This window comes from Castanea sativa, chromosome 1 (genome assembly GCF_040712315.1).
Source record: "Castanea sativa cultivar Marrone di Chiusa Pesio chromosome 1, ASM4071231v1".
In the NCBI taxonomy this organism is placed as follows: domain Eukaryota; kingdom Viridiplantae; phylum Streptophyta; class Magnoliopsida; order Fagales; family Fagaceae; genus Castanea; species Castanea sativa.
The window spans coordinates 13,569,464-13,629,028 of record NC_134013.1 but is presented as its reverse complement, the minus strand read 5'-3'; the positions used below and the strand labels follow the sequence as shown (position 1 = coordinate 13,629,028).

Sequence of the window (59,565 nt, the reverse complement as noted above, 5' to 3'; positions counted from 1 at the left end):
GTTGAATAGATAACCTACTTACTACCACAAGTTAAGAAATATTAAATATTTAACTATGAGCTATAGTGCATGTTTTTCGAAATAAAATGTTTACTTATGATAGTTGTAAGGTCACAATTTGTACCTGGACCTAACAGTGTGAAGGGAACCGGCCCAAAAAGCCCAATACAATGAAATTTATAGAGAGTGGGCTTGAAACCTAGGTTCTATGAATATTGGATAACATAAATGATAAGCTAGATCCGCAATTCACATGAAACAAGATATTTACGTAACAGAAAGTCTCCTCGGATGTATGCCGAGAATGATTTGTATTGCTTTTCTTTGTTCTAAATATATATTACAATTTAGGGTTGTTGTTTACAGTGTTTTTCTCTTTCTTCTTCGATCCCCCCCCCTCGAATGCCTTTCTTTTCCTTTTATATCATTCTCCTTCTCCCTCCATCTTCCACGTATGGCTCAGATCGCCAATCTATACTTGTCCCATCCACCATCCTCTTGAAGTCTTCAAACAATAGCTGTAAGGTTGATTGCTACTGTTCAGAGGTCATTTCTTCATCAATGCGGCCAGAGAGGTAGGTGCAGAGTCTTTAATGAGGTGGCAGAAGTTTTTTCTAAGATATTTCTCATTCACTCTTTCTCTCTGTATCCTTGTGGAACACATCTTCATCCACCCGACCTCCTAGAATTTCCTTATAAACATCATGGCGCATAACATAGTCTTTATTTCATAGAGCCGAGGATATCCCCCTCCTCGGACTATTTCCATCAACTTCTTTCTCAATTGTTTGCTTGTGGGCTTTTAAGTTTGATATAATTATTACCACTAAACCCTCCTCGGACAAGTTAATACTCTCGGATTAAGCTCAAGGTCCAAAAACATATTCTGACCCTTCTGCCCCCACAACAGTGATTCATGGACATGCGTGCACATATTCAGATATATTTTTCTTAATTTTTGTGTTATGTTTGACTTCATTTTTTTACTAGAGTAAGACTTTTGTTAATGAGTACCACAAAGTGTATTTATTATTTGTATTAAATATTTTTTTACTGTTTTAAAAAATGAAGTAAAAAATTACGCAAATGATAATCTAATCATTTTTTCTTAGAGACATTTTTGGCTAATTTGAAGGTTTTCTTGAACTATCGTAGTTATAGTATGAAAATTAGGTTTTATTCAATTTTTAACGACTTAATGAGAGAATTCCTCTTAATAATACTGAAAACATTAGTAGAACTGATATTACACACAAATAAAAATAACAACTAAAAGAAAATAAAAAATAGATCTATAATGATCGATATAAAGAAAACTGAGCCAACATGATATTTTAGCATTATAACAACAAATAAGAGCTATGTAATTTTTTTTTTCCCTTTTTCACATATTTGCTTTAGAGAAAGAGTGACATAGAATTGAAGAACTTTAAAACTTCTCATTACACAAAAACTTGCATTATAGTTTATAATTGAATATTTAATTTTTCTTATAACTTGTGCTTATAAGGCTCCTATTAACATGACCTATTTAAGGGTCGTTATACAATTTTTTTGTAAGCTTTAATATTAACATTAGTTATTGTACAAGAATATTCATATTTGTGATTGTATAAGCTTTAATAATTAAATTTTTTGATTGTATAAGAATATTGAAAATTTTAATATTCTTATACAGTTACAATTACAATTACAATTACGTGACCTATGTTATTATAACTTGTGCTTATAAGGCACTTGTTAACCCTATTGCACTTTATAATTTGTATAGTAATATCTAAAAGTTGAAGTGTAGCATTTGTTACTACACTTTTGTTGAACCACATCGGCAAGGCATTTTGGTCCAGTTACTTCATTTTGGTGTATTTATTTAAGAATAGAAAAAGATAGGTTTGGTTGAGATTAAGAGTACCTATTTTATATTCAAATTTATTAAAAAAAATATAGATCTCAAACTCATGGATGCAAGGCAGCTCCATATGCATTTTAGGGTGTTCAAATGAACACCCTAACTTCCCCCCCCAAAAATTGAAAAAAAATTATATGCATAATTATTTTCAAACTAACATGATTTGTCTAAACATTAAACACCCCAACTTGAGAATCCCAAGAATTCGGGTTTAACAAAAATATAATAATGCTATATCTACAATATTTTCACAACATATCTTAAGTGACAAATTCTTATTAGTATTTAATTAGACCCACTGCTGACTTTCCTTTTTTTATCTATCCATAAAAGCTTGTCCCCTAGGATTTGTTGTAAAATTGTTGTGGACATACCATTTCTCAATTAAAATTATATTGGTCCATTAAATAATCCTATAACCCTTTAAACAAAAAATAAAAAAAATATATAAAACCCAAATAACAATAATAAAATTAGCCTAAATAATAACAAAAATAACCCAAATAACAACAAGATTAGGTTAAACAACAACAAATGAAAAAAAAAAACTCAAATAACAATAATAAAAATGAACCTAAATAACAATAAAAATAGTTCAAACAACAACAAGATTAGGCCAAATAACAACAAATGAACAAAAGATTCAACAAAAAGCTCATTAAAAAACAAAAAATAAAACCTCTAATTATTCAGATTCATAACTCATTCAACCCATCACAAAATTTAATTTTTCCTAAAAAATGATACTTATAAAGATATTGTGGTCATGAATTCATCTCGCTGATGCCAAGAGCTCCGCTCTCCTTGGCTTTTTAGTCGCAATATCTTTGCTCTCTTTGGCGGCTTGACTCACAATTGCAACATCATCTGTTACTCTCTGTCTCTCTCACTATCTCAATTTTCTCTCTCTATTATCAATTTAGATTCTCTCTCATTTTATTTTTATCATATTAACATCATCAATTTTCATTTTAACTCTCATAAGTTCCTTTTTGCCTTTTAATCTTGTTAGCAGAAGGGAATTATGAAACACATATCATATGTTTTTTTTATGTTAATATATTTAAATATTTTTTAATCACTTAAAAAAATATTTTTAAAACCGCCACCGCATGGATAGTAAAATTAAAAACCTTTGTGTGTGTAACCTACGATGACTTATTTATTTATTTTTATCTTTTTGCTGAATGTGTATTCTACGATGACTTGTTGAATATGAAAGTCAAGCTTTATATTAATTAATTTCCGAACTCGAACTGGTGATCTATCATTTATAGCAAGTAACACTTATCATTAAAAACTAGTTAGCAGAATCCAACCATAAAATTATTTTCCCTCCGTACATTGACCTAAGCCAAGCACGAGCTTATATAGCAAGCTACATAAGGTACCTCAGCGCGTGTATTACTGTCATCCCACTAGTACTAAAAATAAATTTATATAAACGTGTGTCCTAAAATTAAAAATACACGTTAATAATTTATTTTTAAAAATATTTTATCTAAAATTAAAAAAATGTCAATAATCGTATATTCTTTGTGCAATAGATATTCGATAAGTATAAATGCTTGTGCTTGTAAAATGTAAAAATAATGGCGAGATTCAAATTTCTAAAAAAAAACTTTACACCTATACATACACTTAAATTAAGTTAAAATAGAAATTTTATTTTATATATATAAAAAAAACATTAAAAAAGTTGATAACTTTTCTATTTTTTCATATAAAATTTCGTAAATGTTACTATTTGACACAGTAAAATCCCAAAAAAAAAATTCCCCAGGCTGTGCCTTCCACGCTCCACAACCCAACATGGGCATATCATCAATTTTATTAAAGGAAGTAGCTTCCTCTGTCTCCGTGGTGGTCCCTGCTGTTAACGCAAACCCAGCGGCAATTTCAATTTCATCAAACCACATGATTGCGAAACAAACACAGTTGAGAAAAAGGAGAGAGAAGCACGTATCACTCACTCTCAGTGCCAGTAGCCGCAGTATCAGCTTTATTTGCTTTTCTGTTTCACTCTCTGCTCAGTCTCTTTACTTTGAGAGACCATAAATTTGGTGTACAGTTCAATCTATAATTCGATCATCATCATCTGAGGGAAAAAATGTACGGTTCATTATGATCCTTGATTCGCGTTGTGTTTGATCTTCTTGATCAAATGGGGAGTGTTTCGTCAGAAGATGAGCTCGAACGATTGAGCGAGCGCTTCGAGAGCTACAGTCTCAGTGCGGACGTCAGCGAGTCCGAGAGTTCCGGTGGTGGCTTTTTGTGTCGGCCTTACTACGACCACGATTGCGATTCAGAGCCTTCTCCGCTCGCCGCCGGAACAGCCTTCTCCGATAATTCAGCTTTTCCGGCGCAGGTTCCGGTCACTTTGTCGGTGATTGGCGGCAGACACGTCGTGATTCCGGCGGAGGACGAGACTGAGAAACCGGAGAGAGAGTTAACTGGTTAGTTGTTTCCAATTCTTTTCTCTTTCTTGGAGTTATCTATTTTTGGAAAATTTAACGGTCATATTTGGATTCAGTTTTTATTTTTGGAAGATCGAACGGTTCAATTTTTTTCCGTACAAAGATTTGACTGTTTCGTATTATACTCTGTCGTAGTTTTACTCCAATGTGTTACTTACAATGTCGGTTGTTGTATTTCTTACAACATCCGATGACACATTGGATCTGTACTATGTTTGCATTTTGATTCTGTTTTGATGGCGAAAGTTCTCTGTACTCCTTAAGTTAAAGTCATCGCCGGTCATCCAAGGGACTAAAAAATAGTCACTTAAAACTTCACGATCAAAGTGTCCTAATATGATAAAGTTTAACATGCTTAGCTCTTAGGAGAACTGGAAAACTGGAATTTACTCGGTTAAAATAAGCTTCAGGATTCAGGACCTCAGTTCAGCTGATTACTTTGGTTTTGTTGTGAACCAGAAGAACAAAAAAACAAAACAAAAATGTTAAGTTACTAAATTTCTTTCAACTTGTTGGGCTTAATCCGAAGTTATGTATTATGTGATTGCAGAAATAGAGTTGATGAAAGAGCGGTTTGCTAAGCTTCTGCTTGGAGAAGATATGTCAGGCGGTGGGAAGGGAGTTTGTACCGCTCTTGCTATCTCTAATGCCATCACAAATCTTTCTGGTTTGTTTCTTCCTTTATATTTGAACATGATAATTGATTTTACTTAACTTTATCCCTTTGTTGTGCTAAGAGTCTGTCAAAAGCGCAAAAGAAGAAGAAGAAGAAGAAGATTAATGCATCTGTAATTTGTTGTGAGTTTTTGTTATTTGGGGGATGAAACAAAATGTGATAGAAAACATTAGCTTTAGAAACTTCAGTTTTTGTGCAAAAAAAGAGGGGGGGGGGGGGGTTAGAGCTGACTACCAATTGCCTCTCCCACACCCTGCAAAAGTGGGAGCTTTGTGCACTGGGTACAACCTTTTTTTGTGTGTTTTAAATGGTTTTCTCAACAGTGGACTTAGTTGATTTTGTTCTATTTTGTGTATGCTTATATTCTTAGCATGAATTATATGTGGCAGCTACTGTGTTTGGGGAGCTGTGGAAGCTGGAGCCATTGGCTCCACAGAAGAAATCAATGTGGTGTCGAGAAATGGAATGGCTTTTATGTGTGAGTGACTCCATTGTAGAGCTCATTCCATCTGTGCAAGAATTCCCAGGTGGTGGGACCTTTGAGGTTATGGTAACTCGGCCCCGTTCGGACCTATATGTGAACCTTCCAGCACTCAAAAAACTAGATGCAATGCTGCTTGGCATTCTTGATGGGTTTCACGATTCTGAGTTTTATTATGTTGATCGTGGGATAATTGTAGCTGGAACTAATGACATAGATACATATCATTTATCTACATCCCCTATTAGACCTTCAATTAGGCAGGAAGAGAAATGGTGGCTCCCCTTCCCTAAGGTCCCACCAAATGGCTTATCTGAAGATGTAAGGAAAAAATTGCAGCACTCCAGGGAATGCACAAATCAGATCCTTAAGGCTGCCTTGGCAATTAATAGCAGTGTTCTGGCTGAGATGGATATCCCAGTTGCTTACTTGGACAGCTTGCCCAAGGTATAGGACTCTGTTCTGTTTTAAAGTTGTATTCTCCTACTAAAATACATGGGTTGTGAGTCAGGTATGAATATTAGGTGAACAACTCTTCAACGATTTGCAGATGTAACAAGGTCTAGACCTTCTACCATCATTAATTTTGATAAGTTGAATAGATTGTTGCAATTTATTCATGGTAGTTAGTATAATAGAGAATTTTTACTGAGATTTACTGATTCACTTATATTTAGTAAAGTAATTTGGAGAATTACAGAGTGTTTAGCTTCTGATAAATTACATTTTTAAGGGACATAAAACTCTATACAGTTAGATTTTTTTGCAACATGTGAGCAAAGACATGCCCATGGTTAACTACATTTTTTTTCTTTGAAGGCTGTATCAGTTAAAACTACTGTTGGGTTGCAGAAATTTCTTCATATACAGGTTATTTTTCCCTTAAGACAGGAATGGCGGGATGGTTAACTGTTACTCTTATTAGATTAACATTCTCTAAATCTTTTTGTGGTTCCAGACTTCCAGTGAACACAATCCTTCACAAATTATTAGTCACTTTGGACACAAGTGCAAGTACTATCATACACATATGCAGAGGCATAGGTGTTGGTAATGTGGTACTTGAAAAACACTAGTAAGCAAGCAATGAAGTTCCTACGGTCCTACCATTATCAAGTAGATTTTAGTTTGTTCTCATTTTAGTAAATATGTGACTCATTCAAATCATTCGGATCGAATCCAGTTAGCTACGAGGCTTCATTTGTTTGATAATCTTGAGTTATAATGATATTAATATGAGATCAGCTCAGTTTACGGTCTTCCTGTTAAAATGTGACCTTGATTTATTGTTGTTTAATAGTGAGAGATGCAGATGCTTGAGTATGTGACCTTTTAAATTTATCTCCATATTGGTAATAATGGCATTAAAATTTTGATGACAAGTTTCTTTGTCTGGATTATGGGGATTTTCTCCCTACATGAGGTTCTTAATGTTGAGAATTTGTCTCCTTTTCCTGAACCTAGAGCTTACATTCTGAAATCAAGTGCAACCTATGCTTGTAAATATTTCCTATACTCTGTCACTACATAAAAAAATCTAAGTCATGCATATGTTGGTCTTCTGAATTGCCTTTGGTGGTGTGCTTGCCCTTGCCCTTGCCATGATAAGATCTTTGATATGTTTTGGATGAGAAGAAAATGCAATGCCAATTCTCCATGATTGTATGATAGTCTTTTTGTTTTATCCTTTGGTGGACAACGCAATTTCTTTCTTTCTAGCTAGATACATGTAGTTATGATTTTGAAATAAATCAAGAGACATTGTCTTTCTATTCAAACTGTCTCTGCATGTCTACATACCCATATTTCATGGCAAGATCATTTCATTCATTCAAATTATGTACAGAATAAATCTTAATTTTAATTTATTTTTCTCCTTAAACTTCCTTGGATGATGGTAATTTATGTAAGCACTGTTCTATTTTTCCAATTTATCTCTCCCACTAAAGGAGGTTTGTAGTTGGATGCACTAGGTAATCTCAAGTTGCAATCTGCCTAGTCTTGTTAGATTCTTTATCATGCAATCATTTTAGGATCTTAATTATATTCTCTGTTAATGATTCATGCATCATGGACTAGTATAGGATTTCTCTTGTCTATTGATTTTAAGGGCAATTAGATTTTTATCTTCCAAAGAGCTTGTTACAGCTCAAGAAATTAACTTGTTTAGTATATTTTCTCTTCATTTTTCTCATTCTTTACCACATCATGATTTCTACTAATTTTTCAGAGTGGAAAAGCTTGTTTAGGAGAAATCATATATCGTTACATTACTGCCGAGCAATTCTCCCCCGAGTGTCTTCTTGACTATTTAGACCTTTCATCAGAGTACACCACTCTGGATATAGCAAACAGGATTGAGGCTGCAGTGCACATTTGGAGGCAGAAGTATCCGAAAGGTCATTCAATTCATGCAAAGGCTGGAAAGTCATCATGGGGTGGCAAGGTTAAGGGCTTTGTAGGTGATATAGAAAAGAGTAAGCTTCTAGCATACCGGGCTGAGACCCTCTTACAGAATTTGAGGCTACGGTTCCCTGGCCTCCCACAGACTGCTTTGGACATGAGCAAGATTCAGTATAATAAGGTGTAGCTCCTAAGCATTTATCTTCATTTGAGACTTACAGTTTTTGTCATCCTCTTTCTGTGTTTTGTGATGGTTGTTTTGTTTAGGTATCAATAGTATCTCTGGTCAGCATATCAATTTGAGCAATGTAATATATACCATGTGATGTCATCCCAACAAAGAGATCTCTTTTGCAAATATTATCCTCAACTCATGCCATCGTAGCATCTTTTGTGGCATTTTCAGACATGAACATTGACAAAATGAAAACTAATGTTGCAGGACATTAGTAGGTAATGCATTTCAGGATTGTATGCAGGCATGATACAGGTCCTCATGGACCAATTGAGGAACTTGAAAACTTTTTTTATGAAGTGCCTCTACAACTCCTCACACTCCCTTCTCCTCCAAAATCACACACAGTGAAAGAACATATATGCTAAATGGGAAGACTAATTTTTGTCTCTGCTGCAGGATGTTGGGCAGTCAATCCTTGAGAGCTATTCCAGAGTGATGGAAAGCTTAGCCTTCAACATAATGGCAAGGATTGATGATCTCCTATATGTAGATGATGCCACCAAGCAACGTGCAGCAGCAGCAGCAGAGTCAACTTCTCTGTATGACCGGGAAAGGTTTGGTTGTTCTCTTCCCAAACAGAAGTGGATGTCACAGAGCCCCTTCTCAAATCAACATTCACCATGTGCTTCTCCATTCACAATACCAGCATTCCTTTCTAGTCAAACAACTGGAAGCCCTAGTAGAAGGACTCATCATGCTGTAAAGAGTTTGAGGTACGCTCTAGATGAGAAGTTAGAAAAGTAACTTTTTAATGATGTAGAATTACGAGTATACACCATACAGTATGGGAATCTCAGTGCCTTCATGGAATCTGGCATGCTTCTGAATCAGTTTGAGATAACTTGTCTGTCAAATGCAGCTGACAGACACATTTGTAGCTTGATTGGTACTTAAGATTAGAAACACAATCGTGTTTATTCTCTTATAATAACATAGTCAGAGATTCTTTATGTAGCTTGCATCTGGTACATAGTTTTTGTGTGTGTGGGTGGATGGTTCATGTGGAGTGATGGTTATCAGTTGTCAGATGCATCATCATAAACCACTTCCCATCTGCAACTCTCAGCAAGTAGTAGTCATTCATCTATGTTGCAGGAATCTTTTTTTTTCCCCCTTTATATTGCTTAGTGCCCAGTTTCAAACTACGAAGTAGGTGTGTTTGAAAGCAACCTTTGAGAGATTGCTAACACTTGCTGAGTTGCCTTGATAGGTAAGCAGTTCCGAAAGAATGGAGGTAGCTAGGACCTGCTTTTTTTTGTAAAGTTTGAAAGGGAGATGATGCAAATTTTATCTAATATAAATCTCAACTGTTTTGGCCAATGGAGTCATAGTAGAAAATGAATGATATGAATTCAAAAACTACTTTCAGAGGAAATATGTCATTGAGTGCTTCGAGTTCTTAAAAGCAGTCATGAACCTGGCCGGAAGACCACAGCATATGCATTGCACTTGAGTTTGGCTCATCAGATTGCATGATGGGGCTGTTGAAGCAGATGTATTTTTGGAGTAAAAGCAGCTTTGAAACCGGAAAGCAATTATGAGAGTGAAAACAATGCACTCAGAACTTGGATAGGGCTTAAGCTACTTAACACTTTCAAGATAGTTGCACGATGAGATATTTAATCAAAGCGGCATTTCAAGCTCCTGAATTTGAGCTTTAAATTCTTTTCCTCAAATATAATAACTTTTTGTCATTATTATTATTGTTTATGTTTTATGTAAAAAAAAAAAAAATAGAAGCATATGTCAGCAGTCATGAGGGAAGTAGTGCAAATAGCAAGTAATTACACAACGGAAGATAGCATCCTGCATAATTTCTCTTGTAGGTTTGGCTTTCATGTCCTCTGTAAGACATCAAAATATTTTATAAGTCTTGCGAAAATCTTCACCATTGTTTCTATAATGCAACAAAACCAAATCAATATTGGATGGTTGGACCATGCTCACTGGTTCTTGAGAGATTCGCGTTTTCAGGGATTTTCAACTGTCGAACATAATCTGCCTGCACTGATCTTCATGTTACTAATACTATGTACCAGGTAACCAGGAGACATTGTCAAATCTTGGACAATGGACTAAGTACCTTCATCATCTGGGTCAGTTTTAGAGGTATGATTGCTCCATCCTCGGAATTTGAGGTGGTAACAGAGAGAAATAACGATTCCATTTTAGTTGAGTGGTGGTTATAAGCATCTTGGCCCAATAGCAGACCGATTTATTTAAGCAATCAGGTTGGAGAAGTTAGAAACAAAAAAGGTAAGAATAAATTTAAAATTAATTGCGAGTCTTGTTACTCTTGTAGCTCAGCCGTTTTTACAAAAAAATAAAAAATTAAAAGAGAAGAACAAGAAGAAGAGGAAGTCATATTAACGAGTGCCCAACGGCACAAGTTAAAGATTAATAAATACTTAATTATGAGCTATAATGTATACTTAAAAAAAAAACTCTTGATAATGATTCATTGGTTTACACGCACAAATTTATTATATATATATTTGGCATATCTGGCACTCCATTGATGTTTCTACTTGTCCGGCTTGCACCAAAACTAATACTAATGATGTATTCACCTATAGTTAAAAATATTATTATTGTTTTACCCATTGGTGATGATTCTTCTGTTGATTACTTTTGACACCATGCCAAGATCAAATTTTTTGGAAAAGCTTCCGGATTTGGCGCTCCTATTGCTCCTAAAGCTCTATATATATATATATATATATATATATATATATATATATATATATATATATATAGATTGATTTTATTTTTTGCAAAATGTATAACAACATTATTTAATAAATTATTACATGCATCTTAACGCATTTGTTAACAAAATCCAACAATAAAAAGCCCTTGGGTTAATCAATTTCATCCTTCCCCACTCTTAAAAAACTCCATAACGCATATCAGTTTGGAAAAATATCATTTTATAATCATTTATGTAACTATGTTTACTATTTTATATCAATATTCACAATTGATGTGAAAATATCCACATTTTAAAACATGATAGTGGAGGTAAAAAATAAAAATTGTAAAAATACGAATGGAAGAGAGTATATTGCCTTATCAGTTTTATGTTTTACCTTAAGATGACATATCGCCTTTTGTTTTGTTTTTAAAATTTTTTTACTAGATTGCTTCTGATTTTTTTTTTCTTCTCTTTCTATCACTGTTCAATTGTCAAAGAGGCAGACCGTCTTAAGTCTTAACCCACTAACCAAGTACTCTGAAATCTAGAGCAATCTTTTCTCACAAATTTACAGACAATTTGTAGTGGAACTGAAGAGGGAATATTGTTTCAGAAATACTGAATAAATTTTGGAATGATACAAAGCTTTCAAGGACCAAGTTGACAAGTTCTTGTCCCCCCTAAAAACTCATGTTCTTGGTCGTAAAGAAAACCAAATCTAAAGCAAGTCAATTATATTGGTTAACGTGGTCCACCATTACAGGCCAATCTGCTCAATAATCAAATGAGTTGGCCCAAACAAATCCAACCTCATTTCATCAGGCCTTTTGACTTGGGTACTAGCTGCTCTCCAATCTCCATCCTTCCAATCTGAGCCCAATCCATTCAGTGATGATTACCGAAAAGTACTGTTACAACTCAACTCTACCAACTTTTAATTCTCATTAAAATATCCGTTAGTTTATTTTATTTTATTTTTATAAATATTATAGGATTTGAATTTATAGCGTAAACATTTTGTTTTATTAAATTAAGATAACAATAAGTTTCTTTTTAATCCATATTTGATGTAGTTAGTTTAGCGTTAAATTTGTTATGGTTTGTATTTAACTATTTATAATTGGAAAAATCTTTTTGATCTCTACTTTTTACTATATCAAAATTATCCCGATTTATATTAAATTTTCCAAAAAAAAAAAAATGGAGAACGTTTAAAAGACAAATTGATCTCCAAAAAAAAAAAAAAAAAAGAAGACAAATTGGAATAAAAGTTAAAATGGCAAGAGGTAAAACAATTTTACTGAATAAGAAACTAATTTTATACCAATTTTATCCATAATTATAAGTTTATAACATCTAATCACTTAAATTTATACGAAAGTACTGAAATTTTTAACTTTTCCACGTCACTGTTACTTATTCTGAATAGAAAATGCATTATAGAAATGAAATTATTTAAAGAAAAATTCTGAGCATGCTCGCAGAACATGAGATGAGTCTAGGCTCAAATTAAAATTTTCAAAATTATGTGATTGGAGTATTATTACTTTTCTAACTCTTCTAAATTATCCTCTCTCTCTCTCTCTTTTCCTCTTTTTTTTTTTTGGTTTGAAAAGAACTCTTCTAGATGGTCGAATAGAAAGAATTGATTCATTTAAAAGCAAGTGTCTTAGAGGGAGATTTTTTTAGGGGTCAAACTAAATATATGAATAATTTTTACACGCCGAACCATATTTGTAACATGATACAATATAATTCATGAAGTCGGTTTTAAATGATTTAAAAAAATATTTCTTTCAATAAGTCATGTGTAAGACTGTATAAGATTATCCTTGAAATTGTATTTATTATAATTAACATTCTTTAAACATTTTAAAATTAAGTTTTTGGTTAAAGAAATTTAAGATTACACAATAGAGTATAATAATAATTTTAGAAAACATAAAAATTAATTAATTAATTTTAAATAAATTAAATAATAAATGTCACTTTTATTTGCCTTAAAATATATAACGCATTATAAGAAATGTAAAATGACAAAAAAATAAATGAAAAAATCTTCTTTTGTTTATGGATGACAAAATAGAAAATGTTCCAAACTTTTAACCACAAAAATCATATATTTTCTTCTTATAAAAAAAATTCATGCATTCCTATATCCCTAACAATCTAAATGCATTGCTCAAAAGAACTATAAATGCAAGATGAAAGTGTATTTTGGAAGATAATTTTTTTTTCACATAAATATTTTTTATTATCATATAATTCGTAGTTAAAATGAGAAGAAGGAATTTGAATATTGAATTTCTCCGTTAAGAACATCAAAAATTGCTAACTAGCCAAATTACAAAGTTCTTGGCCATATAAAGATTTACTTATATATTTTTGGGAACGTGTGTTTTCAATACTCCAAAAGTTTATACATGATAAAAAAAAAATAAAACATTAATATTTTAAATCAATGATTCTACAAAGTTTTAAGAATATGAAAAGGGTAGTTAAGTAAAATTTATACATAATTTAACAAATTTATTTGTAAAATAGAGGGGAAAGATGAAAAATATTGGAAAAAGATAACACCTTTCCTTACACGGTGACAAATAGCGCCGTTTAGTTCATTAGAAAAAGATAAGGTGACCACTACCTAAGAATATAGAGTATTATAGTTTGCATCCATAATTGATTGGTAGGCACAGCATGCGTTAGTAGTGACTTTAAAGTCTGCTGATATATCGCATCAAAAAGGAAAAAGAAAAAAAGAAAAAAGGTTTATGCTGATATAGTTTCGTTTTGGTGAAAGATAGAATTAAAAGCAACAAACATCATTTGTCTCTGAGGGTTGTCGTAATAACTTCATGGGGACAATCATCATATTAGAAGTTCAAGGTCTCTCTTCCTTTTACTGTGATTCTTTATCTTTATTGTTCTGTTGTGTTCTTAAAATATGGATCTAATTTCACGTGCAGGAATATATAGACAGTCAGAACACAGTTATTTTTTTTATGAGGTTTCAAACATGGATTTTGTCCGTTAGAATTGGGGAGTTCTTGGAGTTCTTTCTCTTTGCTTAGCTTATAGTTTTCTACACTTTCTCAAAAAGAAAAAAAAAAAAAAAAGCTTATAGTTTTCTACAAAAAACGAGATCTTTTTTTTTGTTAACTTTTTTTTTTTTGAGAAACTTTTTATCAACTTTATATCGAAAGAGGATAAAACTTTTTGCATAAGCAGAATCTAAGACAAATCAAAATTCTAATGGTCAAACCAATGGAGCTGATCCATAATTTATAATGATGTATATAGTGTGTTACACATGCAGTAATAGTATCATTGAGTTTGGGTTAGCTTTAAAAAAAAATTATTTAACTTTATTTTTTTTAGTAGAAAAAAATGATTTAACTTATTTGTTGATATATACCAATTATTAGGTGTAATAGTATTTATTCACTTTCAACAAATAAAAAATGGCCTAAACATATTTTTTTTTAAGTAAAATTATTTTAAAAAACTATACATACATATATATATATATATTTTAAGGGACTACTATACATATATAATTATATATTGATAAGCAAAATAAAGGGAGGAAAAAAAAAAGGTTAGGCATTACACTAAGCTGGGCTTTTAAAGTAGTTATACTTTTTAGGCAATAATTAATGCATGTTATCACGCTTATCTAATATAATCATGTAGGGTTTGAATTAAATTATACAATACCATTTGAACAAAAGGAAAGAAAAATATTATGGTATGTGACTATGTTCATCGAAGGAGAGCTCTAAACTAAACAAAGATAGCTGTTCCAGACCAAGAAAATCGTCCCCAACAATCAACTTTTCTATTATTTCGCTCTCACCGAGTCATACATTTGACTAATTTCAAAAACTCATTGCCTGAAAAGGTTGAATAAAGAGGAATAGGAAACTGCAAAATATACGGATATTTAGGCTCAAAGCCAAGCGCTTAAGAAAGCTGAAAGGCCATCAAAACTACTCGAAAGTTTGACCACACTGAAAAGTGCTTTTATTTGGTAACATCTGCATGATCTCAGATAGTCTTCTTCTAGATCATTAAAAGAACGAAAAAATATATAGTCTTCTTCTAAGAATTCAAACAAGCTAGGAAAAAAAAAAGTCTAGAGGGACATACCTAATTCTGCACTCAAATTTACAATATGTTTAAATTTGTTATTAGTGCACTCAAATATTTTTTTAATTAAATTCTTGTATGGGTGTATAATTGTTGAAATCTAATTACAAAATGACACCAAGTAAATTGTAAATTGTGAAATTGGGTATGATAGTGTGGAAAAAAAAAAAAAAATTACTGTAGTGGTACTGAAAAAAGAGAAGGTGGGTGTGACTTTTACCATTTTTACCAACCTATTTATGATGATTAGGTTAATAGGGTTTGTACTTAGTACAGAATAGGTCAATAAGTTTTCTCTTTCTTATTTTTCTCAAAGATAAAAAGGTTTTCTCTTTCTTATAATAATTGGATGTCCTTACTACGCGCTATACTATGTGAGTGGGTAACGTTTTAACATAATTTAAAAGCACTGTCAGTCCTCAATCATGAGCCTACAGATACGGTTTGGAAGGTGCAGAGAAACGTATTCTGTATCAGTAAATATCTAGGCTACCCTAATTTTGTTTTAAGGTACATATAGCCTGCCCTAATTTAAATTGAAGGAGCCCAGCAAATAATTAGGATGAATTACAATTTATTGCTCCATTATTATTATTCTAACAGTTTCAAATGATATATTAACTTTCGTTTAATTTTTGACTAAAAAAGATATATTTTGATGATTCTATAGTTAATCACCTTAATTTCATACCCAATTTTATATCCAGCAAGTTGTTAATTTGAATTTTCAAAAAAAAAAAAAGTTGTTAATTTGAAAGAGCATTTATTAATAAATTATTTTAATACTACTTTTATAGAAAATATAAAAAATTATCAAAAATATCAATTACTTGTTTTATAAAAAAAAAATTGGAAGTTTTTCTTAATGTTTTTAACATCATAATTTAACAAAATTCATTAAGTTATAAACAACATTTACTTATAGAGTTGCCATCTTTTACAATGCAAACAATATTTTCTAGGTCTATTATTGATGTTATTTTTATTATGCATTGATCAATTTCTTGACATGTTAAGTGTGAAATTGAATGTGTTTATAATTGTTGAATGCATAGTTTAGGAAGAGGATATCAGGAAACCAAAAAAAAAAAAAAAAGGATTTTGTATAATAAGCAACAAAAATTTAGTGAAACATTGGATCACTAATTAATTGATTTATCAAACTAAGCATATTAATTTTATCCAACTGGTATAAATTATATGTATACATAACCACATAAAGATAAATACAATAGCAACTTATGATCTAAATAATTATACTAGTAAATAGATAACTGACAATTAACAATTAAACCGGTTTCTATCGAATTTGGACTAAAAAAAACAATTAAAAGGTTTCACTCCAAAGGTAAAAATTAACAGACAGGCATGCATGAAGCTATGAAGATTGAAATCTCAGTATCCTTTGACTATGATCTTATAATTAACATGATTATACATAAAGGCAATAAACAATGAAGACCATTATAAAGGCAAGGTCCAGCTTGAAGCCCTTCAATGAAGTCATCATTTCGGTCTCATGAGCTCTGACAAAATAATGTCTTTGTTCTCTTTATTTGGTAAGCAATGCGTGTCTTCTGATTTCCACTATAGCCTCCACCTTTTCAAATTCTATTTTCCTTTTTTTTTTTCCTGTGTAAAATGTACTGGTAGACCTTCATGACTTCATCCTTCAAAAGCTTTTTTTTTTTTCCTCTCTCTCTCTCTCTTGAAGCTTCCCTGAATTAGATGCAAAGAAAAAAGAGACTAAAAAAAAAAACCCTAGGCCAGAATACAAACAAGAAATTAGAGTGAAAAACAAGACCCTCTTGAAAATGTTTGGTGATAAAAACAAAAAAAAAAAAAGGTCAGAAAACTAGGGGTTCCCAAATAGCAGTCAAACAAGATCTACATATATATGATCAAACAGAAACCGAAGAGTCTGTGCATGATGTTTGTAATCAAGTCCATATAAAAAGACAAGATATCTGAACCTGCAACATAGATTACACACGAAGGAGAAATTGTAGTACACAACATGGAACAAAACAAGAGTAAAGTTCGGGTGCTCTCAAGTGGATAAGCATCAAAGTCCAGAAACTGCCACTGCATGATAATTCACCATCAGTAAAATCACATAAAGTAAATTAAAAAAAGAAAAGAGAAAAAGAAGATGTAGAAGCCAACAAAACATTATCATGTTGCTCTATACCTTGGTCTCTATCACACAACAGTTGAGAACAGCTAAAGCTATGGAGGGGAAATATCATCATATATCACGAGGGTCTTACAAAGAGAAGCCAACATAGCTCAGTTGGCAGTATGCCCACCTCCATGAGAGAGAGAGAGAGAGAGAGAGAGAGATAGAAGGACAATGTTTTTCTTATATTAATGGAGGTGGACAGAATGCCAATAAACTTTGTTAGAAACCCTTTGCTAAACCCACATGAAAGCAAAGCCCAGTCCTTGTATTCACCGTTTGAAGATCCATACACACACACATTCAAACTCATATATAAACACGCAGAAGGGGAGAGAGAGTGAGTAATAGTAAGTGTATGGGAGAAAGGAGAGGGGGCAGATGGGTTCTATTTAAGATGTGATGGATCAAGTACAGTAAATAAGAGAGAGAGAGAGAGAGAGAGGGATGGGGGTGTAATTAATAATAATTGATAAGGAAAGTGAAAGAGAGGTGGTTTCAGAATTCAGACTGAGAGAGACTCAAAAAAAGACGGATAAATAATCAGAGATTGGATGGTTCATTGACATGGGTAGTAGTATATTTAGAAGGATCAAAGGATCATCATAGTTATTCTTCCCCATTCACCTCGTTTCTGATGAAACCCCCCCTCTATGCTACATGTATATGCCTCCACTCCTTCCATCAGTCTTTTCTTTTCTTGCCTTTTCTCTTCTCCACATCTCTCTCATAAGTCCTAACCCCTTTTCATCCCTCGTTTCTGATGCCGAAAGGCACACCCGATTCTCTCTCTCCCTGTGGAAGCGAAGAAAAGGAGTTGGCCAACTAAGGGAACTGATGAGTCTTCGCTAACTGACCATAATATGACAAGGCTTAAGATAAAATCGGTTTCAGATTAAGGGGAATCTTTTTTTCTTTTCTAAGAAGATTAAAGAGAATCTGAGTTACTTCTATTATGTATTTCCGCTCCAGCCTCACGTTATTTGACAAATAGGTGACTAGGAGCTATCCATCATTCATCATGACCGTTGAACCCTTTCCATACGAGTTCTTTTATTGCTTAGTAGGAAATAGTCTTAACAAAGTCTGGGTGGAATACGTGGTACTATGAGTCTACATTAGAGATCTCATTTTTTATTCAGCAAAAAAATAAATTACATGCCACACATTGATTTAGCAGGAACTGGTACCATAGTGTGAAGGAAGAAATTGCACTGTTAAAATTATGACACATGTTTACTTATGATCAATTATGATGATGTTGATAGGTCTCTTGCACACTGGATCCAAGCTTAAGTTTTATGAGAAAAACTAGTTCAATTGTGATAAGATTTTGAGATTAACACTGTAATGTTTATCTTTAAGAGGATTAGAGTTATCTACCTATAAGATGGATCTTTCTTAGCTTCAACCATAAACCAAACCAAATCCTAGGCATGGTAATAACAAATAGAGAAATTATAGGATCACAACAAAATTTCATAATATTTTTACAATATCTTTATTTTAAGTTGTGATGAGTCTCAGTATAATATATATATATATATATATATATATATATATATATATATAACATACGGATTCAGATCCTCTAAAGTTCCTAGGGTACTCTACCAAGTAAAGTTCATTAAATCTTAACCACTCTTTAATGATTTAATGGTCTAGATTTTGCCATGTCAGCATTTCATTAACAATCACCTTAATTGTTTTGTTTACAACATTATTTTATTATTTCAAGAATATTATTTCATTTAACCTATGATGGGTTGACAAATCCACTTAAGAAAATATTGAGATATTTTTGTAGTAAAAAATTGTATATATTGTATGTAAATTATCTGAGACATCTCATATATGTATTATCTTTCCCATATTTAAGATGGGGTTAGTAAGAGTAGAGGTTGGGTGGCACGCTAGATAAAATAAAAGTTAATATTATGCATCACATTAAAAAAGTGGTTAATATCAAGCATTTGATCACTATATTCCACTTTATGGTTGATGTCATCGACGGTGGAGTTCTTACTATGGTGTTGTTGTAGAATGTTCATCAGATGTCTATGCAACAAAATTAACTAAGTGAAATAAAGTTCTTAATATCTTTCCCCTCTTAGGCCATCCTTACGTTTTTGGGGTCTTATAAATAAATGCTTGTCCTCTGTTGTTAAGGCGTGGAAGGCTTAGATCCTATGATGCAATACTATAGATTGGCCATCAATTTACTTCATAGTTTGGTGGACTCTCAATTTTTTTTATATATTCAGATAATAAATAATATTTTTTAATAATATTTGGTAAAACACACGTAGAAAAGCCAAAATAAACAAACCATGTTTGTTTCAAGATAATAACACTTGAATTCACATGGACGATTCTGAAATCTACCATAAAATAGATAATAAAACTCTTTCTAAAATTTTATTAATGAAAAAACTGAATCCTCTTGGAAGTTACAACTCATTTAAATAGAAAAAGAAATCCAAGGAGACCCTTAGGAAACCCTAAAGTACACCAAAGGCGGTTAGGAGACTCTTAAACACCATAATTTGTGTTAATCATAAAATTTAACTAAAAAAAAATGAAAATTTACCAAAAAAGAAAAAATTGAGAAAATCACAAATCCAAATCTCTTCGACTTTAGAAGAAATCCTAAAACAGACATGACCTTATTCAGGTTTTTTACATTAAAAGTTATAATTTAAAAAAAAAATAAAATTAATAACAAAAACAACTAATTAAAGGCCTAAACAAATTTGCCGAAAATCTTTGTAGGTCTTGGCAAGAAGGTGGTGAATTTTTATTCTCATGGTGATTCTCTTCTTGTTAGTACAAAGTTATTTCTTTAGCTTCGACAATTACTACTAGTACTTGCTATTTTATGAATTTCTTGCGTGCTGATTTTTTTATAGTACTAACAATAGTACCAATGTGTTCTCTTCCAAATAAATATATATATATATATACACACACACAAATATTTGATTTATGATGTTATCTATTCCCAAACAAATTAACTAGAATTATGGGATTCAAGTGATAGTTAAGTGGTAACGACGTTTGCGGCTCTAAACCCTTTCCCCTCTCCCACTATCTACCTAATTGTGATATAACTTTAAGTATACACATAATGAAAACAATGAAAATGGCCCTAGCTAGATTTTTCTTCCCGCTAATATGACTTCGTAAACTCACTAAATTTTCAGTCCCAATCTACTTTTACAACACCCTTCTGTTTTTTTATAAGTTAATTTTTCAAAAATATGCCCAATCAAGTGTATCTTTATTGGCTCTCCCAAGTGAAAAACCGAGATATACAGTGGCAATTAATCTAATTACATATAATTTTTACATCTATTAATGTGACATGTTATGATTGTTGTATAATAAAAGTAATATTGCATTATGGTCTACAAGTTCACAATAGTTCAATAGGTAAAGTATTTGATTATTAAATAATAAATTTGCATTCAAATCTTGCTTATATAAAAAATTAATTGATGTTTTTGGTATATTAGTAAAAGTCAGTGTTATTAAACGGATTCTATAAGTTTAATTATATCTTAACTATTGAAAAAAATAACTACCGCGCAGCGTACTCTTGGTGCGATGGTCACTCCACAGGTATAAGTGCTTGTGGAGTGTGGAAGGCAAGGGCCGGGGTTCAAGTCTTCAGGAAGGAGCTCCACACACATATACATTTAAATTAGGCTAGAGTATAAATTCTATCTTGTAAAAAAAAAAAAAATACTGAAAAAAATAATATTACATAGTTAGTGGTACGACCAAATGAAAGAATTATTTCTTGAATCATAATTAACCATCTGAAGAGATTGTGAAAAGGATATAAATTTTTGTTATATCTTTGACGTTGCTCATTTAATAATTACATTTGAAGTTTATTCCAAAGCAAAGTCTAAGAACGAGAGAAGTGATAAGATTGCTTACCAAAATAAGGACGACTAATTGAGCTTTGTTAGGCTCCTTCTGCTCAGTCCAACCCAAGTAATCGAGTGTTCTTGATAATCTAATATGCTTATTGTTTCTTCGATTCTCAAAGATGTTGCATCACCTCGAAATGATTCAACTTTGACTGGGAAAAAATATTGAATGGAGGACTAGAAGATACAGGTCCTTAATCAGAAAATACCTTAGTGCTAATTACTGGTGAAAATGAGCGCTCAACCAAGCTTTTTTAATGGTAATGGAGCGGCTTATTGGTGGGGAGGCAAGGTTATCAATCATGGGTCCTACTACACCACTAAGTGTGGAATCCTAGGTACCCTTCGCTCGCAACACACCCACAGATGAACTGAAGAAACTACAGAATTCAAAGTATCAAAGTTCAAACCAAATGAATTCCTTTTGTTCCTTTTTTTCTGGCCAAAAATAATAATCCTTTTGACCTATAAGCCTATAGGACATGTTGAAAATGCGATTAAAAGGTGAAACGTAGGTCAATCTTCCACAATTATAATATTAATTAATTAACACATAATATATCTGCCATAGTCATATTTTATTGAATGATACACACAGTAATACAGTTAATTCATAGTCATACTTCGTTACCCCAAAATAAATAAATAAATAAATGGAAGAAGTAAGAAATGCACAGTTTCAAATACAACGGACAAAGAGAAAGAGATACGAAATCTTCCCTTTTGTCGATCGATACGTCGCACTCATCACGCCCACAAGGCCATAACATATTTACATAGCCCACTCTCCTTAAAAACACTCACCAGTCACCAGCTCCATCCTGCCAAATATTTATATGAAACAAACTTCCACAAATATTAATTGTTTATACGTTTTTGTATTTCAGTATTTAATAGACCAATCCACATATTCCTACTATTTAATGCTTCAAATCTACCTCCCCAACCATACCCAATTATTAATTTTACTACCTATTCAATTCAAAGGTTTTCAAAACAACAACACTGAAGAAATGAGCAGGGTCCCATGTAGAATTTATAGACTGATGAGGACTTTGTTCCCATATAAACAGTTCAGTGTTTACGTCCCATTGGTCTGTGAGGTACAGACCAGTTGTCCTGCTCAGTTGAGTTGCTATCTCACTCTGGGAGCCATGATTGAATCATCGGTACAAAAGAGACATTATATCGATAATGGAATAATAATTGAACAAAAACGTTTTTACCTACAGCAAGAAAGTTTAACTTTGGGTTCTTTTGCTGATGCACCTTTACTACACAGCAAGCAAGTTTAACTTTCTCATTATGCTCCACAATCAAACTGAAAAAGATAGACCCAAATAATCTAAGTTTGCATTAAATTCTGTAGGATTGATTATGGAACTACCAGCATTAATTGGGGTGGCCTTACAAGTGACAACTGGTCAATTGAAAAAAGGCATTGCGATTTGGTATATGAAACCCTAAAAGACGAGTTTTTCAGTGAACTGTCGAATTTTGTAACCTTAAATGGTGGTGGGGAACCAAGCTAGCTTGGGAGGTAGTAGTATCCTTTCCATTTTCAAGGAAAAAGGACAAATGAAAAGAAGAAGAAGGTAACTACCTCAAAAATTTAGAGTCTGATCGAGCTAGGGTAGAAATTAATCCTTGAAAATCTAAATATATATCAGCGTACCTTCACCAGTAGTTTTTGTTAGTTAATACATAAAGGAAGAAGTACCCCAAAAGGATTTCTCTGTAAAATAAAAAACCCTCTAAATTACTCAAAAAAAAAAAAAAAAACCCTCTAAAATACACTAATACTTAATCTCATATGGTGTTGTTTTATGTGTAAACCCTCTATAATAAGTTCATTAAGTTGCTCATGTAATGACCCATGTTCATATTTAAAGCTACAATTAGGTATTACGCAATAAATGGTTTAAATATAAAACAATATAATATGGAAGTAAAACTCAAATGATAGGTGTAGGGATAAAGGGCCTAAAAAAGGATATTGGATCGTGGGCTGTGTCTGAAGATATTAAGTCGTCTTAAAACAGGTGAACATTAACGAGGATGTATAAATTAGTAAGCTATGGAAGAGTTCTGATCGTAAAGGATTAAGAGTGTAATTTGAGGAGAAATACCTCCTTGGCTAAGCAGAGTAGGGGTCAAAGATCTGACCTTTTATCAAGAACAACACACCAGACGATCTTACTGGTAAGAATAAGTATCAGAAGGGAATAAGACAAAGGAAAACTGAAAAATATCTAGGTGAAAGTTGCTACCACTGTATTGAATGCTCTACAACTACTTCTCTGGCCGCACTAACGTGGAGGTGATACTTGAGCGGAGACATGCAGCCTTACAGCTACCCACACAGATTTTAGGAAGTTGCTGATGGGAGATGGATTAAGACCAGCAATTTCATCTACACGTGGAGGGCTAAGATGAAGAAAAATAAGGGAATATAAAGAAGAGAAACCCCATTATAGTGGGGATCGGATAATCTAGAGAGAAAAATCACTGTATACTCAAGAACTATAATTGTGTTTAAGTCTAAGAGAAATATATAAGAACAACCATCCTCGGACTTTGCCGAAGAGGATTTTCTTTGCATTAAACTATTTATTCATGCTTTCAAATATCATTTAGCCTACTGTGATTACTGTCCAACACATCAGAGTTTAGTTTCTAGCATACTCTCTATAAATTTATTGTTTTGAGCTTTTTGGGCCTTAGTCCTTTTCACTTTTGGGCTTTCCAAGCAAATGGTGCCCTTACAATAGATTTCATGTTTTTATGGAAAAACCACATAGGGTTTTGGATATTTTTTCCAAATACAAACGGAAACCCATGCATGCTATTGAATAGAATTTTTTGCACTATTATGTTATTTATTTATTTATTAATTATCTAGAATCGAAGATAGGTTCAAATCATGGACGAAAACAATACTCCAGTTTTGGAGAGTCGAAGTATGAACATTTATTTTCTTCAATTTAGTTATAAAACTATATTTAGATTTAAATATAAATTAATACATAAAAAATTATATTAGCATCCATTGAATATTAAAAAAATAGAAACAAAAGAAAATCACAAAAAATCGTTTCTCAAAACTTTAATAATTAATCAAATATCAAATGGAACTTGACGTTCTTTTAAATCCCAAAAATCATATATAATTATTTTATACTTAATATTTTTAGCAATTTCTATTTCTATGTACAAAATTAAAGAGCATTCTAGAAAACCATCTTCATTTTTGTTGTGAAACCTAATTTTATCAATATTCATTTGTTTTTATTTTTTTTATTTTTGCGTTGTGGGGGGGGGGGGGGGGGGGGGGTCATGATCCCAGTGGTCCTAACGCCTAACGTAGTTTTGTCTCTTTCTCAAATGGAGTTCATATGGGCTCTTCTTGCTACTTTTTAGTTATAAAAACTCAAGAATGAGCCGGATTTAATATTATTTTGAAAATACACGATGGTCATTTTTTTCAATTGAAACTTCTAACTTTTATTTTGAAAAAAAAAAACTTGGAACTTCAATTTATAATCAAATTCAAATTCAAATTTTAGTGGAATAAAAGTCTTGAGACCTTAAATTGAAATTATATAAGAAGTATTATATAATAAAAGAAAAAAATATGAGGTCTATTTTTTGATCTGTAATGGTTTATTGCTCAACTTTAAGCTGTGTTTGACCACTGTTATTAGCTCGACTGTCTTCCTTCTAGTCTCAATAACTATGGCTTAGACAGTGCAGTAGTAGTCTAGGTGAGGCACTCTCTCCCGCTCCTATAACACTGAAACAGTTAATCAAGGGCAGCTTGGTATTATGTAATTATGTATCGAACTATCATTTTAACAACATCTAACCGAGCAAAGTATAAAACCTAAAAAGTTGGTGTAATCACAAGGAGAAACTTTTTGCTTCTTTTATATCTGAAAGCTTTGAATAAAGTTCATGGGCTTTGTTCCCTGTGCTCTGTGCAAGTCTTTAGTGTCAACTTTTATTCTTTCTTCTCTTCTTTTGTTCCCTTTTTGGAAAAAGTTCTTAGGGTTAGGTCTATGGTGGGGACCAAATAAAGTATTGATTTTGCAAACTCTGAGTGGTCACCGGGAGATTCAGCAAAAGACATAAAAACCCATTTGATATATTTCCAAATTGTTCCATCTTAATTAGCTGCATTTCTGAGATTTCAGATTAAAAAATAAAAATAACATACTTTTTAGCTAACCTCAACTCAAGCACATTTAGAACCTAAAAGTCAGGAACACTAATGAAATGCGCATTTTTAAGTTGACTAGTTGTTAAAATATTGAAAAACAAAAGCACTAAGGCAGGAACATGCAAGGCTGCAAGAAGAATTTTCGCTTTTTTCTTATTGCAGCGCTCGATGCACGGAAATCCACCCTTTTTCATGATTATAAGCTATTGGGGTTTAGGTTTAGTCATGTAGTTGCTCTCGATCTGTAATGCTTAAGATTGGAGTATCATGTATCATCGCATGCATTTTCTTCTTTATACAAAGAAAGTGCAATATGAGTGTTGTCTGTTAGTTGGTGCTAATCAACAAAAGGAAGCAATTGTTGGTCCCAAAGGCCAAAGAAATGAAATTAATCGGGTGAAGGTAAAAAATTCACATACAGAGAGTTAGGTATGCAGAAAGAACCATTGTATTCGCAAATGAGGGTCTTACACAGTTACACAGTTGCACTCCTTTTATAGAGTGCAATGTGCCTCTCCATGAATCAATCTCATGATTAACCAGAAAATCTTTAGGGGTGGTTGTGGCTTTAAGATGCTGATTAAAAGTTTTGAATTCAAAGCCTCATTAACTTTACAAGATCTTGAAAATCACTAGACTAATCACTTGAGGTTAAAAGCATTTACCTAGATACTTTTGACTACAAAACTTTAAGTTTTACAAGTGCGTATAACTTCCTTTTTTGAATATAACAAATAGATAGTTGAAAGTAGAATATTTGAACTCGAGATATCTTGGTTAAAAATATGATGAGGTGTCAATTGAGGTATAAAACTTTTCATCAAATTAATAGAAATTGGACCACCCCTTAAGCAGAAAGAAAAAAGAAAGATAATTATAAGAAATATTATTCTACGTTTGTGGAAGAGTGGCAGACAGGTGTTGACATGAGAAAACTATTTAATATGCAGCATAATCAATTAAAGTCATGCTTTGCTGATAATTAATAAGCGGAACTAGTTGTAATTAAGTTGTAACAATATCCTAACTCCAAAGGCCAGTGGACAACGTCAAACTCAGATAGAAATGCTAATTATTTCACGTGTCCCACAAATGCTGCCATGCATTCATGATTATGGCTCTATCCTCTAGTCCCTTGAATGTTAATGTGCGCAAACTGAGAACTGCCTTTTCAATATTTATGCGCATGTCTACGCGTATATGACCTTTCCAAGCAGTCGAAGACTAATTTACATTTTGATTATGGTTCCACTCCATTTCAAATTTCTCTAGCTATACAATTATTTTTATAACTTCTTGTGATTGTTATATAATAAAAGTTTTGTTAATGGTAAATCCAAATAAACATGATGTTACTTTAATCATAAAAAATTATATCAATAAGTGTAAAAAAAAAAACAATGTGTCCCTAATAATATTGGTCAAAACCTAATATTAGTAGTTCAAATGGTGGCAATTTTCACAATGTGATTTGATGGACTCGTCAAAGGCCCTAAGCATTACATGATGCATGTAAGCATGTTGATTGTTGTTTGTAATTTCTTTTATTTTTGGGTAGAATTATTGTTTGTAATTACTAGTGATGAGAAACTATATAGACCTTCGGGCCTTCACCGTAACTTTTGACCTTTTGAGAGAGAAAGCTACTTGGAACTCGGGTACGTTTGATTTTGATTAAACTATAGAAAGATGACAAAGTTCATAGAAATTAAAAAGGACAAAGCCTTTGGGGCGTTTCGAGCTCTTAAGGATGGATAATGGACTGCATTTGTTTGTTTTATCAATGGATGATAGATCCTGACACTGTATGTACGTCACGTGAGAGAGAGAGAGAGAGAGAATAGTTTTAGTGGTTTGGTTTTGAGGACATGATATTAATTAGAAATATTGTCTTGTTGTTCCGTTTGATTGAAATGTTAGAGCAGACGTGGCCAAGGTGTTGTCTTAATGAGTTTCAATTCAAAACATGAATGATGAGGTCGACGACGATGGTTATGATGTTGATGTGGGAGACTCTTTCCAGCTCTATTACCATGTGACTCTCTCTCTCTCTCTCATAGGGTACATAGTAGGAGGATCAAAACCTCTCTGTACATATGTGCCATGCAAGTGATATCCATTATTACCAATATAGGCTTCCAATACATTGGGACCCATTCACACAAGGTCCACATATATATATATATATATATATATATATATATATATATATATATCGGCTCAATTGCAGATCTTATACCATCTAAATTTTGTCCCTCAAATGTAAAGCTGTATTTCCTGGATTTAATATATACGTGGAGATCTTTTTTTTTTTTTTTTTTTTTTTTTGAGAAAGATATACGTGGAGATCTTATTCATGTATACATATGGTGAAAATAATATACGTTCATAACACGTAGATGCTCTGTACGTAGTGTAGTGTGATTTGACTAATGCAGTTCGGGGTTCATAACTCATTAACTCCATATGTCCGGGCACGATAAATTCTAAGTTATTGCACCTACCGTACCGAGCTAGCTGTTTTTTTAAAATCTTTCTTTACTAGAATTCTATTTATTATTACCATCGAAGTCTCACTGTCTCTTGCTACTGAGCAAATCATAAATCATATTTGTGTAATACAGTTGCCATCAGTCTTTTCACCCGAAGAGGTGACACAAACGAGCAGAACTGAATGGTCACATTCTTATGACTTATAGTACAACATATCGTTAATTCGTATAAAAAAAAAAAACATATCGTTAATTATAGGCTTATCGCTCCCTTCCCAGCTATAACCTTGACCGTATCCTCGCTGCATCTCGGACTCGGCTTATCTTCAATGCTCAGTACACTGGATACAATACAGACGTGTTTGATTTTTGCCATTTGTTCGAATCATTTCACTAGAACCAAGCCTTACGCTGCATCTCATAGTAAGATTGTAGTGGTTTTTCAAAAACCTGCTTATTAGGCTCTTGATTTTAGCCTGCCATGGACCTTTGAGCATCAAGTCCATCAAACAATAGGTTGTTGGGGGGCATGGGGCAGCTGCATTTTTTATTGTACAAGCCTAAGCAAAGCTATGAAAATATGCTCTTTCTCAAACCCCATTGGCATTTGTTGATAAACGTATTTTAAGGAGAATGTCAGATCCAAGTTGATAGGAAGACAATCGATTAAGATAAATTGTAGTTAGTGCAACATCAATTTCATAATGTACAGTGCTTTTATCATACACCCATCATCACTTACCATTTTAGTAATTGTGAAATTTTCATGTCATTAGATTTTTCAAAAAACTTGAAGATACTACGCTCTATGCATATGTTACCAATGCAAAAGTAGAGATTGGAGGACTTATTCATAATAAAATATTTCCCAATATTAGGCGGAATATATAAATTAGTCATTGATTCCCAATGCAAAATTGGAGATTGGAGGCCTTATTATTAATACAATATATATAAAATGGCTGTAGGGAGAAACCAACCCCCAGCCAAACCTCCTGGCCCCAAAAATAGATATGCAAATGAAGATAGCATTTGGAAGCATTATTACTTCTGCCATACTGCATATCCGTGGCCACAAGTTGCAAGTGACCACTCTCTGCCAGTTGGGCACCATGATCCATCCCCAATCTTCATGCACAGATTCTCCCCAATGATTGCAGAGTATAGATTTGGCTGTGCCTCCATAATTCTAATTGATGATCGGCTGTGAATGTCTTGACGCTTTCGAATGTCCATCTGCAGACATATTTGAGAAGCTAAGGAGAAATTTTCTCAACGAGAAAAATTTAATAAGGTTGTGGTTGCATCTGAGGATTTAAAATCAATTGATATGAAGAACAATTGCTAGTATATATTGCTTGACATAAATTTCACAGCACATGATGATTTGTGTTTTGGAGAGTTTGCTCTATCTATTCATCAATTGAAAACTATTTCATACTATATTCAAGTCATTTATACTAAAATTTGAAGCCCAAATCCTACTCTTTAAATCTCTACCCAAATGAGCCATAAGTTAAAAACAGTTACGCAGCGTACCAATTTCACAATTTTGTCATGAATGGAGTCGCCCGAATCATAAAAATGGTCATAAAACACTGACGGTATCCCTGGATGTGTGAGAATATATGCATAGCCCTGCAGAAAATAATGGAGTCATATGTCACTGCCAACATTTAGGAAATAATGGAGTCATATGTCACTGCCAACATTTAGGAATTAGATTAAAAAAAATCATGAGAAATGAACAAGAATTTCTTTTGACTTGGTGAAATTGATGGCGAGTGAGTGATAATATTAGTTTGAAGCTTGAAGTTTGAACTGGAAGAAAAAAAAAATATTTTCTGATATGAATTTTCTACTAATAAGAGGCTCATTGTCAAGAAAACATATTAAGACACTCTACTAGTTGTCATACTCAATTTCAGAAGTCATTCATAGAAAAGAAACTGTGGGTATCCTAAGGACTACGTAGTGACCTTCCTGTTTTAAGTTTGTAATACCTGTCACCTGGTGGCCACCTGTTTAGGACAATGACAGATAGACCTCATGAAATTAACCATAGGCAGTCTGAATTCCTACATGCAGGACATTACCCTTGACATAACTCTGAACCAAGTCCAACGGGATTTTTGTGTCGCCGTTATCTTCTTCTCTTATGTTGCACAGATAAAGGAGAGGCTTTTCAAATTCAAGATTTCAATTGTATTTAGAGGGAAAACCCACAAAGAAAAGATTCTCTATGCAAAACTGGTTTCATGATGCTGTCAATAGAAAAGGCACCAATATAAGCCTATGATGGAATTTCTGGTTGAGCTGCCAGGCTCAGAGACATTTTCTGTCATTTTTCCTTTTTCTTGTTTTATTAGTAAGATTTGAAGCTAAGATAAACACCAATTACATCCCACCCTTTTACCACATGATGATGGCAGAGGTAAAATAGCAAAAGTTTAGAAATTATCTTTGCAAGAAATAATGAAGTTGAGGACTGAGGCACAGTTGTAAATTGTTACTACTTCAAATCAATCCAGAAGTTCCCTAATTGTTGACTCTCCAGAAAGGGTAAACAATTTATCTGGAAAACCTATGCACCATCCAAATATTTGGCACTGATCGACAGAGAAAAATAAAACCCAAATCCACGTGACATGGACAACCACATACTTTCTCTCAACTCATCTAAGCCTTAGATGTAATTAATAATTATACCTTGTCAATTAGAAAACTGTGATGCAAAAAACTTAATATAGTTACATGAAGACAACAAGTTTACATACCTCCAAAATGTGATTTGAGGGGAAGGGCCAATGAGCCTGCAAGAGTAAAAGACTAGCTTGAGTTGATTCCATACTTTCTATTGGTGAACATAGGATTAATATCTAAAACATTAAAACTGGTAACATAAACATCACAATTATACATGAAAAAAAAAAAAACATAATTGTAGATTATGTTGAATTATAATTCAGAGTTGGAATGATCCCACAAATGTTGAAGTCCAAATAGGACCTATTATCTACAAATCTGACCTCACTTGGGACTTTGTTGACCAGCAGTGCGCAAGGCAGCAACCAATTTTTTTTCCTTGGGTTAACAAAAGAACCTAATGAGACATATCGTGTAGTTGGGGGGGGGGGGAGAGGGGCCCTAATCCAACATAGGGTAAGTAATGAACCTAACTCAGTAAAAAAACTTTATTCTACTTTTACAAACAAATTAACTGATATTATAAATGCTCATCTGACAGCCAAGCAAAATCTTAATCACTACCATTTGTGGTAAGCTATACTAGAGCCTAACCTGAACCCTTCCAGAAAGATGCAATTCATATGCAGTTTCATACATCACAAAATTATGCACCATGCATGGACTGTGCACAAGCAATTGCAATAAATTCATACAATCATTTAAGAATAATCACAGCCCTCTCGCATCAATAGCAAAGGAAATTAAATACCTGGGTTGAACCTGTATCATGGTTATCTAAGAATGTGACAGTTCTTGAAGGCCACCATCCCATTAGACCTGGTGGTTTCCCTTGAGGATCACGTAGACGCCAAAGTTGTCCCTTAACAGCTTCCTACAAAGAAATGCACAAATAAATATCTTTTCTAAGGTAAATGCACAAGACCTCAATGGAAAATGTAGTTCTTGCAGTTATTTATTAATATTACACGTATAGGTTAGCCCAAACACACTGAACATAGCAGAGAGCATATGCCTTAATACCCCCTCTGTCCCAAATTATTTGGCCTGTATTCTATTTTGGGATGTCCTATTTGAAAAGTCAAATACCATTAATTTCTTAACATTTCCTTTATACCCTTAATTTATTTGTGGGAGCATTTTTTTAATTTAAAAAAAAATTAAAATCCTAAAGTTTGAAATCCACTATCCATGCCATCTTTATTCAAATTATAAAAAAAAAATGTTTTAAAATAAATTTTTGATAAATTTGTTTAAGGGTAATTTAAGAAATTTTTAACTTTTTTTTTTATTTTAAGAGATAAGGCAGTTAATGATGTTTCCCTAAATAACTGGGTTTTTCTAACTAGACCAAACAATTTGGGACGGAGGGAGTAATTCCTGAAAACTAACATTTTGAATGGATAATTACAAGCAACACCCCCCATGCCCTTACCATATTTCTTTGAAAGTACCATCACTAAACAATATCTAAATACCTGAAGAATTCCCTTTGTTGTGAAGTCAAATGCAGTTGAAAGCTGTCCTGTGCCATCAATCCAATTGATTACCCGCTGTCTATGGCTATCTGCAGGTTTAGATTGCAAATGAAGGGAAGCATCAGAGAATACTGGGGAACCGACAGAGAATACTGGTTATACACCCAAGGGTAAATAATCTAAATTACTTCTCTAGCAAATAACCTCCTCTTCCAAAGGTCGAACTCCATTAACCAAACTTAAAGGACTGGAAATAACGAAAGTAGCCCAACAGGCATGCCTTTTGACATTCAGATTAAAGGGGGGAAAATGAAGAATAAAAATCAACAATGTCTCAAGTCCATCTTCAAATGTACATAAGAAAATACATGTTGAATAAAGAACATCAACCTAAGATGCCATGATATCTAATCTATTGATAGATTCATTGTTTGTTAGTGTTTTGATAGATTCATGTAATTTGTGTGATTGATTGTATGGTCCTCAGTTGTTTACTCCCTTTATACTTGGGATATTCTTTTTTATGATAGCAATAAAAATTGCATTACTTATTAAAAATAAAAATAAAAACCAATATGTTGAAATAGTGGAAGCCAAAACTCATCACCCTCCAAAGCTGAAATCAAATTGTACATGTCAGCCACAAGTCATAGATAAATTATTAAAACTAGGGTATGCAATCAACCTCAAGAGTTGCTTTCTTATTTTCTATTTTTCTGATTTCTTTTTCCACAACTTTTAAGTTCTAGACAAGGCATATATCTATTAATTTAGAGTTCAGCTAACTTTTTTTATGATAAACCAAGCAATCAAATGTTTTGGACCGGTCCATGACAAGAATAAATGAATCATTATACCTTGGTTGTAGTCCAAGCCATGACCATTATAGTTGCAAGAATCCCAGTACTCCCCAACAGAAAATAATGGCTTAGCTCCTTCAATATATTCTTTCACATATTTTGCTGAATAACTAAATTAAAACATAGAAGAGACATGAACAATGAGCAGCAAGTAAATCCAATATAAGACAATTGATTTCAAAGCATAGGATAATAGTTACCCTCTTGCAAAATCAAAACGAAAATCCTGAAACCCAACACTATTTCGTAGCCACTGCAGCCATGCAGTAATATCTTTTCGAACAAATTGTTGGCTATGATCAATATTTGGAAACCCATGGAAGTTGTCCCCAGTGCTTTGATTACCCTATAATATAACATTATAGCGTCAAATAATAATAATAATAATAATAATAATAATAATAATATAAGAGGCATCATGCCAAATTTAAAATATATTAGCTATGAATCATTACCAATCCACCAGTACAAGATGTGACAGCACGTTCGTCCCATGGTAAAGGAATTCCATCATAACGGTTATACATTCCCCCATGTCCTTGAGTAGTTCCACAACGATGATTGATTACTATGTCAGCCATTGCTCTAACTTTGTATTGCTTCATTTTTTGAAGTAAAGCTCTTAACTGGTGCTCAGAACCATATGAAGAATTGAGGGAATAAAGGTTCTGTGGAACATAACCTGTAATTGAGGGGACAATGACAAAAACACAATGAAAAAGTTAAGTAAGATCCTAAAATATAAAAAGTCAACTTACATGTTCAATGAATTAATTATTCCAACCTTGAGGTGCGAAGGAATGAGTTGCTGGTGGCAGCCATGCTGATGTAAATCCACATTTTGCAATATCAGGAACTTTCATTTCCAAATTTCTCCACCAATCATATTTATGAGACTCCCAGTTAAAAGCCTGTAGACCAATTTTTTTTCTGTCACCATCTATGTGCTTCAATGTTCTTAGCAGGTCTAAAAAAAAAAGGTCGTACCAGGTGTATAAAGGTCCCACTTTTGAAAGGTTTGGGAGAGGTCATAGTAGGTAGCCTTACCCCCAATTTCTTGGAGAGGCAATGTTCTTATCAGTTCTAAGCAATCAAAATCTGAGGTCTGGTATGATATGATTGAATGAAACCAAACCTTAAATATTTCAGAAATAAAGCTACAACAGCTTCTGTATTAGACCGGATATATCCCATTTGGAAAAATTCAATTGTTTTATTTATCTTATATAAATTATAGATGTTATGTGCAGGATACTGTCAGGTGATAATGGCCCCAGAAATGGCTTTCTGTTCTATGGAGTAAATAACAGACAATATCCTTGTCAATCTTACCTGAAAAAGGATTTCTCTTCCACTACGTACAACTGCACCTGCAAGTGAATCCAACATCATAGTTTGAAATCAATTAAAATATCCATATCTTTCTCTTCACAAATCCAATATTTCTAAAATAACACTTATTATGACACCCTTCAACTCAGACTCGTGTTTCACTGCAACACCAGCAACACAAATCAGAGAAACAAGGATCAACAAAGCCCCTCATTTTGCTATCTCCAATTTCTCCTTCAGAATATGAACATTAAAGTTCTCATTTCTTACAAAAATTGACAATTTAAGTCAAGATTATATTCCCTGTCTCTATTTCATTTTCCTCTTTATATGTGTGTGTGTGTGTGTGTGAGTGCATCAAAACATGTAAAAGCTTCAGATATCCTCACCTCTTATAATCTATCTCAACATTTAATTATACCCACAAATCATTATACTTCCCTATCTAACCAAATTTTCTAAGCATACACATAAAACAATTATGGAGCCTAAACTATGCCATTTCAAAGCTACATTTATAGAGCATTCATATCATCAGATACCAATTCCATTCTCAATGAATGTAAATGTCAGATTACATAATCTATTTTATTTATTTATAAACATGACTTCATCTATGTTATTACCACTACTGTTCACATTAATAAAACAAGGCAGGTCCAACGAGTAAAAGAATTGACCCTTTTTTTCTTTTTTTAAAAAGGCATACCAAGATCATTCTGCTGATTTCTTTCATCAAAACCCTGCAATTTCAACAAAAGATAAGATTAAAGAAAGAAATGCAACATGCAGGTCAAAAACCTACATTTAACAACCAAAAAAAAAGTGTTTAAAAGGTTCAGATATGCAGAAACAATTTGTTAAAAGGTATTCTTTGTTTAATGAGAGAGATTGGAAACAGGATGCATACATTGCTCAGGTAACCCATAATGAATTACAGGGTAGTTGTCCAAATGTTGCCGCCGGATCGCCCAATACAAAGCACAAAGATATCCTGAATCCACAATGAACTCACAAGGTATGGATACTGTTTGACTTATATATATAAGTGAAAAATCTAGTTTAGACCCCAATAAATTTATGCAGCGGAATGAACCAATTTATTGCACGAGTTTCTTAGGACTCCCACACAGATATCACAAGCAATTGATATTAACCACAGATATCAAATGGTAAAACTAAAAAAATAATAATAAAAGCAGTAAAAGCACACAGATATTTGGTAACAAAGTGGAAACCAATGAAGAACCTCTTTAATGGAAAATACTACTCTTGGGACCTAGTTCTATAGCAAATCGACTAAGGAGGAGATACAAAATTCTACTTATAAAACACTTTTACAGCTAGACTCTCTATTGTAACCTCTGCAAACGCCCCACTTGTCTTTCCACCATAGCCCCAGAACCTTTGGAATCCTTCTATAGAAATTTCCTACAGGAACTTCTCTCCACATGAACCAAAACGTCTGGCACTCCAAGGAACCTCCTTGAAGATTTGTTGTAGTAAACTCACTGGAAAAAAAAATGTTTGTAGTTTCAAAGAAAGGTTTAAGGCACAGGGTGTTATCAAGAACACACAATTTTTTTTTTATCTAGGCACAATGACGATTTTTCTCTGTTTATGCTTAAGAAGAATGTTTCAAGATATGAAAGTTTTAACTTTGGTATAAAAGTCTTCCTCCCCTCTAAAATTCGTGCATAAGGTGATTCATATAGTTTCAGAAAGTAGGCTTTAAAACTCTAGCAAAATTTGGAATTCAGAACCTAGTGCTTTCACTCAAGCAAATGACAAGTGAGCTCTCAAGAACAACACAATGTGCCACCTTCAAAACAATCATTTTCTCACTCATTTCAAATTCAAATTGTACTCACTTTGAAGTTCTGGATATCTACATTCCAATAAATAAATAAATCACTTAGAAATTCATTATGGTGCAAAAGATATGAGCAATCGATCATCAATTCATCGTCTTTGAACATTTTGAAATTTTATTGTCTTTAAGCAACTTCTGGCCCAAACTCAACCTTAACACAATTTTCTCAATACAACCCAAATTTGATATTTCTGGCACTATGATTTGTCAACACTATCAGCAACTTAAAATCTAACGTGAAGAATGAAAGAGAAGAAAAAAACGTCGTGGCAAACATGATCCCAACCTAACCATTATTCTAACTTTCTTTTCCTCACCCTCATACTTTCCATAAACCATATAGAACGCCATAAATCTCACAACAAAGTAATGGGTAGCTCATATATTTAGCTAAGAAATATTTTAAACAACAATTTCATCCTACGGACATGTCACTAGCTCAAATATATACGTAAAGAAAGCACAAAATGGTACACGTTTAACAGTTATCAATGTCAACATTTTGCAGGCATATGCATAAACAAAATAACATGAAAAGCTTAGGAAGGCACGTACCAAAAGCTTGAGGCTGAGAACGCAGTGTGGGCTATGGGGTAGCGTGCACGGCCAATATATAGAGAGAAAAGCTGAAGATTCGGTCGAGACCACCGAATTGGAATCACGCAGTTCCGTCCATAAGATGAAGGAGAATTTAACACCCCAAAAAAAAAAAAGCGATCAGAGAATTTGGAAAGTTTTATGCGATTAAAGAGAAGACGAATCGTACTAAGCAATGAAAAGCCAGCCGTTGGGAATTTCACAACTTGTCGACATGAAAAGGGAATCGGCTTTTCGAAAGGAGATGTCAATGTTGAGCATTCCATTGGAGAAAATGTTCATATTTCAATGGTGGGAACTGAGAAGTGAGTGAGTGAGACTCGCTTACTCGGGGGACTTTTGTGCGTTCAATGCCGTCGCTTGGTTTTACAAATTTCTAGCATGGGCGTGAAGATCAACGGTTTTGGGATATGCGCGTGGGTTTGCCGCACGCCGTGTGCCAAAAGCCTTAAGAATTAAGCAACTGCCAAGTGTGCAAGCGGAATGGGACTCATGAAGTTGATGTTGACGTGGACGGTGCAGTTGTGCCAGCTAGATTCTTCTTTTATAACATCTCCAGTATATTCATCCAATTTTTTTACTGACATTTCCCTTTTTAACTATCTACTTTTCAAATTGAGAAAACATTAGGTCCGGAGCTGGCGTAAAACCAGTGTTTTACGCCAGCCAATCAGACCACGCCACGTCAGATTCACTTAAGTCAACAATATAAGCTAAAAAAAAAAAAACACATTTCACTCTCAGCTCACACGCTCAGAGCTTTTCCTTCACGCCATTCCTCTCTTCTCATCTCTTCCTTCACGCCGAACCTCTACCACCGCCACGCACCGCCACACAGATCACTGTTCTCATCTCTTCCTTCACGCCGAACCTCCACTACCGCCACACAGATCGCTGTTCTCCTCTCTTCCTTCACGCCGAACCTCCACCACCGCCACACAGATCGCCCACCGGAGCTTACCGCCACAGATTTCGCCGGAGCTGTGCGTGGAGCTTGGAAACAAACTGGAGCCGCCGTGAGCCACGATCCAAAGGTTTGTTTTTGATGATTCTCTTTTCCCTTTTCGCCAATTTGGATTTCGAACACAGCTTGACTAAATGATGGGAATTTTTTTGGTTTTGTGTGAAGATTTTTGTGGGTTTTGGTGTGATATATGTATTGGATAGTGAGGAGTAGAAAATGGGGTTGTGATAAGAGAGGGTTCTGCTGTGGTTTTGATTAGAAATTCTATGCTGGGTTCTGGGTTTTTCTTCTTCTTAGTAAAGTATGGACCTAAATGATAAACCCAGAAGGCTGTACAAAGTTTGGAAGGGAAGTAATGTGAGTTTCTCTGCCTCTCTCTATGTCTTGTCAATTGGTTTTGCTCTTCGTGTTATGTTAATTTTCAGCATTTCCTTTTTGATGAGAACGGAGGGTGAGTGTATGTTCATATCTTGTATTGTTCTAATGAAAGATGCTGTGTTGGGTTTTGATATGATCTGGGGTTTGTTTGGTTTTTGAATGAGGGATGTTTGATTGATTTGATTAAGTTAGATTGACTGTTAGATAAATTGGCTTTAGATGTACAATGTGATGGGATTGAGTTTGTAAATGATAATTGAATGCTGAATTGGAACTTGCTGTGAAGAAGTTGACAATTGTGTTGAAAGTTTCAAAATTTGTTTTACTTTTTCACAAGTGGGTTTTTGTCTATGGCTGTATTATGCTTATAAGATTGATATTGTGTTTTACCTATCAAAAAAAAAAGAAAAAAGATTGATATTGTGTTTTTTCTGATTTCTTTTGTTGTAGTTTGAACTGGGTAAATTTTGGTTTTTGAAGTTTATGTTGGGTTGCTGGAGTTTTTTTTTGTATGTATATGCATATGTGTATGTGGGTTTTACTTGGTGCAATATTGATATGTGTATGTTGGGTTGTTGGAGCTTTTGTGTCTGTCATGGCAAAGGCATGCTCTCTCTATCTTTTCTTCACTTACCAATGAATGGAAATTACAGTGTTTTATTAATAAGAACTTTTATATGAATGTTGGCACCAAAATTCATAGCTTGTTAATGTACTCATATTTCAGACTGTCCACTAAAAAAAATGTTCTGCAGATATAGAACATTGATAAAAATGAAGTGCAATAGCTGATTTGACCGTAGTTTCTATTATCTGCTAATGAATACCATGTGTTTAAGGTTTTGTTATGTTTTTCGAACCCTCTTTTTCCTTTGCTGAGATATTTATTTGCTTTACACAGGCTGGTGCATTGGAGAAGATTGTCAAGGCATCCCAGCTTGAGATCATTGAGCTTCAGCATTCTGTGGGTGAACTAAGCTGCAAAGATATTGAATTTTTTTTTAACTGTGTTCATTCTAATTTTATTTTTTGTATTTTGTTGTACATTCTTTTATGCAGAATTCATTACAACAATTCCAAGGAAGTTGATGTACAAACAAGTTTTGTGTCCAAGAGAATGGATTGGGAAGCAAATATTTTTTTGTTATGTAATGTTTAAATTGTGGTGGATAGACATAGAACCATTTTCTTTTTTGTATTCCCAACGTAGGGTCCTCCTTTTTGTATATTGAACTATGACAGATTTTATTCTAGATGAATGTATTCTCAAATAGAAATTTCTCAAAAGAATTGTGACATTTTATTTCAAGATGTATGGTCAATCATATGATCTTTTATGAATTGAATTGTGACAAGTTTTATTTCAGGTGAATGATTTCTCAATTAGAAACTCTTATAGAAAAAATTGTGACAAGTTTTAATTCAGGTGAATGTATTCTCAATTAGAAAATCTTATAGAAAAAATTGTGACAGGTTTTATTTCAGGCGAATGTATTCTTAATTAGAAACTCTTATAAAAAAATCCATGACATGTTTGTAGAGCCTAAGATGTTATTTTTACTCTTTTAAGTTTATAAGCCTTGCAATAAGGAGAAAAAACTAGTATAGTATCTCAAGACTATTGAGACACGGCATAAAGCCAATGGTCACATTCATTATTCACATTGTAAGGATGATTATTTCTATTACCATCTTTTGCTTGTTATGAACCTAAAACCATATGTATTTACCAACTATTTTGGAGCTAACCATGTATCAAATTTTGCTCATTATAGATCTTACTAACGAGTAATTCTTAGGTACTCCCGGAGCACCATTTCACTATACTCCGGGAGTACCTAAGAATTTTCCCTTACTAACAATCGTAATATTAATCATAATTAGTTTTTTTTTTCAATTTTTTTTTTGAGTTCAAAATGAAGAAATCTTTCATTAATGTAGAAACAATATACAAACAAGGCCCAATCCAAGACAGGGCTCAAGTAAATGGTAGTACAAAAAGACAAAAGAAAGAGTACATCAGCTCAAGAAGATGGTACATCAAGTCACTCAGTGCCTATCCATAAGACGTTGGTATTCTTCACACAAGCCATTCGCCAAGTCGAGGATCACCTTTGGATGAGTTTGGAAATGTTCGAAATAAAATTTATTCCTTGCATTCCTATTGCCCACGCTGTAACAACCCACTTCTCTAATTCCTGCTAGCTCAGTTTCATCTGCATCTGTTGGAACAGTAGTAAGAAATTGAAGGCTCTGTTGCTGCATTTTTGTGTTCAACCTTTGAATAAAGCCCACACGTTTTGTGCAAATGGGCACTCCCACCGGATATGACTTACAGTTTCAGATTGGTGACTGCAAATCTCACACCTCGTCTCCACCCTTACTCGACACCGATGAAGATTTTCCTTAGTTGGGAGGCAGTTGGAGCATGCTCTCCATAAAAACACAGAATTTCTTATGAATGACACACCAATTGAAATTTTAGTTACTAGAGAAAAAATATTAAACAGTACCATGCATAGTACAGAAGAAATTAACATTAATCAACGAAGCATTAAATTTCATTTTCCTAAAGCAAGAAATGTGGAACCAAAATTGTCATCCTGTTTAATTTACCCCATAATATAAGAAACTAGACAAATTAGATAAGCAACCCTCTTTCCCCCTAAAAAGGGGAAAGGAAGGAAATGAAAACATAAAAAGAAACACTAGCCTCATTAACATGAAACTAAAGTGAAGTGGCTGAGTTGACTTGAACCAAAATTGAAAACTCATTTCCACTCCATATGGTTCAAATTTTACAGTAAAAAAGTCAAGTTAGTAAAAGAACAAAAAAAAAAATTATATTATGTTTCATTATTTTTTTTATAAAAAGAAATTTGAGAGAAACTAAAGACAATGAAATACATTTCTAAATTCCCATATGGTTTGCATTCTACAAGAGAGAATAAAATGAGGAAATGAATGGAATTATATTATAGTTTAGTTCTTTCAAAAAGAGAAAGTGATGAGAAAATAAGTTTATAATATATTTGTTTTTTTAGACATAACCTTCTTTCCAAACCTCACCCATCTTAGAGAATATTTTAGTTGGCTGCAATTGAAAATTTAACCTCTGTTCCTCACACTTTTAGTAGTGTGGTATGATGATATAAAATCCAACAGAATACTAAACTAACTGAATAGACCCGCAAAAGAAAACTCCCACAATCAGCTTTAATTCTTTCATTTTTGTTGCCTCTAACCACATCAGTAGAGCTTCCTAACTAGTGCAATTGTACAATTTCCAGTTATTGATAATAGAGGATCAATCATCTCAATCAAAAAAATAGCAATAGACATATCTAAAATCAAATAATCACCAACCAAACAATGAACAACAGTGGACCCCAATACAAAGAAATTACAATTGGTGAAGTTATCACAATTTTATTATAGTCATTCAAAAGAGAAAAGAAAATTTAAGAAACCCAATTCAGTTAATGAACTGAAAATTAGCATAACACGAAGAGCAAAACCAATTAACAGAGAAACTCACATTACTTCCCTTCCAAACTTTGTACAGACTTCTGGGTTTATCATTCAGGTCCATACTTTACTAAGAAGAAGAAAAACCCAGAACCCAGCTTAGAATTTCTAATCAAAACCACAGCAGAACCCTCTCTTATCACAACCCCACTTTCTACTCCTCACTATCCAATACATATATCACACCAAAACCCACAAAAATCTTCACACAAAACCAAAAAAATTCCCATCATTTAGTCAGGCTGTGTTCGAAATCCAAATTGGCGAAAAGGGAAAAGAGAATCATCAAAAACAAACCTTTGGATCGTGGCTCACCGCGGCTCCGGTTTGTTTCCAAGCTCCACGCATAGCTCCGGCGAAATCTGTGGCGGTGAGCTCCGATGGGCGATCTGCGTGGCGGTGGTGGAGGTTCGGCGTGAAGGAAGAGAGGAGAACAGCGATCTGTGTGGCGGTAGTGGAGGTTCAGCGTGAAGGAAGAGATGAGAACAATGATCTGTGTGGCGGTGCGTGGCGGTGGTAGAGGTTCGGCGTGAAGGAAGAGATGAGAAGAGAGGAATGGTGTGAAGGAAAAGCTCTGAGCATGTGAGCTGAGAGTGAAATGTGTTTTTTTTTTTTTTTTAGCTTATATTGTTGACTTAAGTGAATCTGACGTGGCGTGGTCTGATTGGCTGGCGTAAAACACTGGTTTTACGCCAGCTCCGGAACTAATGTTTTCTCTTTCAAATTTACTATTCAACAAATTCTTTATTCATTATTTATTTTATTTAAATATTATTTCTTCATTTTTTTTAAAATATTTCTTTATTACTTTATTCATTCCTAACTATTATATTTTTCAAATTCCCAACTATTATATTTTTTTAAGCTTCATAATATTTTCAAATTTTGCAGCAGAAAGAGAACAAGAGGAGAGCATTTTTTTTTTTCTTTCAGTTGTTTGATATTGTTGGTTGACTTCAATGATCTCATGGTGCTGGAATTTGAGAAGACACAACAAGAAGAATCCAAGAAAAAATATAAAGGCAGAGCCTCCTTTCACTTGTTTTGTGAAAAACAACGAAGAGGGAGTATTAGAGAAAAGAGAAATCTAGAAGAAAGAGAAAGAATTGATATAATAGTAGTTGGTATAATTTTTTAATCAAAAAAATCTAATTGCTAATGTATAGTAGCCCATCAAACTTGATGAGCTACTGTTCATGAGCAAAAAATAAATTGTGATTTAGAGAATCCACTAGAGACCTTTTTTTTTTTTTAATTTATTTATTTAAATTTCATTCTCTATTATAGAGATTATTTTGCTTTTACTTAAGTTATTGGAGATGCTCTTAGGATTTTCTAACCCAATCCACTACCCGACAAACTGAGTGATTCGAGATTTGACCGATTCACTCAATGTGGTTGTTGACAGCGGGTTGCCTCCTCCGAAATTCGATGAGATCGAGTCAAGTAGCGAGTTTCCTCTTTCAAAACTAAACTTGATGAGCTCGATACAACTGATGCTGGCCTTCTACCTTTGTCGATCTTTGTTGTTCTTCACGTGTGTTGCCCATAATCGAATTCCTGTGAGATCTCAACTAGGTCTAACAATATCCTAACCAATCCAACGAAATCTTAATGGAAAAAGACAAGATCCATCAAAGCAATAATGAAGAAACAGCTCTATCTAACCAAGGTGTTTTGATGGATTCGACTGTCGAACCCGTTCAGGTGTGGCACTTGAAGACCCATGGTCAGCAATGGGTGGCATGATTCTAGCCCTTGTTAATCTAGTTGACTAGTGGTTTGACTCCAAACCATACCCAAATCAACCTGTTGACACCCTTTTTAATTAGTTGTGAGGTCCACTTTCCTTTTAAAAAAAAGAATAATGCGTATATTACAAATTTTACTATACATAATATGAATCAAAATAAAAATAAAAATATTTTAATTATTCATGTTTACATTCATCATCACATCTACTATGGTGAAATGCACCATAAGCGAATCTGTTTATGTTGTTGGAGGTGATAGTGAATGTATAGAGTGCAACAAGATTGCTCATGAATAATGTTTTGTCGAGATATTGTTTACTAGTTTTGTCTTCTTGTATCGATAGGGATACTGTTTATTAGTTTTGTCTTCTCGTGGATAGTGTTAAGATACTGTTTACTAGCTTTGTAATATATATTAGGCGCCATAATTGGAAATGGTCACGCATGAAAAAAAAAATTTGATCAGAGTCACTTTCTTCACAGCATCATTCTTTTTTCATCATGCTTTTCCAATATACCTAATAAAAAAGCAATTCTTCTACGTATACCTTTCAAATAAGCCATGTCAACTTTTATGCCAAGTGTAATTCGATAATATAAGCGACAAAGACGTGGTCTCATACTCTCATGGAACTGCCTCATCAATGGTTACTCTCAACGGGGCCTATAGTGTATTTTGTTATGGAACTCTTCCAATGTATGAGCGTAGAGAATGCTTTGCCAAATGCCCATATTTTGCCAACATTTTCACTAAAATTTCGAATATGATAGACATCTACCATGCACTTGCAGTTTAAACAGCGAGTTTTTATGATGATTTTGTAACTTGTTTAGAGCCACTTCATAGTTTGTATTATTAGGGCTTATATTGGAAACTCGCAAGATGTTTGATAAAATGCAAGAGGAATTCAGTTCTTGGGCTACAACGATTCTTAGGTATGCAACGAGACAAATGACTGAGATGCTTTGATACTGTAAGGACACAATTCGAACTCCCGATCCACAATCAAAAGGGAAAGGGCTTGAAAGATCTTTTTACAATAAATTTGTAGAGAGTGGGCTTGAAATCTAGATTTCAAAGGTGGTTTAAACAACAAAGAAAGAAAGGGCTTTGGGCCCAATGGCACAAATAAGGGGTTATCTGAAATAATATGAATGAAAGCTCCTCCTCGGACACAATCCGAGGATAGTTTATAATATTGCTTCTTAAGGTCGATTACAATGGTTTATACTATTCTTTCTCTTTTCAAAGAAAAGCCTCCCTTTCTTCCGAAGGTCTTTTATCTTATTTATACTTCCTCTCCCTCCCATTCTCATCTTTCACCTCATGGTTATAACGCTGGTTTTAGATACTTGTCCCATCAAATTTCTCTGAAGTCCTCTAGAATCAGGGACCAAGTTCGAAATCTCATGTTCAGGTCTCATTTCTCCATTAATGTAGTCAGTATATCAATTACAGAGTCTTTAATGTGTGGGCGGTGGTAGCAGCTTTACCTTAGATATTCCACCGCCCTTTCTATTATCCTCCACGTGTACCGTGTCTTCCCGTAGCTATAGGATTTTCTATAACATACCCTGGGGATATTAAACCTCTCTTCCTGTGACCTCGGCTTTGCTATCCGAGGACAAAGCTTTCCTTGGACATAATTTGTTCACACGTTATCACATCTTTACCTAGCATTTTCTTTACGAGATATATTCATGAACCCTTAGATCATTTGATGTCTTCGGATTGGATTTTTTAGCCCAAGAGATTTTTTGGGCCATCCTTTATAAATTACTGAGCCCAATGTTCCTACAGATACTTTTTGAATCATGCTTCAGGAAGAGGAGGATGGGAATGAGTTTGTCTTGACAAGTGTTTTTAGTGCATTGGCAAGTCATGAACTTGCAAATAATGGTAAGAAAATCCATTGTCTTGCATTTAGAAATGGGCTGTTATAGTTTGTTTATGTTGAAACTTGAAAGCACTCTTGTCACAAGGTATGCAAAATATGGGAGGTAATTAGATGAGGCATTTAAAGCTTTTGAGAGATTCAATGAAAAGGATTCTGCTACATGGTCAGCGAGGACTACAGAATATGGATGGTTATGCACAAAAAGTCAAAAAGGGATTCTCATTAGGCTTTGATATTGTGTTCACAGCTGCATTTTGTTGGGATTAAGCCTAGCGAGTTCACTTTTGTTGCGACATCAATGCTTATTGTGGCGTTTGTGCTATTTCATAACGAAAGCAAGTGCAGGGTATTCCTTAAGCAAGCTCCTTTTGATATGTATGTTGGCTTTTTTGCTGATTGCTTATTGCAAAAAAATGGGTTCAAGTATACTTTTTTTTTTTTTTAAATGATGCTTTAAAAAGTTATACATTAAACAAAATAAGATAAAAACTAAACAAAAAAAATTGCTATCAAACGAACAAATGTGGTGACATAGTTGATTTGATTATTTACAAGAACTCGATGTTGTTTTGTGTAGATCATTAAGAATGGAATATATATATATATATATGTGTGTGTGTGTGTGTGTGGGGATCCGAAGATTGAAGATTAGAAGCATCATTGTAACCTTTAGTTGTTCCTCTGGAATGAGCATCCATGGTTCGAGGAGTGAGGTGGTCCAAGGATGGAATGGGGAGTGACGGAACATCCTTGGGAGATACAAGGAGCGTAGAAGGATGTCTCAAGGGTTGAATGGAAACTTTGTAGGAAGTTTCTAGCAAAAATCTCACCTGATCCTCCGCATTAAATGGTGGGCAACAGCTTTTTCAGTTGCATTAATGAGAAAGTGACTTAAATAGTAGATCCACAGCTCAGCGGCTCCTTCCACCACCTTCGCCAGGAGTCTAAAGGGACAGGTGTCTTAATAAGATTTGGGAAAATTACAGATGGAGGGTTAGGATGCAAGAGGCCATGGAATATATAAAGAAAAGAGGCTCTCAGATAGAGAGGATGCCAGCAAGAATTAGAGAGAAGAAATCACAAAGAGAATTGTAACTGAGAGAAAGAGTGAACAGTACGCACCGCAAGTTTTAATAGATGAAGGGTTCTTTACAATATTGCCTGAGGACAATTTTCACTCTTTCTCTCACAGAGAGAATTATTAAATAGATCCCACCAAGAACATTGTCCTCGAGCAATATTGTAAAGAACCCTTCATCTATTAAAACCTGAAGTTTTTAGTTTTTTTTACCTTATTTGTGTCCTCGGGCGAAGCTCACACTTGTTTATCCCACTCTCTACACATATCTCTATTGTTTTAGGCTGGATTTAGGAACTCCAACCTCACTATTTTTGTGGGCTTGGGCTGTCCCAAATTCGTGTTCTTACTATATATATATAATAGCATCCTTAATACCTCTCTCCTTATTAAATATTTATGTCTCTCCCTTTTTTTTTTCTCTCCACTTTCCATGCTTTGTCCTTTTTTTTCTCCCCTCAATAAAACCTCCATCACTTTCCTCATCTTTTTTAGGAAGATATTCACCAGGAGATGCAAATCGTTCATTCTTTACTCTGTATGTATTGCTTTTTCCCCCCTGCTCATACAGAGTGCGGGTTCATTATTTCTTTTGTCCATCTAAATTGAATTATTTATTTATTTAAATTTGTTCTATGTGATTATGTCAAGTTCTCAACTTCTACTATTATTTTTTACTTTTATCACCACAAGTAATACAACGTTTTTGGTAATTAAGATTTAAAATTCAATCACCTACTGTGATGCTAAATGATCGAAGAGTGCAATAGTTGAGGAGATTTGTTGGCCTAAAGAAGCAAAGATTATTAAATCGATCCCTCTTTGAGTTGGAGGAAGTCTAAAGATAAGCTGATCTAGGCAGACACAAAAGATGGTTGTTACACAGTACGCACCATTTTTTTTTTTTTTTGGACAAGAATGTGTTAAGAACTTAACTTTATAAGATAAATGTTGTGTCTACATTACAAATCAATTAGGTAAGCATTAGAAATTGGAGACACATAGAAAAGGAGACACATAGAAATATTTAATAAGGAGAGAGATAATAAATATGCTATTAATTAGGTAAGCATTTAATGATGTAAAGAATGATGATGTTTTCTTTTTTACCATTAGATCTTTTGAAAATTTAAGGCTTAAAAAATGTGTAACTTTTGTAAAGTTACACTAGGTGTAACTTGAACTCATCTTATATATGTAGAAGTCTCAAATTGTAGTTCTCTCTTCAATCATGTATGCAAAGTCGATTCTCAAAAAAAAAAAAAATGCAAAGTTAGGGAGTTTGAAAGATAGGGATATTGTGGAGGATGCCCTATGAAGGATGCCGAATGCAATGAAATATATATGGCCTTCAAAATGGGTACATCATGACATTTTAAAAGTTGTTTAAGGGGCAATTATTGGACATGCAATATTGGGCTTAAATAAGCTCTAGCCCATTTATTTCCTCTTCATAAGATATTGGGCTTTTGACACAAATTACTTCACTATTCGGGTTGGGCCATTGTTCCATATTTTCTTTGATACTTGGGTTTTGAATTTCAAGACCTATAATTACAAGTTAGCTCATCACCATGGAGCTAGGAGTACTACTAGGATGGCAAAAGGTAGGGAAAACTTGCATGGGGCAAAACTAGGGTGGGTCGAAGGTTGTTATCTCTAATGTGAGAGAGAGAGAGAGAGAGAGAGAGAGAGAGAGGTTGAATATATCTATATATATATATATTAAAAATATTAACTAATGTATAAAAATAATTTAAACATATATTAAATACAATATTTTTTTAGGTTGTATATTAAACGGGTTATATAGGTCATGTCGAAGGTTGTTATCTCTAAATATTTTTTTAGGTCGTGTCATTCCATTTATTAAACGGGGTTGTTAGGCTTTAGGAGTTTTGACACAATTATCATTTGGGTTAGTTTAAGGTTGAGCTATGTATTATAATATTTTTACCTTAAAATGACATAAACAAGATTTGTTAACACAAATTGCCAACACTACAAAACTCCCTACATGACCCTTTTGCCTCATCTATCTCATGCAATTTTTACTTTTATTTGCCCACTTTTGGTCATGTCTTGCTTGCATCATTCAAAACGTGTCTATATAAATAAGGCAAAAGGAGAATTTATTTTATTTTATTTTAGATAAGATGGTGTCGGTGGTCATTTTGGCAAAAAAACCCAATAGTAGGAAGAAGCCCAACAATATGGGCGTTGATGCTCATTTTGGGAAGCCCAGTAGCAGGAAGAGTTAGTGGATTGATTGAAAAACCATTGAGCCCGAATGACAGAAACAATGGATCATAGGCCCATAAAATAAATAAATGGGCATTGAGGAAAGCAAACGGGCCTAAAAGAGCCCAGAGAGAGAAAGTAACCCATGGGCAGTATGTAATATAGAAAAGTGAGAATGGGCCGTAAGAGGCCCGAAGTAATGAAGTAAGAAAGTAAGGGGTTGTGGGAAAGCCTATGAGCCCCAAGAATGAAGGATAAGGAAATTGGACCAGGGAGGCCCAAAAGAGTTAGTAAAAGCCTATGGGTATGCAGAATTAGAAAATGGGCCAAGGATGCCCAAAGAAAGCAAATGGGCCAAGGATGCCCAAATAAAGCAAATGAGCCAAGGTTGCTCAAAAGGAAAGAAATGGAACAAAAGAGCCCACAAGCAATGTAACGGGTTAAGAAAACCCAAAGTAGCGTAAACGACCATACTAAGTCATTGAAAGAAGAATGGGCAATGGGCCTAAAGAGGCCGAGCAAGCACGAGTCAAATAATACCACGGCAAGAAAAACAGAGTGTTATGGCAGGAGTGGCAACAAGATTACGGAGTGAACAAAGAATGGGCTAAGAGGGGGAAAACTCACAATCTAGCAAAAACTAGCCCCATGAAAGGAGCAAGCCAATAAAGAATGAAAGAAAGAAAAAAAAAAAGTTCACGCCATAAGAGGTCAAGGATGAACAGCAAAATGCACAGACGAGCCTCCAAACCATGGCAAACGCATGAGCAGCGGACAAACTTTTGGCGTACACTGGAAGTGGAGCACATACAAGGCCCAGGCACTACCAACCGGTATCTAGCCAATACAGGAGTAGTGGGTCATGGGTCAGAGGTAAGAGGGAGTATGGTCTAGCAGTGGGGAGAAGGGAAAGCCTATTCTGGGGTTCCCGCTCAAACTCTTTTGGGTGAAATGTCCTGTTGGGATGACATACCACCCAAAAGAGGAAGGATGAGCTGGAACCACTAGGTGCATGCCATGAGGGATAGCAAGAAAGAATACCCATGCCATGGAGGATAAGAATGTCATGGCAAACAAGCAAATAAAACAGTCTTCTTTGTCTAGTAATAGAAAGTGACACAGCCAACACAGTTAAGTGGTGTTGGCTGGACATCTAACAAACCCGTGGGTGGTCGGGAGGAACACCCTAAACCAGACAAAAGTAATTAAAGGCTAAAATGGTAAAAAACAGTCATGGCCGGCAGTATATAAAGGGTCCGTGCCGTGAACAAAATCATCATCGCAACAGTAGTAATAACCACAAGAGTAATTGTCATCACACTACACGAGTAAGCACTAAGAAAGAAAGAAAAGAAGGGGAAGAAATTGAAATAACAAATAGAGAAAAAAGAAACAGAGAATTAGGAAGAGAGTGAGAGAGTGTAGAATGGCAGACATGCACCAATGTTGACACCTCATTTTACAACTTGCATTTAACCAATCGGTAGATCTTTAGATTTGTGATACAAAACAAATCTTGATGCTCTAACAATCATAATGGTATGTCATGGGTTTTGATCGGACCACCTAATCAAAAGTTATCATACAATCAATTTTCAATGATCATGACTCACCTACACGATGGGCCTAGTCACGTCCTATCTTAAACACTTAATTTTGATTGGTTCCAACAAGAATTAATTTAAAATTAATAATGTGTGAATTTTGATTGGATTTCATTTTATTTATTTATTTATTTTAAATAAAAAATGTTTTCCTTTATGGCATCTTATCTGCTCTTTTGAAAAACAATTTGGAAAGAGAAAGATATGATCCATGAAAAATTAAAAAAAAAAAAATGCTTAAAAAAAACGTTATTATCTTTAGCAGAAACTTGAATCGCATTTTTGGCTTGGAAAACGTTGAAATTTGATTTTCTCTATTTCTGGAAAAGTTGTAGAGAATTAAATTTCTTTTCAAAAAAACACCAATCTCGAATCAATTGGAACTTTGAGAAAAAAGTTATGGCCAAAATACGAAACAGGTGCAGAAGATAACACAAATTTCTCATCATCTTCAATTTTCTTTCAAAATTTCAAATGAGGATCAACACCCAATCTGATCAAGCTTATCTAATAGGCTTATTCCCTCCCATAGCTTCAGAAAAATTGTTTTTGAAAAAACAAGTTGGATAGGAAAACAGATACATTCTTTGAAAAATTTCAAAAAACAGAAAAACACTTAAAAAACGTTACTATTTTCAGCGGCAACTTAAATCGCATTTTTAGCCTGGAAAACGTTGAAATTTGGTTTTCTCTATTTCTGGAAAAGTTGTAGATAATTGAATTCCATTTCAGAAAACACTAATTTTGAATCAATTGGAATTTTGAACAGAAAGTTAGAGCCAAAATACAAAATAGGTGCAAAAGATAACACAAGTTCAGCATCATCTTCAACTTCCTTTCAAAATTCAAATGGGGATCAACACCAAATCCGTTCCAGCTCATTTAAACAGGTTTATCTCCTCCCTTAGCTTCAAAAGAAAGCTAATGACTTAGCTTTAAAGTTAAGCCATCCCTTCCCTTATAAATAGAGAAAACCTCTTCCATTTTCTGGACCCCGAAATTCCCTCTGGAGAGCTAGTGAGAAAGCAGAAAAGAAAAACTGTTGTGCAACCATTGTTCTTACTTTGGTTGTAGTTGAGTACTTCCTTGCTTTCTCCCTAGCCCTTTAAGTGATCACTTCCCCCTTTTAATTTATGTTCTATGCAAGTAAGTAGTTAATTATATTCTTAACTTTCCACACATGCTTGAATAAATGCTTAACAAGTTATTATTTGTTTCTTTCATGATATGCTTGGATCAACATGCCTATATGTCTCATTGATATTCCTTTTAAATGCTTAGATGAACACTTCTAGGCTAATACACAAATTTTCTCTTGAATGCTTAGATGAACACTTCTAGGCTAAAACACAACTTTCTCTTGAATACTTAGATGAACATGTCTAGGTAGTTGTTTTGCTTTGTTAAATGCTTGAACAAACATGTCTAAGTATTTTGATTTTCTCTAGATGAATATGTCTAAGGGATTTTCCTTTACTTCTTTTCATAATTGCTTGGATGATCAAATATGCTTAAATGTTTTATTTTTTATTTTTTCTCTTTGCAATTATGTTGATGACAAATAACATGACAACTTTGTTTTTCTTTTTTTCACATGCTTAGATTAACATGTCTAGGCTAGGAATTCTTTGTTTACATTGATTTCTTGGATGAACATGCCATTACCTTCATACTTTCTTTACATTAAAATTGTTTTCTAACAAATTTTTTGTTTTGTTTTTTTGTTTCTCTTTATGTCAGATTCCCCTAACACATATTTGCTTACAATTCTTGCAAATTAACATGTTAGTATGACATATTGTTTGTATTTGTTTGACATGACGTGATGTTGGCCACCTTAACCTAGGAGACCGGTTTTACCGGGCGAGATGGGTGCTTAATCCTTTCCCATCTTGTAAATTAGCCTCTGAACCAAAATCAAGGGTTCAGACTATGCTATTGTATATGCAATTTCACATTTTTTAGAATGTAACTGGGAAATAAAGCAATATAATTTATTTTTCTTAGATTGTATCTAGGACAAAAAGCATTGTAAATTTTTGTTACAAAATTGATGTAAATTGTCATATATTAATACAACAAAAGTATTTTTTTATATTGAAGGTTTTCTTATTTTTCCATTTAAATTAAATAAGTGGCGACTCCATGGAAAACCCTCGATCTAGGTGTGAGCGACCGCGACCCCAACCCGCCAATTTTTTTCTTAAACTACGCCTAACCCACGCGAAAGGGTAGCATCGTGATGCTCAAAATGTTGAATTCACTGTAAAATGTACTCCCCCTAGATCGAGGGTTTTACATGGAGTCGCCACTTATTTAATTTAAATGGAAAAATAAGAAAACCTTCAATATAAAAAAATGCTTCTGTTGTATTAATATATATGACAATTTACATCAATTGTGTAACAAAAATTTACAATGCTTTTGTCCTAGATACAATCTAAGAAAAATAAATTAAATTACTTTATTTCCTAGTTACATTCTAAAAAAATGTGAAATTGCATATACAATAGCATAGTCTAGAACTCTTAATCTTGGTTCGGAGGCTAATTTACGAGATGGGAAGGGATTAAGCACCCATCTCGCCCGGTAAAACCGGTCTCCTAGGTTAAGGTGGCCAACATCATGTCATGTCAAACAAATACAAACAATATGTCATACAAATATGTTAATTTGCAAGAATTGTAAGCAAATATGTGTTTTGAAGGTAATGCCATGTTCATCCAAGAAATCAATGTAAACAAATAATTCCTAACCTAGACATATTCATCTAAGCATGTGAAAAAAAGAAAAACAAAGTTGTCATGTTATTTGTCATCAACATAATTGCAAAGAGAAAAAAATAAAATAAAACATTTAAATATATTTGATCACCCAAGCAATTATGAAAAGAAGTAAAGGAAAATCCCTTAGACATGTTCATCTAGAGAAAATCAAAATACTCAGACATGTTTGTTCAAGCATTTAACAAAGTAAAACAACTACCTAGACATGTTCATCTAAGTATTCAAGAGAAAGTTGTGTTTTAGCCTAGAGATGTTCATCTAAGCATTCAAGAGAATATTTGTGTATTAGCCTAGAAGTGTTCATCTAAGCATTTTAAAGGAATATCTATGAGACATATGGGCATGTTCATCTAAGCATATCATGAAGGAAACAAATAATGACTTGTTAAACATTTATTCAAGCATGTGTAGAAAGTTAAGAACATAATTAACTACTTATCAACATAGAACATAAATTAAAAGGGAGAAGTGATCACTTAAAGAGTTAGGGAGAAAGCAAGGAAGTACTCAATTACAACCAAAGTAAGAACAATGGTTGCACAACAGCTTTTATTTTCTGCTTTCTCACTAGCTCTCTAGAGGGAATTCGGGGTCTAGAAAATGGAAGAGGTCTTCTCTATTTATAGGGGAATGGATGGCTTAGCTTTAAAGCTAAGTTATTAGCTTTCTTCTGAAGCTAATGGAGGAGATAAACCTGTTTGAATGAGCTGGAACGGATTTGGTGTTGATCCCCATTTGAATTTTGAAAGGAAGTTGAAGATGATGCTGAATTTGTGTTATCTTCTGCACCTGTTTCGTATTTTGGCCATAAATTTTTTCTCAAAATTCCAATTGATTTGGGATTGGTGTTTTTTGAAAAGAAATTTAATTCTCTACAACTTTTCCAAAAATAGGGAAAATCAAATTTCAACGTTTTTCAAGCCAAAAATGCGATTCAAGTTTCTGCTAAAGATAATAACGTTTTTTGAGCATTTTTCTGCTTATTTTTTTCTTAAAAATTTTTTGTGGATCATATCTTTCTCTCTCCAAATTGTTTTTCAAAAGAGCAGAAAAGATGCCATAAAGGAAAACATTTTTTTATTTTTAAATAAATAAATAAATAAATAAAATGAAATCCAATCAAAATTCGCACTTAATTAATTTTGAATTAATTCTTGTTGGAAGCAATCAAAATTAAGTTTTTAAGATAGAACATGATTGGACCCATCGTGTAGGTGAGCCATGATCATTGAAAATTGATTGTATGATAACTTTTGATCAGGTGGTTCGATCAAAACCTATGGCATATTATTATGATCGTTAGAGCATCAAGATTTGTTTTGTATCACAAATCTGAAGATCTACCGGTTGGTTAAATGTAAGTTGTAAAATGGGGTGTCAACACTAGGAGGAGTACATTTTATAGTGAATTCGACATTTTGAGCATCACGATCCCACCCGTTCGTGCGGGTTAGGCCTAGTTTAAGAAAAAGTGGCGGGTCGGGGTCGCGGTCGCTCACAACCAATAGACTTTTTTTCCTTCTCTCCCTCTAAAAGCATACTCTCTATTAGAAATAAAGAACTCGTTTGGGCACAAGCCATTCAGACCCGTTTCCTCAAAGTGTGTAATTTTCATAGCAGGATCCTCCTACGAGGTTACCCACATTGAGAAAGTGGTTCCCTCCTTGGCCTTAGTCCCGTGACGAAACCGAGCGCTGCAAACTAATCTTTTCTTCTTTAATTTTACCAATTATTGCTATCGTCTTTACCATTGCACTTATAATGTGTTCTTTTCCCTTGCTTTAATTATATATTTTTTACTTATTTTTGTCTAACAATAACGTATTCCTGTTATCATTGTTTTATTGCATTTATCTGCCATAACCTTTCTGTAGCAACCTCGCTTTTCATGGGCATGTGACTAAAATTTCGACATACGAGGTACAGTTTGTGCACAAGCCAGATCAAAGTGAGTTGCAATTGGGCCGGTCCCAACTCCCTTATCCAGAACACTTGGGTCTAGTGTAGCAGGAGGCAGTCTAGCCCAAAAATCACAAAAGACCCACCACAATGGGTAGAAAAGAGTTGGTAAATTATAGGAAAAAAACCATTATGTCCGAATGGCAGGAATACTGGGTCATAGGCCTAGAAAATAATAAATGGGCCTCAAATGAATCAAGTGGGCTTAAAAGAGCCTAGAGGAAGAAGAAATAAATCCATGGGCACTATGAGAAAATAGAAAGTAAGCAGGAATGAGCCAAAGAGGCCCGAAGTAAATGAATTAAGTAAGTAAGAGGGTAATGGCAAGCCCATAAACTCCTAAAGGAAAAGGATGCGGAAGTTTGGGTTGAGGAAGCCCAAAAAGAATTAGCAATAGCCTATGGGAATACAGAATTAGAATGGGCCGAGGATGCCTAAGGAAAAGGAATGGGCCGAGGATGCCCAAGGAAAAGAAATGGGCCAAGGAAGCCTGTGAGCAATAAAATTGGGTCAAGAGGGCCCGAAATAGCATGAGTGCAGACCCAATGAAAATATGGGGTCATTGTAATTAAGTAAAACAAAAAAAAAAACATACAGCAGGCCTAAAAGAGGTTCGGTAAGCACGGATTAAATAACACCACGGCAAGAATAACAGAATGACATGATAGGAATGCTAGCAAATCCATAGAAGAAACAGGGAGTGGGTTAAGAAGAGAAAATCACACAATCAAGCAAAGCCCAGCCCTCGTAAGAAGCAAGCCATAAAGAATGAGAGCTCAGAAATTAGTTCACACCACAAGAAGTTAAGAATGGGCGGCAGAACAAACAGGCGAGCATCCAGGCCATGGCAAACACATGAGCAGCAGACAAGCTTTGGACACACATGGAAGTGGAGCACGCACAAGGCTTAGACATCACCAACTTGTACTCAGCCAATACAAGAGTAGTGGGCAAGAGTCAGATGACAGATATGCACCAATAAGCTAATCACTTCTCTCCCTCTAAAAGCCTACCCTTTATTAAGGATTAAGGATCTTCTTTGGGGCATAAGTCATTCAGGCTCATTCTTTCAAAGTGGGTAATTTCTACAATAGGACCCTCCTGCGAGGTTATCCACTATGGGTCACAAAGGAGTTTGTGACCCAACTCGAATCTTATCCTCCTCTGTGTTTTTCGTGGAGTCTCAGGCTATGTACTGAGATTCCTTCTCTTTAACTATATCTCTCTTTTTTCCTCTTGTGTATCACTCTCTCTTTCTCTCCCCCCAGATTTTCCAACCCCCATCTCACACCTTCTCTTCCCCTTTTTATATCCTTCCCTTAGTGGGTTTGTCATCATGAATGACGAGTTTTCCCAAAAAGATGGCCCTATTTTGACCTATATTCCTAATCGGATGGGACCTACTGCACATTTCTGAATTGACTCTATTGGAACTTGTGCCAACCTCCAAATCTATGCTCGGCTAACGGATATCCCCAAGGCATTATGTAATGTTCTTGGTGATGCCTTTGGTCGATTTGTACTATACCATCCTTGGACCCTCCATCACTTGTTTGGTACGACTTGATTGGGCCTAACTTAAGTGGGCCTTGGCCAGTATTTGATTTATGAAGTGTACACTAACCATTAAAAATTCTTTTAGTCAATCAAATATATTTATAATTCAGGTTTATATTAAAGAAAATTGATTTTTTATTTTTATTTTTATTTTTTTATCATATGAATCATATTGGATTGATTACTTGTTAAGAATGTTAACATGATATTAACTCATTTATTAATCATTTTACAGCATGCCGAATTGCTCTTAAACGAATTCATTTACACCTTAGATTTTTGTGACCCCTCCACTCATGCTATTGAGATATTGGCTATTCGATCATTTCTTCGCCAAAATCTTTATTTAATTTTTAAATTTGTTTTCATCCTAGGGTTTTATGAGGGTATAGAAGCGAGTGTAGAACACAAACCTCGACACTCAAAAAAACCGTAATGGATACATCGACAGCCACCTTGTCTAAACCCCACACAAACCACTGAAAATGGAAAGCCCAGATTCAAAAACCACAATATCTCCTCCACCACCGCCACCACCACAACAAGAACCCGAACCCAAAAAGCTTAAAATGTCCACCACCACCACTTCGGACGACGAAGACACTACCACCACCACCACCACCACAAGCCCCAAAAAGCAAAGATACAAGCGCCGCAAAATCGCGATCTTCTTCGCCTACTGTGGCGTGGGCTACCAAGGCATGCAAAAGAACCCAGGTGCCAAAACCATCGAATCCGACCTCGAAGAAGCGCTCTTCCTCTCCGGTGCGGTGCCCGAACAGGATCGAAACAACCCGAAACGCTACGACTGGGCTCGCTCGGCCCGAACCGATAAGGGTGTCAGCGCCGTGGGTCAAGTAGTCTCGGGCAGGTTCTATATCGACCCGCCGGGTCTCGTCGAGCGGCTCAATTCGAATCTCTCCCCTCAGATTCGGATCTTTGGGTTCAAGCGGGTGACGGCGTCGTTTAATGCCAAGAAGTTTTGCGATCGAAGGAGGTATGTGTATTTGCTACCTGTGTTTGCCCTTGATTCCTCTTCGCATCCTGATAGAGAGAGCGTTTTGGCTAGTGTAGGGTCTGGGAATGAGCTTGTTAAGTGTTTAGAATGCTCCGAGAGAGGCCGTAAGGTCGTAGGTATAATGGGTAAGCGTAGTTTTGAGTTTAAACCTGTGAGTCCTGAGTCAGGCATTTCGTCGAACAGTGAGGATGCAAGAGTAGAATCTAATGTTAACAATGAAAATAGGGGTTCTGTTGAAAACGGTGATGCTGATAAGTCAAATTCTGAATCTATGGAGGAACCTAAGGTTGTAGATCACAAGGAAGTTTCTGAAATTGTGGTTGAAACCGTAAGTTCTGACCAGAATGAGGGTACTGATGAAAAAGCAAATGGAGAGGAGAAGGGTGCAAAGGGAAGTGGGTTTTGTTATGGTGAGAAGGAGAGGGAGAGGTTTAGTGGAATTTTGATGCATTACGTGGGGACTCATAACTTCCATAACTTCACCACCAGAACGAAAGCTGAGGACCCTGCTGCGAAGCGCTTTATCATTTCATTCGAAGCAAACACTGTGGTTACGGTTGAGGGCATTGAATTTGTCAAGTGTGAGGTTGTGGGACAGAGCTTCATGCTTCATCAGATTCGTAAAATGATTGGGCTTGCGGTGGCTATCATGAGGAATTGTGCTCCGGAGTCATTGATAGAAAAAGCTTTTCAAAAGTAAGTGCTCCCTTCTTTGTATTTATTGCTTGCATTTTTGTTTGAAAACTTACAATGTGATTCTCATAACATTATGTACCAAAAAAAAAAAAAAAAATTGCAGGGATGTGAACATTAATGTGCCTACGGCTCCTGAGGTTGGTTTGTTCTTGGAGGAATGCCTCTTTAGCTCATATAACCAGAAGTGGAAAGACACTCATGAAGAGGTGTCAATGAAAGCATATGAAGAAGAGGCAGAAGAATTCAAAATGAAGCAAATCTACTCTCATATTGCATCAACAGAGCATAAAGAGGGAGCTGTGGCCCTTTGGTTGCATTCTCTGAACCATCGGAATTATCCAGATTTACGCGTTGACAACAATGAAGACACCAGTAATGGGAAAAGTACTGAAGTAGTGAACATGGCTGAGTGAATTGGCACTGCAGAAAAGATGATTTGGAGCACTGCATTGACTTTTATGCGTGCCCTTATTTACAATATTCATATACTAATTGATCATCTGGAAAAACAATCACATGTGTTGAATGTATGACCCCAATACGTGTTCTGTTTTCAGTTCATCATTTGAGGTAATCCATTTACATAATTTATATGATTATTGACAAGTTTTGATAGGATTACTGCAGCTGTTGGTGGTTCTTTTATAGCATATGGATGTTTGATATACTTGGGAATTTATTGGTTTTTTCGAATTCTTGGGAAAATTTTCTGCAGCATCTTTTTTCAGTTTCTTCATTTCTGGCATTTTCATGAAGCTGAATATGTTTTTTGAGAAAATTCATGATGCAAAATTTTACTCATTTTAGCTTTGTTAAGCCATTCTCCTAAAGCTTCATTAGTAATTTTTTGGAGAAAAAAGAAACAAACACATGCCTTGCATGTGCCACCAAAATTATTGCTCAAAATTATTGTTTGAAAAGGGGGGGAAAAAATCTGAGGCCTGCTCCTTCGGTATGTATAAGTTTTTGTAACCTTTTCTTTCCCACCCTTTTTGTGGTTTAGATGGTTGGATAATTAGAGGAGCCTAATGCTAGTTGAGCATTTTGGATATCATTTTGCTTGGTACTTTTGTTTAGGATGATTAAGCCTCCAGGAGTGGAGAGGCCAAAGCGTGTATTGTGAGCACTAGAACCGGGTAAACACCAGAGGCAAAATCAAGATTTCAACATCGAAAATATCATATTCTATCTTTTATGCGCCACAGATGTATAACTGTATGAGTTGTAATAAGGTAATATTTGTAATGGATAAATGGATTTCAACATTACATCAATATCATGTTCAAATAATATATTGAAGACAGGCAATTTCTCACAAATGCAAGTAGCCATCAAGTAGTAGGCAGAAAACATATTCGCATGGTCAAACTTACTGTGAAGCACTTGGATTACACTGCAGAGG

At 34.3% G+C, this 59,565-nt stretch overlaps 3 protein-coding genes and 1 long non-coding RNA gene across 6 annotated transcripts; 3 read left to right on the top strand and 1 right to left on the bottom strand.

The window, feature by feature from the left end:
- Positions 1-3,769: 3,769 nt before the first annotated feature.
- LOC142621775 (rop guanine nucleotide exchange factor 1-like) lies at positions 3,770-9,878 on the top strand. Of its 2 annotated transcripts, XM_075795134.1 has the most exons (6): positions 3,770-4,365; positions 4,937-5,053; positions 5,452-5,990; positions 7,774-8,127; positions 8,581-8,897; positions 9,395-9,878. In XM_075795134.1, the coding sequence occupies exons 1-6, from the start codon at positions 4,074-4,076 to the stop codon at positions 9,396-9,398; spliced, it is 1,623 nt and encodes a 540-aa protein (XP_075651249.1). In that variant the 5' UTR covers positions 3,770-4,073; the 3' UTR covers positions 9,399-9,878. The 2 variants fall into 2 exon arrangements, with proteins under 2 accessions (XP_075651249.1, XP_075651248.1); XM_075795133.1 differs by lacking the exon at positions 9,395-9,878 and having other exon boundaries at positions 8,581-9,138.
- An 18,810-nt stretch (positions 9,879-28,688) lies between these two features.
- On the bottom strand, positions 28,689-36,799 carry LOC142632419 (putative alpha-amylase 2). Its single transcript, XM_075806825.1, has 13 exons — positions 36,661-36,799; positions 35,143-35,226; positions 34,942-34,975; positions 34,233-34,270; positions 33,685-33,811; positions 33,356-33,582; positions 33,101-33,246; positions 32,898-33,010; positions 32,041-32,129; positions 31,314-31,436; positions 30,634-30,669; positions 29,396-29,494; positions 28,689-29,092 (listed from the first exon to the last, which is right to left on the bottom strand). The coding sequence occupies exons 2-13, from the start codon at positions 35,158-35,160 to the stop codon at positions 28,901-28,903; spliced, it is 1,242 nt and encodes a 413-aa protein (XP_075662940.1). The 5' UTR covers positions 35,161-35,226; positions 36,661-36,799; the 3' UTR covers positions 28,689-28,900.
- Positions 36,800-37,438: 639 nt separating this feature from the next.
- LOC142621818 (uncharacterized) lies at positions 37,439-39,353 on the top strand. The gene is made up of 3 exons (XR_012841842.1): positions 37,439-37,736; positions 38,946-39,008; positions 39,104-39,353. It is a non-coding gene; the product is annotated as an uncharacterized LOC142621818 (long non-coding RNA).
- A 17,358-nt stretch (positions 39,354-56,711) lies between these two features.
- LOC142622709 (uncharacterized) lies at positions 56,712-59,391 on the top strand. Of its 2 annotated transcripts, XR_012841949.1 has the most exons (3): positions 56,712-58,163; positions 58,267-58,733; positions 59,241-59,391. XR_012841949.1 is itself a non-coding variant. In XM_075796238.1 (2 exons), exons 1-2 carry the CDS (start codon positions 56,935-56,937, stop codon positions 58,574-58,576), a joined length of 1,539 nt encoding a protein of 512 aa, XP_075652353.1. In that variant the 5' UTR covers positions 56,712-56,934; the 3' UTR covers positions 58,577-58,868. The 2 variants fall into 2 exon arrangements, 1 of the variants encoding a protein (XP_075652353.1); XM_075796238.1 differs by lacking the exon at positions 59,241-59,391 and having other exon boundaries at positions 58,267-58,868.
- Positions 59,392-59,565: the final 174 nt, after the last annotated feature.

Coding starts and splice junctions, on each gene's coding strand:
- LOC142621775 (XM_075795133.1), top strand. CDS start 4,074: ATGGGGAGTGTTTCGTCAGAAGATGAGCTCGAACGATTGAGCGAGCGC. Junction 5,991..7,773: donor ACTTGGACAGCTTGCCCAAG/GTATAGGACTCT, acceptor CTAATTTTTCAG/AGTGGAAAAGCTTGTTTAGG. Junction 8,128..8,580: donor GCAAGATTCAGTATAATAAG/GTGTAGCTCCTA, acceptor TCTCTGCTGCAG/GATGTTGGGCAGTCAATCCT.
- LOC142632419 (XM_075806825.1), bottom strand. Junction 32,130..32,897: donor TGGCTTGGACTACAACCAAG/GTATAATGATTC, acceptor CTAAACCTGCAG/ATAGCCATAGACAGCGGGTA. Junction 29,495..30,633: donor CCTCAAATCACATTTTGGAG/GTATGTAAACTT, acceptor TATTTTCTGCAG/GGCTATGCATATATTCTCAC.
- LOC142622709 (XM_075796238.1), top strand. CDS start 56,935: ATGGAAAGCCCAGATTCAAAAACCACAATATCTCCTCCACCACCGCCA. Junction 58,164..58,266: donor ATAGAAAAAGCTTTTCAAAA/GTAAGTGCTCCC, acceptor AAAAAATTGCAG/GGATGTGAACATTAATGTGC.